This window comes from Podarcis filfolensis (genome assembly GCF_964270895.1).
Source record: "Podarcis filfolensis genome assembly, chromosome: 1".
Lineage (NCBI taxonomy): Eukaryota > Metazoa > Chordata > Lepidosauria > Squamata > Lacertidae > Podarcis > Podarcis filfolensis.
This window is the reverse complement of record NC_139604.1, coordinates 87,225,458-87,280,334: the sequence shown is the minus strand read 5'-3', so window position 1 is coordinate 87,280,334 and position 54,877 is coordinate 87,225,458. Positions and strand designations below refer to the sequence as shown.

General features: G+C 44.2%; 4 protein-coding genes across 8 annotated transcripts in view; 2 read left to right on the top strand and 2 right to left on the bottom strand.

Annotated features, from left to right (window-relative positions):
* RAPSN (receptor associated protein of the synapse) overlaps positions 1-2,266 on the top strand; it is a gene marked incomplete at its 5' end in the record, with an annotated part of 12,637 nt that extends 10,371 nt beyond the window's left edge. The window contains 2 exons of the mRNA XM_083605495.1: positions 1-46; positions 1,233-2,266. The exon at positions 1-46 is cut by the window's left edge and continues 154 nt beyond it. Of these exons, the coding sequence (XP_083461621.1) occupies positions 1-46; positions 1,233-1,305 (119 nt within the window). The 3' untranslated portion in view covers positions 1,306-2,266. The remainder of the gene's footprint in view (positions 47-1,232) is intronic.
* Positions 2,267-4,856: 2,590 nt separating this feature from the next.
* PSMC3 (proteasome 26S subunit, ATPase 3) lies at positions 4,857-14,385 on the top strand. The gene is made up of 12 exons (XM_083605481.1): positions 4,857-5,078; positions 5,275-5,355; positions 6,175-6,300; positions 7,187-7,291; positions 7,755-7,817; positions 8,637-8,774; positions 8,983-9,126; positions 9,408-9,556; positions 12,841-12,937; positions 13,091-13,236; positions 13,782-13,863; positions 14,026-14,385. The coding sequence occupies exons 1-12, from the start codon at positions 5,052-5,054 to the stop codon at positions 14,134-14,136; spliced, it is 1,269 nt and encodes a 422-aa protein (XP_083461607.1). The 5' UTR covers positions 4,857-5,051; the 3' UTR covers positions 14,137-14,385.
* A 389-nt stretch (positions 14,386-14,774) lies between these two features.
* Positions 14,775-31,088, bottom strand: LOC310758847 (transmembrane protein 178B-like). Of its 2 annotated transcripts, XM_083605709.1 has the most exons (4): positions 30,626-31,086; positions 19,828-19,941; positions 17,502-17,639; positions 14,775-16,550 (listed from the first exon to the last, which is right to left on the bottom strand). In XM_083605709.1, exons 1-4 carry the CDS (start codon positions 31,068-31,070, stop codon positions 16,306-16,308), a joined length of 942 nt encoding a protein of 313 aa, XP_083461835.1. In that variant the 5' UTR covers positions 31,071-31,086; the 3' UTR covers positions 14,775-16,305. The 2 variants fall into 2 exon arrangements, with proteins under 2 accessions (XP_083461835.1, XP_083461836.1); XM_083605710.1 differs by lacking the exon at positions 17,502-17,639 and having other exon boundaries at positions 30,626-31,088.
* A 3,693-nt stretch (positions 31,089-34,781) lies between these two features.
* Positions 34,782-54,668, bottom strand: SLC39A13 (solute carrier family 39 member 13). Of its 4 annotated transcripts, none has more exons than XM_083605604.1 (10): positions 54,514-54,668; positions 43,129-43,431; positions 42,152-42,265; positions 40,013-40,134; positions 39,063-39,218; positions 38,087-38,176; positions 37,649-37,699; positions 36,897-37,029; positions 36,676-36,775; positions 34,782-36,338 (listed from the first exon to the last, which is right to left on the bottom strand). In XM_083605604.1, the coding sequence occupies exons 2-10, from the start codon at positions 43,397-43,399 to the stop codon at positions 36,263-36,265; spliced, it is 1,113 nt and encodes a 370-aa protein (XP_083461730.1). In that variant the 5' UTR covers positions 43,400-43,431; positions 54,514-54,668; the 3' UTR covers positions 34,782-36,262. The 4 variants fall into 4 exon arrangements, with proteins under 4 accessions (XP_083461730.1, XP_083461731.1, XP_083461732.1 ...); XM_083605605.1 differs by having other exon boundaries at positions 54,268-54,622; XM_083605606.1 differs by lacking the exon at positions 39,063-39,218.
* Between the last annotated feature and the right edge of the window lie 209 nt (positions 54,669-54,877).

Genomic DNA, 54,877 nt, shown 5'->3' with positions numbered 1-54,877 from the left:
ACCACCAGCTCCAAGCTTTGCCCTGCTCCCATGTCTTCCATATAAAGTAAGTAACAGAAAGGGTTGCATCAGATCATAAGTGATAGAGCTGAATTGACTGGGGGATGTTGGTGAATGAATGAATTCTTTATTAACTAATGAAGGTCTGCTGTTAATGACACAACTCTTGTTTTATAGTGAAGTTGGTAGGGAGGTATATTGAAGTTTATGACCCAGTAGGAACTAGGTCATATTGCACCACAAACTAGTCGCAAAATGTGGAGAACTGGAAATGGAAGAAAGGATGATTGCTGACTACTCCAAAATGAGCAAATAGAATGATAAAATCAGGAAGTAATTGAAGGTCATCTATTCTAAAATGTTGTCCAAATTTAGCATATGCTGTGCATTAAAAAAAGGAGTTGAAGGGGTAATCTGTCGCTGTGAGTTACTAAATCCTGCCTTACATGGTGGGAAATGCAACAGGCAAGTGGGTAGAGCGAGTGAATGGAGCAACTCCATGCTTTGCAGAAGCATGGAATGAAACTAGGGGAGTTCAGGAGTGGTTTGGAAGTCTGATTGTAAACAAAGAGGTCCTGGAGGCCAGCATCAAAAAGAAAACAGCAAATGACCTCATGGACGAGAAATCTTGGCATCCATAATCTGGCAAGGCTAACTTTAGCATGTAGTAAATAGCAGATCAAATATTAAGAAACAAAAAAGAGAATGTGAACACGTTGGTAGCATAGCCATGGTTAATGCAAGTGGATAAACCCCACAAATTGCAGCAAATGAGTTGCTTAGTTTTCTTCAATGAAAAAGAAAGCATCCCTATAACAGATTTGGAAAACAGTGAGTGACTAAGTTATACTCTGAGTCGATACATTGAGATCACTGGGCTTATGTCCTTTAATTTCAATAAGTCTACTCTGAATATTGATTTGTGTGGCAGTGTTTTTTTAATGGTACCGTTATGTGCCTTATTCCTGTATCTTATATACTGTACTGAGATAGCTCAGTTGGTAGACCGTGAGACTCTTATTCCCAGGGTGGTGGGTTGAGCCCCATGCTGGGCTAAAGATTCCTGCATTTCAGAGGGTTGAACTAGATGGTGCTTGTGGTTCTTTCCAATGATTCAATTATGAGTATAGGTAATTAGTAATTATCAGGTCCTATTCCGCCCTAAGGACTAGTTATTTAAGTTAGGACCTCCTCTACACTCCAGCTTAAGGTGTTCTTCTTTTTCACTGCAGGTGCCTTCAGACCAATGGGACACGTGGTTGCCCCAATTGCCGGCGCTCATCTGTTAAACCAGGATTTGTGTGATCCACTGAATCCATGATTTAAGAGAGCTCATTCGATAAGTGTCAAATAGCTGGAACATTTTAGGCTCATGGTATGGAGATGGGGAACCAATGGGTAGGAAGAGGGTCTCCTGCAGACTGGATGCAACATGTGGACCTAGTTCTCTGCTCCCTGATGTTCCACACATCTGAGTTGTGGATGTCTACCTGGAGTTCTCTGACATCTCTTTCCTCAAAACCAGTTATCACAACCAATATGTCACCTCTGTTCTTTGAAGGGAGTTGGTTAGCATGTCTTCCTACGATCCCAGTCCTCTCATTCTCATGTTCTGCTGCTTCTGGTAGTTTCTACCAGGTCCAGTTCTGACACTCATACCACACACCTTGTTTTTATTCATTCCTTGTGGAAAACAAAATTATCATGACAACACACTACTTGGATGATGTAGCTATGGAGAGGTACCAGCCATTTCCCAAGTACCGCTATAAGTTACTTCCTCATGGCATGTATTGGATGCCTAGCAGCAGTTCCCTGTATATACTTTGGGAAATTAATATGATATCCGTAATATAAAATAGGATCCTTTGATGAGCTCACCTGACTTATCAAATTCAAGCTTCTTTTGCCTTAGAATGTTCAGCTCTGTGATGTCTCCACCTGTCCTTCAGCAATGTGTTTGTGTCTGCCACAGTGTGCTTGGGATTCTGCCCAGAGTATTGGATTTATTTGGCTTGAGAGCCACTCTGTTCTGTTCCTGCAGAAAATCCAATTGCTGCATGGGACTACAAAGGGAAAGCCTCTTGGGCCAGGGTGGGGGAAGGTGTTTGTTGGGGGGATGTTTCTTTTGTTTTATTCGTTTGCCATAGTATTGTGATGTTACACAAGCAGAAGCAGTTATCTGTCTGCAATTATGTTGTCTTCAGTATATTTATACATTCGGTAAAACTATTTATACTGGAATCAATAAAGTTGTATCAGCCAACGACTCAGTATTTTCAAATTACCTTAACACAGTTCTCTCTCCCATCACCACCGCCCACAAACATTAAAAGCAGTTTTTAACCCAGTAATGCATGCTGTAGTTAGTATCATTTTTTATTAATATACTGTTGCATTTTGTGTTCCTATCAAAACGACAAGAAGAAGAAGAAAACCAGAATGTAGAGAGAAGGGAATGGCCTCATTTTTAATGCAAGACCTATTTGAGGAGAATTGGAAAAGGCTTGTGAGCAACCCTAAGTGCAGATGAGGGAATAAATCAGTATGTTTGTTAGGGTTTTTGTGGATTTCTTATCCTATGTGTGTGCAGAATCTTAGCAGATTTCACAAGAATCCTGCTTTTTCACTGCCAGCTGTCTTTGGTTTGATGGCAAGTTGACTTGGGAGATGGTTGGAGGAGGAGATGGCAAGTTTTCTACAGATTACAGTTGACTTTGGGATCCCTTCTGTACAGTCCTACAGGAGTTTATAAACAGCAAAAGTTCTTACCAAAAGCACATTTTAAAGGCTACGCCCCTCATCCCTAAGGCAGCAGAGGAGTTGCATCTTGATGAGGACTTGGACCCTGATCTATATGTAGCATGCTAGATTAAATCCGTACCTGTGTTTTATAGCTTTCCAGAAGATACATTTCACAAAGACTGCAATCCTAAGCACCTTTGTTGTGAGGTCCCACTGAACTCAGTGGGATTTGCTTTTGAGAAAATATGCTTACAGTTGCATAGTATGTGAGGAATGGCATTGAGAGCCTTCTTTCCCCCTAGTAAATGCAATGAAAGACTATTAAGCAACAAGCTTATAAGCAATAAGCAACAGGCTTATCAAGCAACTAGTGAAGACAGACACACTAGAAAGTCATTTCAGGTCTTTAGTTTATTTTTCTAGCTGTTTGTTATAATACAACAGAAAAACCACAATTCAAGACCATTGTCTTCAATAGATCTGACTGCTTTTGGCTATCACAAATTGATAAGGCTGAAAATGAAACAGGTGAGAATGTGATGCATTAACTGCACAAGCTGTGATATGGAGCTTATTTAAGTGAATGTATTTGTTGCATTATTATATACAGTATTGAATAATTGAAATAATGTACTCATATTACACATCAATTCAAGTTGTTCCTAACATGTCAGCAGAGGTAGGTTTAAGACAGAACGTTTGCATTTTGTAAGCAGTTTGCCACACAACTAAATAGGTAAAAGCTAGAGAAAGGTGTGCTTTAAAAAACCCTTCAATTTATACTGAATACTAAATTGAGGTCAAAGGTAGCAGCAAGGTACCAGGCTTTGCCAAGCTGTGCCCACTAGATGTAAAAACAAAAACAACTTTCAGCAATGTTTTCAAACTTGCCTTATGTGAAAAAATGTGTGCTTTTTTAATTAGGCTGTTCTGAAAGGGTTTCCTGTACAAGGAAGAGGGGAACTGTACAATGACATGTTAATGTTGCTATATTGCAAATAAGCAAGCTCAGGCTTTATTAGGATTTATACCCTATCTTTCAATAAATTATCAGGGTGCTGGCTTACAGTAAATGTTCCTAGCATGGGTTGTGCAGGGAGGAGAGCTGAGGCTGAGAGAGTGGCTTGCAACAATCTCCTAGCATGATGTCACCCATTATTAATAATCCATCTTGCCGATGTGATGGTGGCATGCTGCGAGAGACAGTGGCTTATATGACAACCCTCTAATGAAGTCCACTTTTAGCATCCCCATATTGCAGACTGCGTGAGAATTTTAACCAAGTGTGGGTCACGATCTCCACCCATCTGATGGGGGACTGAGTGAGAACGACTTGGCAGCGGTCTTTATTGTTGAAACATGACTCGGATCCCGGTCTCAACTGCTCTATTACACAGTAAACACATTTTACGTAGATAACGGCGATTGCAAAGGAGAAGAGCGCTAAGGGTGTCCTTTCGTCTGAACCACCTGACGTTGTGCGTATGGGACGCTGTCAATTAACTGAGCACTTTAAAGGGAAAGTTCACAGTTAATTGACTGCCTGAATATTATATCCCTAAAAGGCTTGAAAGCTAAGCTGGCCTCCGGACTCGTTCTTGCCCCGTCTCTCTCCTTCCCTGTTGCTGGCCCCCGTTTTCCAGCCCTGCCAGCAAACGGTATATAATAACCTCGTTTAATGAACTTGTTATGTCAACAATACGTTTAGGTGGGGACGAGGCAGCATATTGTTAAGAATAAAAAGCTTGCATCTGGTTGTTACAGCTAAGGAAAACCCAGCTGAGCTGTCCATTCCCTCGTTCACATACGCGCAAAATAATACGGGGCGCATTTGTGCTTGTTTACCCGCATTCTGAAAGGGGTGTTTCCCTCCTCCTCCTCCCGCAGTGTAAAACCGAAATCGAAGTGAGGACTAGGGGAAGGGTGCTCCTCCGTCGGTTTTTATCTCTATGATGCTAAGTCGTGCGAGGCTTCCGCCGCTGCCCCAAACTAAGATGGCTGCGGAACCGCTCGAAGTTCTACTAAGGAGCTACGGAAAGACCATCACTCAGCGAATTTGAGCGCGTGGTCACATGACTCCAGTGTAGGGAAATCGCCTATTGCACTTGCTTCGGCAGATTCGACTGCCCCGTGTTTTCTCGCTGGGTTCAGGAAAAGGCAACTGTGGTAACTCAGCTTTAAAGAGAGACGGGGAACCTTGAGAGACGTCAGTCGCGACTGCAAAGAGAGTCATTATCGCTGCTGTCGCCAAGCGCGTCGAATCTGCTGCTTCGAAGGCGGAGCTTGGCTAGTGTGGCTAAAGAAAGATGGCGTCGGTCTGGGATGAAGCGGAGGTGAGGAGATGGGGGGACGGACGGATGAGGGCGCAGGGGGTGAAAGGGGACTCCGTGGTCTCGGTACTGTTCGGCGGCAGATGTTCCCCCGGTCGGGCCGCCCTATGGCTTCCGCGGAAGGGTGCTGGGTGGGTGAGGCGGCCCCGGGCCCGAAGAGACGCGCTGCTTCTGGCCATGACTCTGTGTTTCTGCCTAGGATGGGATCGGCGAGGAGGTCCTCAAGATGTCCACGGAAGAGATCGTGCAGAGGACCCGCCTGCTGGACAGCGAAATCAAGGTGAGGTTGCGCTGGGCTGGCAGAGCCGGTGGCTCCAGGTTGCCATTGTCCCTTTTCAGGCTTTTCTGTTTAGTTCCCGTAACCGAGACACACACCCGGCTCGCCCTTCCCCTTAAGGCCGTTCTCGTCGCTAGTCCCACCTAGCATACCTGTACTTTGGCCTGCCTTTCGAGGCAAAATGCCCAGTCACTTAAGTGTGACTTAAGTCCCGGCTGCACTATACATTTAAAGCAGCATCATAGCGCTTTAAACAGACATGGCTTCCCCTGAAGAATCCTGGGAAGTGTAGTTAACAGTGCTGAGCATTGATAGGCCATCCCTATTTCCCTCACAGAGCTACAATTCAGAATGGTATTACAGTGGTACCTCTGGATACGAACGGGATCTGTTCCGGAGCCCTGTTCACATCCTGAAGTAAACATAAGACATGTCTGCGCGGGTCGCGTTTCGCCGCTTCCGTGTGACATCATTTTGAGCGCATGCGTGAGCGGTGAAACCCAGAAGTAACACGCTCCGTTACTTCTGGGTCACCGTGGAGCACAACCTTGAAGCTACTTCAACCCGAGGTATGATTGTACAGTAAATCTGTCTTTCCCGGGGAGCCCTGGGAATTGTAGCTCTGTGAGAAGAATTAGCTGAGAGTTGTTGGGAGACTGTTCCGTTTTCTTCTTCTATGGCCAAATTATTTTTGCTGCTTCTTTTTTTCTCGGCAGATTTGTTTCCTTTTATGTTTTGTTTAGTTGTTCCTCTCTAGACTTGCATGAACATACTTACATTGATGCTTATTTTTTGAAGTAATGTCTTACTTGGAATTTACAGATCATGAAGAGTGAGGTGCTGAGAGTAACCCATGAGCTGCAAGCCATGAAAGATAAGATCAAAGAGAACAGTGAGAAGATAAAAGTAAACAAAACACTGCCATATCTTGTTTCCAATGTCATAGAGGTGAGTTTCTTATGCCAATAGTAAAATGGATGCTGCTAACAATGAATGTTTCTTATTTGTGCACATGAGATGATCCTTTGGTGCTTTAGAAGATGGCTTAAGATGGTAGTGCTAAACTGGTTCTGCAAAGAGAACAGGGATGGAGTCTGTGGAGAAAACACTATAACAACTTGGCCTGTTAAAATATGTATGTTTGTTTTAAAAGGCATTATTTCTAATGTCATTGCTGCAGAGTCCGTTCATAGTTTTCACTAGCTCAGTTTGATTTCTTGATTCAACTTCTTGGCTAAAGTGCTAAATAAATTTATTAGGTAAACCCCACTGAAGACAATGGAACTTAACTTCCAAGTAAATATGAAGACAGTTGTCTCTCTCCCTGTGCTTTAATTTGCTAGTCTGAAAAATAGATAGTCATAAATGAATCAACTGCAAAGAGGACCTACATTTTTTTGGCAAAGGCAGCAATCTTCAGTCTCCCTTTGCATTTCTAATGGGGACTACTTTTCATTTTAAAACTTAGGGGAAAATACTGAGACAACTTTTGGACACTGGTTTATTAGCTTATATTTTGCAGTGAACCACCCTGGGAGCTGTTTGGCTAAAGGGTGATATAAGTAAATGCTTAATAAATTAAATTGTGTCTGCCTACGTTACACAATATTTCCTAGCTGTTGCGCAATAGGCAAAACTACCTACTGATTTGTACCTACTGATTTCCCCTGCAAAGGAGTGATGGACCAAGATAATTCTGGAGGCCTCAAAGACTCTTAATAGTTGCTGGATAATTTAGTGCTTCTTTCCATTGCTGTGTGTAATTGTCAGCCAGGATTATGATGTGATTAATTGTGGTATGCTTGCACTCCTGTTGGTCTCCTTCCACCTCTAGCTGCTAGATGTTGATCCCAATGACCAAGAGGAGGATGGAGCAAATATTGACCTTGATTCTCAAAGGAAGGGCAAATGTGCTGTGATCAAGACCTCTACTCGTCAGGTGAGAACAGCTTGTTGAGAGTGCTGTCATTTATACACACATATATGAAGCTACCTTAAACCATTTTAACTGGAGGTGCAAGGGATTGAATCTGGGATTTTGTACATGCAAAAAAGTATTATTGTTTTATTATTTATTAAATTTGTTAGTCACTTTATTTTGCTCAGGGCAACCCAAAGCAGCTTACAACCAACCAAACAGATCCATTGAACCCATTGAAAATAGCTATTGAATTATGCCCGCCCCCCCTCCACAAAACACTAAAGATCATGGCATAACCTCCCAAGAGAAGCTTACCTGGCATATCTTTTAAACCTGTTTTATTTCAGCAGACATTTCAGCTAGGGCTATTTTAGGTTTTAAGAGTGTATTTTAGATTTATTTGTTGTGTTGAGCATTTGGAGAACTGATGGCACCTAGGTCAAATCCAAATGTTAATAGTTCGTTGCATCTTCTTCAACAGACTTATTTCCTGCCTGTGATTGGGTTGGTTGATGCTGAAAAACTGAAGCCTGGAGATCTGGTGGTGAGTAGTTTCTGCTCTGCGTAATCATAAGCAGCCATAAATACATACCTGGTTTGTTTTTCATGATATACTGTTGAGGATAGTTTACCATAAATGAGGTATCCCTAATTGTCCTGAGAAGAATTATGACATTTTAGTAAACTGCTTGCCACCCCAGGCAATCTGTTCAGCCAATATTTCTTAGCTGTTTGATTTAAGTCCATAATAGACTTCCCTTTTAATGCAGCTGAGGTATGTGTGAATGCTGTACAGCAGGGGTGGCTAACCCAAAAGTGGCCCGCCAAGAGTTTTTTGTGGCCTATCAAGACCCCCACCTTCCCCCAAAAAGAGAATTCTGTTTAAAGAAATATTGGATACTTATGAACACTGAGATTCACTTCACAAAAGAACTGCTTGGTGTCTTATTACGGGGTTCTTGTTTACTCCTCTGATGCAGAATCTTGGTGCATACAAGAATTATTTTTCTTATGCCTCAGACTAGTGGTTATAACATGACTTATGATGACAAATATTCCTTTTCATGAATGTCCGTGGCTGTTCGCTTTTTGCAGTTTAGTAACTATTTTCTGCTTTAAAATAAAGACTAGTCTCTTGTTTGATTTCAAAATGGAGTCCAAAATTAAACCAGTGCAACAGTGCTTGTTGGTTCATCTAATGCCCAGAAATTGTAGCTCTAATGTTTAATTGACAGAGTCTTGATGGATTTGCAACAGTAACACAAGATAATTTAAAAAGGGAGGAGGGGCAGAGAGCATGACCTGAGTATGAAAATATTGGTTTTGGAGTAAAGAAGACTAATTCCTGAACTTATATCTGCAGGGAGTGAACAAGGACTCTTACCTGATTCTGGAGACCCTGCCCACAGAATATGACTCACGGGTCAAAGCCATGGAGGTGGACGAGAGGCCTACAGAGCAGTACAGTGATATTGGGGGACTGGATAAACAGATCCAAGAGGTGAGAACAAGAGGTTGTGGGTGGGTGGGGGGGAGCAGTCTTTTAAGCTGTAAGCCTGCAAGCAGGGATTGTCTTGTTTTTAATATGCCTGCATCATTGGATACATTTTAGGTGCTTTATAAATGATAAATAATACCTGTCCTGGAGTGTGGATTAATGGGCAGCATGGTCCATAGTAGGGATTCATCGTCTCTTTCTGTCTTGGCAGCTGGTAGAAGCTATTGTCTTGCCAATGAATCATAAAGAAAAATTTGAAAACCTGGGTATCCAGCCTCCTAAAGGGGTCCTCATGTATGGACCTCCAGGAACAGGAAAGACACTTTTAGCAAGAGCATGTGCTGCACAGACAAAGGTAAGATTTGATGTTGATTTCCCAAAGTTCAGGAACTGTCTTAGTATTGGGTAGGGGTTTGTATGGTGATTCCACAGCTGTGTAGTCCATGCCCCAAATCCAAATCCTTTCATACTGCATTTGATTTGATTATTTTATTTCAATATTAGTTTTTTAAGTTGTTTTACTTTATGGAAGTGTATACTGTTAGGATGCAAAATACTGTATTTGCCTGGGATACCACACTTGTGCAGAACCCACAAGCCTGCATATACTTTCATTTTCTGCTACCCACTCTCTAGGCTACATTCTTGAAGCTGGCTGGCCCACAGCTGGTGCAGATGTTCATTGGAGATGGAGCCAAATTAGTGCGAGATGCCTTTGCATTAGCCAAGGAGAAAGCACCTTCTATCATCTTTATTGATGAACTTGATGCCATTGGCACAAAAAGGTAGGATCTTGGGACTGTATATGATCTGGAAATCATGCCAGGCTCCTTTGTTGTTTTTTTTTTATTAAATATTTATTGGTATTTTCAAAAAACACACAACAAACAAAAACAAAAAAAAATAAACAAAATAAAAACAACACAAAAAAGCATATTCGAAACTAAACAGAAAAATAGAAAAAACACATACAGTTTCTGATACTTATTTTCCTCAACCTTGTTTCTCAGACCTCCTCACACCTCCCCTTCTTGTATTCCAATTTAAATTGTCAATTCAGCAAGTCCTTAACTTATTTCTTCACCTTAACTTAAACATTTATTCTAACATACTGTTATTTTACTTTACTTCTTTTTTCCATTTCCTCCATTTATTTTTAACAGCCTTATTTTCACTTAATTTAAAAAAAAAAGAAAAAAAAAACCAATTTCACCTTATTAAAATTACGCATCAATACTTATACCTCATTAATTTATTCTTAAACCTTTTTCCTAAGGTCGACCAAAATTTCCCTTCCACGGTTTACCCAATTTCCTTACCACTAACAAAGTATAAAACAAACAAAGCAATGCAAATTATCCTTATGTACCCTTTGGATTCCCAACCTCCACCCACCCTTCTCCCGGTTCCAGTCCCCAACCAATATCCATCAGTCTTTATATTATTTATTTAGCCTGGAGATCTCAGGTCCGAGGCCCTTATGTCTCTCTCAGTTCCTTTCTGCCGGTCTCTTTGATAGACCTTGATGTTAAGCCCCAGGTCTCGGAGGGGCTCCGGCCCAACAGAATCGGTGTTGCTTCTAGCCAGTCCTCCATACTTAAAAGCAAAAGCAAAGCCTATGGGGTATTCCAACTCTTGTTTCAAATTTCTTTCAAATCCAAATGTCCCCACAGCTCCAGCTTCCACCTTCAACAAATTTATAATCCTCAGGTCTTCAGATCTCCTCAAAAGAGGATCTCTCCATTTTCCAAATTCCCAATCAAACCAGGCTTTCCGCATCCAGTTTTTATTGTCCTTTTTTATCATCATGTCAGGCCTCATATTGTAGCTCTCCTTTGACTCCTGCAAACCTCCATCTCCTCCTTCGTTTTCTTCAAAAAGAACATATTGCGCCATCGTGTCTACGCTTTCGGTTTCATTTATTTGTTCAGTTGAATAGGCTTCCTGTTTCAAATCCTTATCAGACTCCAAGCTGTTGTTTACTGTCCAGTGTAATAGCGATACCTCTGTAGACAAAGCATCGTACTCATCTTGTAAGTTTCCCAAGAGAACCAGTGCTCTGTCCAATTCTGCTTGGAATTTAGACACTCCAGCCATTTTTGTAATGTAGTATCCTTGTTACCCCTCTAGGGGGATTTAATTCCTTGATCTTCCTTTCAGCTCAAAAACCAAAAGTCCAGTTATTTTGTATCAACCTTATTTTCAACAAGTTATCCCGAATAAACCAGCAAAAACAGCAGAAACAATGTTCTCTTTTTCCAGCTGACAACTAGCTGACTAGCAGCTCACTTGACAGCTGTCAAAATCTTCCATGCAACAGGCTTTCTCATCGGACGTTCCCGGGTCTAGGGGGGGGGTGTAGTTTCAGCTCCCAAAATTCTTTTTATCCTCCAGAATATCTTCTTATAATGTCCAAACCGTGAGGTCAGGATCTTTTGTTAAAAAAAAGCAGATTCTCTCGACCTTAGCTGCCCAGTCCTTTGCTTTAAGTTGTTTACAAAGAGGGGGGGGGTGGACTTCCTTTTTAGCCCCTTCCCGCTCGTTCCAAATCCAAGATAAGAAATTTTTTAAAGTTCCAATCTCCGTATTACTCACGGGTTGATGTTTTAGGATCCAATCACTCTTAGAAGAAGTTGGCGCTCTCTGTCAATGGCTTGCGGCTTCACTCCGTAGACGAGGGAGTACTCTGAGCACCACGCCTTACCCTGCCTCCGTTCCGAAGCCTTTAAAAAGGCTCCGTCGCGGATTGGGGGGGCGCAAATGGTGCCCGCCGAGTCTCTGTGTTCACAGGCATCCGCGCCTGTGATTTTAAGGGTCCCCGCTTCGCCGCAGCGGCCAGACCCAGACACTACGGAGCCGATTCCCTCCGGAGCTCGGAGGGAATCCGCCATTAAACAGTGGCACCAACCCGGAAGTCTCCATGCCAGGCTCCTTTGTGAAGCCAAATAAGACTGTAATGTACAAGCATTGATAGGATCATTCCTGATTTCTGTAAGAATATATGTTAGATGAAAAGATGACTGAACTTTTGTAGTCCTAATTGAGATCCATTGTAGCTGTTGAAAAACCACCCTCCTTATAGGCTAGCTCCGTATACAGGCAACAGCAGATTTGCATGGGGTTTCAGTTCCTGACCCCTGTGTGCATCGGTGGAGCATGCATAAGTTCATTTTGCCCCCATCAGGCCCCCTTTTCCAGCCACTTCTAGGTTGCTGCGTTCCTAGTCACACATCAATTGGTGGTTGCCTGTACATCAACTACAGCTGTTTTTGGACAGGAATAGTCTGGCCATAGTGATTCATACATTGCTATAATCAAGTCTTGAGGTTACCCATATGCTCTGTATGGGGCTACCCTTGGGTTGGTCTGGACGCTCCAGCGGGGGCTAGACTGTTCATAAGGACAGACTTTCACCAGCACAGAAGTCTGGTGTTCAAAAGCTTGCATTGGCTGCCTGTACACTACTAGGTCAAGTTCAAAGTTCTTGTATCAACCTACAAGGGCCTTAGCAACTTGGATCCAGGAGACCTCAAGAACTGCCTAGTATCTCTGTCCCATCAATGTAGTCTTTGGGGTAGTCACTGTTAGTGCTTTTCCATGGCTCAGATGCACAACTTGTATCCACCAGGAGCCATGCGTTCCACATTTTGGGCCCAATTTTGTGGAACTTCTTTCCATTTGAGGTCAGACAGGTCCCCTCCCTGTTGAACTTCCAGCACCTACAGGCATTTTAATTGAAGTCAGATGGAATTGTCCTAAATCATACCACTGTTTCCTATGTCAGCAGCATAGACCCAATCACCTATCTTGATTAGCCCATTGATGTTGGCCCATTAACACTGGCACAATAACTAATAGTATGTTTACATGACACATGCAAAATCCATGCTTCTGAAGGTTCAAATGGTGGTTGTGCTACCAGACCATAGGGGAGTCATTTGCTTCACTATGATGACATTGCAGTAACAGTTAGATTAGGCTTATACTTGTATGGTGAACATGAAAATAAGGTTTCTGCAAGGGATGTGCTGTGTAACAAAAGTTGACTTTCTACCATGATTTCTTCCAGATTTGACAGTGAAAAGGCTGGTGATCGGGAAGTACAGAGGACCATGTTGGAATTGCTGAACCAGCTTGATGGATTCCAGCCTAACACACAAGTCAAGGTAACTTTCCTTTGCTTGAGAGTACGAGGTGGGGGTGCTGCAAGCAGAGATTACAGAGTGGCTTTCGAAGCCATTTTGATGAGAAAGATGTTAATAGGTTCACCTGCATCTCAGAGCACTAAAATCACTGTTCCTGGGTTCTCTCTTATCCAGGTGATTGCTGCGACTAACCGTGTGGATATCCTAGACCCTGCTCTACTCCGCTCAGGGCGACTGGATCGTAAGATTGAGTTTCCAATGCCCAATGAGGAGGCTAGAGCCAGGATTATGCAGATCCATTCACGCAAGATGAATGTCAGGTATTAAAAAGGAATGAAGCCAGCTTGTGGAAATGGCTGGGTTGTGGGCAATAGTACTCTGCCTTTATTCTCCAGGCCCTGTCATAAGTAAACTATAGAGTGTTCTTGTCATGGATTCAATAGGAGCACAGGTTATGCTATTGGGCTTAATAATCTTGACTTTCTCAGAGCTCTGTTCTGATCTTTATGGCTGTAAACACATGTTAGCGCCGGGTGGTACTTGCTGTAATCTCAGAAATCTAAGAGACAGCCAAGCAATATTTCCAGTGATCAAGTGGGGCTTTAGTACCCCTCATTGCTTCTTTTCTTTCCCTGTGACTTGTCAAATCAGAACAATTTATTCAAATTTAAATACAGTAAGTGTGCTTAATTTTATACAGAGGGCAGGTTTTTTGCTTTTTGTGGTGCAGAAATTAATTTTTATCACTGAATATGCACAGCCCTAGCTTTGACGTTGAAGCATTCTCAGGAAGTTTTTATGTGTCCTTTCCAGTTGAGTTCTTTTTTCCTTTTTAATTTTTAAAACATAATTTCTTTCTCTGCAGCCCTGATGTGAATTATGAAGAGCTGGCTCGTTGCACAGATGACTTCAATGGGGCACAGTGCAAGGCTGTGTGTGTGGAAGCGGTAAGTAGATCTACCCCACCCCCAATGTTGCTTCCTTTGAGAAACTGTCTTCAGCAGCTGATGCTGAACTAGGGAGAGTGCCTTCAACACAAAAGAGTGGCAATTTTCTGTGATGCATTATTAGGCTTTTTTTCTGAGCCATCCTTTTTCTCTTTGGATCAGGGGATGATTGCCTTACGGCATGGAGCTACAGAGCTTACCCATGAAGATTACATGGAAGGAATCTTGGAAGTCCAGGCCAAGAAGAAAGCCAATCTACAATATTATGCCTGATTCTTGCACCTGAAGCTTATTATTCAGGCTTTGGCTGAGAAACCAGGATCAAGAGTTGGATCTGGAACTTTCTTACTTTCTATTATTACCTGATGGGCTAAAATAAAGCATTTGCTTTGACTAAGGCAGCTGTTATGTTGCTACACCTTGAAGAAAAAGAATTACCTTTGTGGAATGGTACCCTTGTGCATGTATGAGGCATATGTCTTCCTTTTAACCCCTTAAAAACACCAAAATTTGCACAAAGAACCCAGATTTGTCATTTGCTGTTTGTGTGATTGAATTCTTAATCTTTTAAAAAATTACTCCTTCACCACAGCATTCCAGTTCCTGCTGATGTATGCTTACACCCCCTACAGAGCATTTAAACTAAAGGCACAGGTATACTAAAGTCCCCTAGAGGGTGTAAGGTTGCACCAATCAACCTGCTTATTCTCTGGAAGTAATTTTTATTTGAGGCAAAACTTGTCCCATACACACATTAGGCTTTGAGGGCAGGAACAAGATCAACAGCTGGGATTACGAGGCCGGCTGCCAAATAAGTGAGATTCCTGTCTCCCTGTATCTTCAGCTGCATGACAGGGTTTCTCCAGCAGCTGTGGTTGTGTAGAAGTGCAGAAAATTAATGTCAGTCTCTCTTAATGAGATCCAAAAGGCTGAGAATCTCCAGCTTCTCACTGGACCCAAGCCTTTTAATTTAATGCCTCTTGAAACTTACAACTTCCATTTAAAAATCACACTTTCCATGAATACATTGACTTTAGCACTGAGTTATTAATTACATGCCACTTAAAAATACAATGTAAACAGCCCTCCAAAAAAGGCTTCTGTGTAGTCTTTTGAGGAGACAGAAAAGGAGTACAATGAGGAAAGACCAGTTCCTCCCCTTCAGCACCATTGTTGATGTTCCTGAGTTAGGCCCAGCTCTCGTTGTTCACGTGCGTACTGAGTCCATTTAATAAAAAGTGCTTCCTTTTCTGTTAGAAGAGGATGCTACCAAGCGGGCTGTCTTTTCAAGTTTCTGTGCTCATTATCCAAAATGGTAAAGTTCTACACTCAGCCTGGAAGGATTTGAAGCAGCTTGCAAATCTCATTTGCCTATTACAGCAGTTGCTATGACAACATCATTTCTAGGATGGGAGCCCTGGTCCACTTTCTTGCCTCAACCAGAAACCTGTTGTTTTGTTCTTTGTGTTACTTCAAGCAGGAATATCACACGTGACTAAATAACTTAATTAGGTTCAGCCACCCCTGCCATCCCCAAAAATGCTTTTCTGTATGCGTGTGAGTTATCTTGACACTAACTCAGGCCTGATGCCTTCGTGGAAGAATTCCTCAAGCACTGAAGTCTCATTTATTCGCTGCTTGCTCTAACTCCCTATGTGTTATCCCAGAAGTAACCTTTCATGAGCTACTGCTATACATATTTGGCTCCCAGAACTGGCATAGGTTAGATACTGTGTGGTCCAGAGGAAGAACTTGCTAATGTTCCTGTCTGAATGTCTATAAAGCCCCCACTTAAGCTGGTGTCAAAGGCTGAAGCAGTAGGCTGTGTTAAGCCTGTAACAGCATCAGGTCCCTGCTGCAGAAGAGAATCAGTAGGATAGCTCAGTTGGTTAGAGCGTGGTGCTGGTAACACCAAGGTTGCGGGTTCAATCCCTAGATGGGACGGCTGCATATTCAGGTTGGACTAGATCATTCTCAGGGTCCCTTCCAACTCTGATTCTATGAATACTGAGACTGGCTGGATTTCCCTTTGGTCTTTACCTCTGACTGGTCCTCAAAGATTCTTGGAAATGGAGTTCCCTGGAGTCGCAAGGACGCCAAAGGGAATTCACAGTGGCTTCTGCTCCTAGCAGAAATCTGATTCAGCTTAAATGGTACACAGATCCTACAGCAACACACCCTATTTAACAGAAAAGTTCCCTTTAGGCAAGCCAGGAATAAAGAATTAACCTGATTTGGTTGGTTGTATCAGACAGGCAGGCTGAAGAATCAAAGGAAGGGAGGGGTCCCCCCCGAGTCTTTGACATAGCAGCTGAATTCCTTCGTTTGTTTGCAGTGGGAACCTCCCTTCTTCATGAATTTCAGATGCCCCCACTATTGGCAGTAACCCACTGCCGGACCTGGCCTGGCCTGTGCTTGCTAGAGTCCTTTGCTCCCTTCTCATCACACAGTACCATTTTCCTGTCTGGGTTTCTGTACGACAGTCCGGGGGCTATTGAGAGAGGGGGCCAATGTGCATAAGAATCCTGCCAGAAGCGTCAGTCCCAGGCCTCCCCAAGCACAGAACATGGACCAGCCATAGCCATGACTGATGTCCTCGGGTAACCCATAGACATAGCGAGGGTAACGAGACAGCTCAAAGTTTATCCCAGCCACACATGTGCAAAGGGAGATGATGCAGCAGGTACCTGAAAAAGAGGAGAAGAGATAAAGATAAAGCCAATGTTTCTCAGCTTCCTTGCAAAGGGCTGCCTCAAATCTGTAAAGCTCCCATTTTTTGTAACTTGAGGTATTTTGTTGTAGAAGGAAACAAACTTCCACAGCCTATTATCCACAGCATCTGAATCTCAGATTCAAGGGCCTTTTTCCTGCCCCTTCCTTTTCAGGCTACTGTCAAATCTGAACTATGCTTTCACATTTGTTTTGATCTCGCTCTTTGATCTCTACAGAGAAAAAAAAATCTGTTTTGAATACCTTCTTCCTCATCAGCTGTTTTTCTCTCTAAAGGTTATGCTGCTCTTTTCATGTTGTACTGTACAAGGAAACGGAAAACCAGCTCCTTTGGATGAGCAGGATATAAATTTATAAAATACATAAAAACCATTAGAGGGTTTCTGGCTTCACCTAAAACCAGTTAAATAAATAAAAATAAAAATACAGTATTCTACTAGCACACCTATGAATTAGCCAGTCACATAGCTACAAGCACAGCAGTGGGTATGCAGAAGGGTGAGGAACTTTTTTCACTCTGTGCGCCAGACCCTTATAAGTATTTGACAGATGGTCAGTGCCACCCACTGGTCAATCACATGCTACCACATGAATGACAGGTGAGTTGTTCCACCCATCTGTCAGAATCCCTCATGGGGGTTTCCCAGGGTAGAACTGGTCCAAGAACTGGGTAAGTACCATTATCTGACACATGTTTTCATCCCCCTCTTTTTTGTCATTTGAAAGTTTTATCACACATTTTAAGTTCATTGAGACAGTCCAAACAATTATATCACTTGTTCCCTAGTTCTTGTCCTGTGAGCCCAGTCCCCCCCCTCCAGGCTTCAATTCATTACATGTAGGGCACAATACCAAATGCATTTCTTCAGAAAATGGCTCTCAGCCTACAAAGAAAAAAGAACTCTCACCTCCCATAAGGAAGAGCAGTCCAGCTACATATTGCATGAGCTCATGCTGTTTACAGCAGCCCAGCATACCAATGATCCACCCAAAGAGAATGATGGAAACTGCCATACCAATAAAGCCAGCTGTCATTCTCCGCAGATCTGAGGGGGTGTTGGTGCAAGGAAGAAAGAAGATGGAGAAAGAGGGAGAGAAAAGAGAGTCTGTGAAGAGTAATTTGGAGACTGCAGAGGAAATCAGAGGTGGAGGCTCACATTTGCACCAGTGATCCATGGATATGAGTGCTTCCATCTTGTGAAATCTTATAAAGCGTTTAAGAAGGCAGTGTCTCAGCGCTTCCTATAAATATCACGCCTTTCCGTAACAACCCCCAAGTCAAGAACATAATCACTTTGGAAAATGAGCCAGATTGTGGAAGTTTGCCTTCTTCTATATTTATTACAAGTGGTTTACACATAAAGAGGCAATCTCTTTGACTATCCATGCCATCAGGCTCCCACTCAGAAGCATGATGTGCTCCTGGGCTACACAGACTGCTGACGTGGTGCTGTTACAGGAGCAAGCTAGGTTGCTATTGACATGTGTCCTCAAAGAAGTCTAGAAAAGTATCCATGAAATTAGGCAATGAAGAGGAAAGGGTTAGATACTCATTAGCATATGGCTAGCGGGTTGGTGGAGCAGGAATGGCAGTGAAGAAAGGAAAGTAGTAATTAAAGTACAAGGTATGATACCACCAGAAAGGAAAGCTATATGGGGAACCAGCTGTTGAGTGGCAGTATTTAGCATTGTAAGGGGGTTCCAGTTTGGAGCACAAATGTAGGAAAGCCCTGAACAAAGCTATACAGAACTAAGGTTGTCTCACTGGCCACCATAACTGTGTAGCTCAGAGGTCATAATAACCTCTGAGCTAAACCACCACTCCAAGAATACCTTAACAGTGTTTTTGATTGCATAAACTGATGGGAAAGGGACGAGACCTTAATTTGGGGCATAGATGACCTTTTGATCCCTTCTGGCTTTAGGAATATATGAGTAACAATGTCAAAGCAGTCTGTGCGTCCTTCAGCCAGGGGCGGGGCAAGCCACCCAGGGGGGCAGGGCACACTGCATGGAGTCTCTCCGTTGCCTCCCCCTCAGCTGTAGGGCAGCTGAAGGAGAGGCGGTGGGCAGACGCAAGTCCCACACTGCCATTTTAGGCAGCGTGGAGCCTGCAGACACCTAAGCCACTATGTCACTCCCACTCCCTGGCTTGGGCACGCTGCAGGCCCCTCAGTAAGTGCCGGCCCCCACGGTGTGGTGCCCAGTGTCAGCCACATTTCATTACATTTGTTGACTGAACTAAAAAGTTTCATGAGCCTTTTTAAAAAAAAAAAAAAAACAAACCTCATGTTTTTGTCATTTTGTCACACACACACACCCAGTGATGATACCCTTCCTCTGCCATTGCCTACATGACCATTTCAATTTTTTTAAGGATTGGCTGACTCAGATTCCGCCTCCCCACAAGCTATTTGTGGTAAACTTGCAATCCAATAGTAACATACGCAGCACCTCAGTTACATCAGCACCCAAAACATTGTTCCAGTGCAAAGCTGCTCAGTTCAACTTCCTCTCACTTAGACTGGAATGGAGAACCTTTGCCAGCCTGAGAAAATGCTGGGAGAACTTCACACCAGGATTGGTTGGGTCCAACTGAAAGTAGATGTGGTGCAAGTGAGCAGGGTCAGAGTTGGTAGTGGGTAACACCATTTGTTCTTCCATTCAGCGCGCGCTTTCTCTCTCTCTCTCTCTCTCTCTCTCTCTCTCTCTCTCTCACACACACACACACACACACACACACATTCTCTCAATGTAGCCATCCTGCCACCAGCTGCAGTTTTGCATGAAAAAAGCACCCTATTTTAGGAGGCTTTTTCCAAGCCTAACTGCAGTGTGGGAAGTGTTTTCAGCAGCTGTGACCCTCTACAAAACACTGCATTTAGGCTTCAAAAAAGCCCTCCTATTGGAGCCAATAGCAGGTAAAATTCAAGGCTAAAATAAATGAATACAAGGCATGGCAGTCTTGGGTGGGCTCAGAAAGTATTTGTTTACTCCTGTGTATCAAAAATACCATGTACATGGAAAGCTAATGTGTCAAGAAGAAGGCTCCTTGATATGCTAGCTTTCATGTGCATGATGCTTTCAACAGGAATATTCAAACGTGTGATTTACCCCACCTGCATTCTGAAGCAGTACAGTTTCAGGAGGTACATGTGATTCTCCTGAATTTTGATCAATTCTGGTAACAAAGACATAAAAGAATTATGTTCAGTGAGTGCTTCGGATACTCACGGAGGGCATGCCACTCATCCTGGCGGATAGTGTTGGTAATATTAACAGGCAAGTTGCGTGGCAGGGAAGATGAAGTGTAGTGATACTTCACAGATGTGCAACGCTGTATGACTCCTGAAAGAGAAAAAATGACAAACAGAAACACTATATATCTGACGTTAGGCTTTATTGACGTTGCTTTCCCTTTACTGCCTCCTAAACTATATTTGCCTTGCTTTAGTTTGTACTCATAATGCTAAGCCATCATTCAATGCAGGGCCAGATTTAGGTTTGATGAGGCCCTAAGCTACTGAAGGTAATGGGGCCCTTTATATGTGACTTAATTTTACCTCTGCCACAAATTCAGTACAGAGTATTAGGCAAACCACTGATTCTCAACAAAAGCCCAGCATCTGCAATAAAGGAGCTACAATACAGATCCTATTTATAGTGTTGTAAGGATTGCAAAAAGATAATATATGTAAAGCACTTTTAATATTCAGAATTATGATGTATTGTGCTTACTATTATTATTATAGATATTATTGTTATGTTTATTACTAATTATCACATTTCATTATTAAAGCACAGCATCAAATAATCAGCAGGACCTATAATAATATACTCTTTTCTAGGTTGATGTTCTGGTTATAGGGGACAGGAACAGAATAACAGAACAAGATTATTTCTACTATGGAAGAAACGCAGAGAAGCTGAAATGGGACCTGAAGTTTCTAAAGAAAATAACAGGATGCAAACTGTGAAGAAAAAATTAGAATAAATATTGTGACTGTGGCCTTTTGAATCACTGTTCATAACCATTAAATAGAGGCAACCTCTCCACAACGTAATCCATGAGTCCCTCCTCTTATATCACCCTTAAGTGGCCTTTCCAAATTAGTTTGTGCTATGGAATATTATAGAGCCAAACCAAAGAGTTATCAATTCATGATTTTATCATTATGATAACAGTGAATGACGTATTTCAGATAGACCCCCAACTCAAGTCAGTTTCTGGTGTCTTCTGTAGGCTCCCAGGGGATTCTGTTATCACTTGCTAGAGCTCTTTGAAGATTTGATTTAAATAACTGAACTTCTCTTTCCTGAATTTTCATTGTATTTATAATTAACTGCTTAGCCATAGGACAAGGCAAATATGTGCTTAAATGTCTTCTACCGATTTTCACCTGCTTTAGGAGATTAGGGAGTATCAGTTTCTTACCCTATCTTTATTGAAACATCAAATCCAAGGTAGTCTCTGCAAACCTACTTTTTATATTGGGAAAAAAATTATTGCTTTGTGACAAGCAGTTCTCTCTCTCTCTCTCTCTCTCTCTCTCTCTCTCTCTCTCTCTCTCTCTCTATATATATATATATATATATATATAAACTCACTTTTAGGAGCTTGAAGAAAAAAATTGTGAAAAAGAATAAACAGGGTTGCATTCTCCCCCCATAGTGGTTAAAAAACATATATTTCACAGTTCAAACAGGTAAAAATTAATCCTTGTCACTTTCACAAGTAGGAATTGTCACAGAAAACTGATGCATTGCATTTAAATAGCAGAAGTTTAAAAGATGGTTGCATCCATGCTCACCATGAATAAACTAAAGCTTTTAAAGAAAGATACTTCAGTAGTGCACAGCAGAATAGGAGACATTTATCTCCAGCCATAATGTAGTGGTAGATCACATGCCTTGAATACAGAAAATCCCGGGTTCAATCTCTGGCATCTCCAGTTAAAAAAAAGAGCTGGAATCAGAAAGGGAAACCCTGGTGCCTGTGATCCTGGAGAACCACCACCAGCCAGAGTAGAAAACACCAGCCTAGCTAGACAAATAATACAAACTGGCCTATATGACCTCTTATATCTTCTCCTATAGTAGGGCCTGTTCATTAAGAAGCAAATAAAGATTCTCATGTCAGCTCAAGGGACCCAATCACAGAATACGCTTCCCACTGCATGATCCACTACTCCAGTCTTGTCTCCTTCATCCAAGCAGCCTCCAATGCAGGCAGATCATTCTTCCAGGTCTCTGCACCAAGTGCGAGTGGCTCTTTCATTTACTCCTGATGCAGAGATGCAACAAATTACCTGCCCTCAGAAGAGGCACATTCAGAAGAGTGACTCACACGCATACCTAGCAGGGCTACTCTGAAGAGAGATCATTCTCATTCTTACATGCCTTGGATGAGATCTAAGTTTCCTCTACTTCCCCCTGCAGCCCCACATGTGCTCAAAATCTAGAGGGATCTTCCAGAATAGATGGAGAGCTGGAGGGGGTAAAAAGAGAAATTGGAAGTCCAGTTGTACAAGTGCATTTCTACTGCACAAGTGGTCAGAAATCATTAGATGTTGATGTTTAGAAGTAAGCCTTTTCTTTTTTTTTTTTAAATATTTTTATTTTTCCATATAAACACAATACAACAAACATAAACATACAAAAACAAAAACAAAACAAAAAACATGTATCATTTCATATCCTAATTTCATATCCTATCTTCCCCGACTTCCTCATGCCTCCCCTTTCTGTATTCCAAATTCTTATCGATTGTTCAGCAAATCTTCCCTTATTTTAATTTAAATTTAGACTATTCTTCCTTATTTTCCTTGTCTTAACCATTGCTAATAGTAACCATTTACTTTCCAGTCCAACATCATTCTAACTTTCATTAACTTTGTGATATTTCTTTAAATAGTCCTTGAATTTTTTCCATTCTTCTTGCGCTGCTTCTCTTCCCTGGTTTCGGATTCTGCTCGTCATTTCTGCCAAGCCCATATAGTCTATCACCTTCATCTGCCATTCTTCCAGTGTGGGTAGTTCTTGCGTCTTCCAGTACTTCGCAATAAGTATTCTAGCTGCTGTTGTAGCATACATAAAGAAAGTTATATCCGTCTTTAACACCCCTTGGCCGACAATACCCAAGAGAAAGGCCTCTGGTTTCTTGGGGAAAGTATATTTAAATACCTTTTTAAGTTCATTATAGATCATTTCCCAGAATGCCTTAATCTTCGGGCAGGTCCACCAAAGATGAAAAAATGTACCTTCAGTTTCTTTACATTTCCAACATTTGTTGTCAGGCACATGGTAAATCTTTGCAAGCTTGACTGGGGTTATGTACCACCTATATATCATTTTCATAATGTTTTCTCTTAAGGCATTACATGCCGTAAATTTTATCCCGGTGGTCCACAACTTTTCCCAATCAGCAAACAAAATATTATGACCAATGTCCTGAGCCCATTTAATCATGACCGATTTAACCGTTTCATCTTGTGTATTCCATTTCAGCAGCAAATTGTACATTTTAGACAAATTCTTAGTACTGGGTTCTAACAGTTCTGTCTCCAATTTTGATTTTTCCACCTGGAAGCCAATTTTACTGTCCAGTTTAAACGCTTCATTAATTTGATGGTAGTGGAACCAGTCTCTCACCTTCCCTTTTAATTTCTCAAAACTCTGCAATCTCAATTTGTCCCCTTCCTTTTCCAAAATTTCCCAGTATCTTGGCCACTTGGACTCCATATTTAACTTTTTAACTGCCTTAGCTTCCATTGGCGACAGCCACCTTGGAGTTTTATTTTCCAGCAAGTCTTTATATCTGTCCCAGACATTTAGTAGTGCTTTTCTGACAATATGATTTTTAAAACTTTTATGTGCTTTAACCTTGTCATACCACAAATATGCATGCCACCCAAAAATGTTATTAAAACCTTCCAAATCCAAAATGTCTGTGTTTTCAAGAAGTAGCCATTCTTTCAGCCAGCAGAAAGCTGCCGCTTCATAGTAAAGTTTAAAGTCTGGCAGGGCAAACCCCCCTCTTTCCTTTGAATCCGTTAGTATCTTAAATTTAATTCTGGGCTTTTTGCCCTGCCAGACAAATTTAGATATGTCTTTTTGCCACCTCTTGAAACAATCCATTTTATCAATTATTTGCAATGCTTGGAACAAAAACAACATTCTTGGCAATACATTCATCTTTATAGCTGCAATACGGCCTAACAAGGAAAGCTTCAAGTTGGACCAAATCTCCAAATCTTTTTTCACTTCTCTCCAAGTTTTTTCATAATTATCTTTAAACAAATTCACATTTTTAGCTGTCATATTTATACCCAAATATTTCACTTTTTTAACCACAGTCAACCCTGTCTCATTCTGGAACCTTTCCTTTTCTATCTGTGTCAAATTTTTCTCCAAAACCTTTGTCTTAGACTTATTCAATTTAAATCCTGCCATTTGACCAAACTCTTGAATTATTTCCAAAACTCTTTTCGTGCTAGCTTCTGGCTCTTGCAATGTAAGTACTAAGTCATCTGCAAATGCTCTTAGTTTATATTGTTTAGCTCCGACCTGAATCCCTTTAACCAACTGGTCCCTCCTAATCATATTAAGCAAAACCTCCAGGACCGATATAAAAAGTAATGGGGAGATAGGGCACCCCTGGCGTGTCCCTTTTTCAATCTTGAACTCTTCTGTAACCACATTATTTACAATTAGTTTGGCTTTCTGTTCAGAGTATATTGCACCTATACCATTTTCAAACCCTTGGCCTACCCCCATCCCCCGGAGGTTCTTCAACATAAAACTCCAAGAAATGTTGTCAAAGGCTTTCTCGGCATCCACAAATATCAAAACAGCTTTAGTGTTTATGTTCACTTCCAGCTTTTCCAAAATGTCAATTATATTCCTTACATTGTTCGACAAGTGCCTTTTTGGGAGAAAGCCCGCTTGGTCCCCGTGAATCTCCTCCATCAAAACTCTCTTCAGTCTTTTTGCCAAAATATCAGCAAAGATTTTGTAATCCACATTCAATAACGAGATGGGTCGGTAGTTTTTAAGTTGGGTCTTTTCAGTCTCTGTCTTTGGTATAAGTGTAATGTAGGCCTCTCTCCACGTATCGGGTGCCCTTTTCCCCTCCATAATCTCATTGCAGACTTCCTTCAAAGGTTGTATCAACCCTTCCTTCAAAACTTTGTAGTATTTGGAAGTCAGTCCATCCGGTCCAGGGGATTTGCCCAGCGTCATGCCTTGAATGGCATCTTCTATTTCTTGTGCTGATATCTCCTGGTTCAATATTATCTTACTTTCATGCGAAACCTTTTTCAGCCCATTTTCCTCAAGGAACTGTTGTATGTCCATTTCTTTTTGCGGCCCTTGTGTGTAAAGTTGTCTAAAGTAGTTCTGAAAACAATTCCTAATTTCCGCTGGGTTGCTTATGTTTTTTCCTTCCACTTCTATATTTGTTACCGTGTTGAGTTTTTGTCTCTTCTTTATTTGCCAAGCCAGTAACTTGCCACATTTATCAGCAGATTCAAAAGTCTTTTGTCTCATTTGTTTAATTCTCCACTCTAATTCTTGATTCATCAGTTCCATATATTGTGTTTGATGAAATTTGATTTCTCTTAGGATCTCTTGGGATTTTGGCTTCGATCTTAATTGTTTTTCCCCTTCTTTTATCTTTTCCAAAATTCTCTCCTTTTTCTCATTTTGCTTTCTCTTCTTTAAAGTATTTTGCTGAATCAAAAACCCTCTCATCACGGCTTTACTTGCGTCCCATACTATTCTTTTTTCTACTTCAGACCTTAAGTTGATTTCAAAATAGTCTTTCAAGGTTTTTTGGGCCTTCTTGCAGATCTCCTCGTCTCTAAATAAGGTGTCATTCATTCTCCATCTGAAGGAACCAGTTGTTGTTTGCCTCATCACCATCTTTACAGCATTATGGTCGGAGAAAGTTTTTGGGCAGATTTCTACTTTTTTTATATTCGGAGCCATACTGCTAGTCACCCAGATTTGGTCAATCCTTGTCCATGTCATTTTGGCTTCAGAAAAGAAGGTTCCCTCTCTTTCTAATGGGTGTTTTGTTCTCCAAATATCAATCAAGTCCATATTGTCAGTCATTTCAAAAAAAGTCTTTGGTAGTCTTCCATCTTTTGTTATTAACTGTCTTTGTGCCTTGTCCATATTTGTTGAAACCACTCCATTCATATCTCTCATCAAAATTAAGTTGTAATCCATATGGTCCATCAAAATTTCATGCAACTTCTTAAAAAATTCAGCTTTCCCTTCGTTTGGTGCATAGATTCCCACTATCAAATACTTCTCTCCTTGAGATTGAATTTCAATTGCCAAATATCTTCCTTGGTCATCTTTAAAAATTTGTTTCGGTTGCAATTTTTCTTTTGCATAGATCACCACTCCTCTCTTTTTTACTCTGTCTGAAGATATAAATTCCTGTCCCAGTCTTTTATTTATTAATAATTTTCTGTGTGCTCTTGTCACGTGGGTCTCTTGTAGGCAAATCAAGTCCAATTGGTCTTTCTTTAAGGCATGAAATATATTTTTTCTCTTCCTGGGAATATTTAAGCCATTACAATTCCAGGTTAGAAGTTGCAGAGCCATGATGGGATTATTTACTCCTTCCTCCTACAGCTCCCTGTTTTTGTTCCTCGTCTGTCGGTGGTACCGTGTTCGTGTCCAGTGATGGATGCCCTTGTCCTGGAAATGTCTCTTTCTGTAGGTCTTCTTCGTGTTCTCCCAAGAACTTGTCTTTATCACTTACAGTCTTTATTCTTCTCTTCTTTCCCTTATATTTAAAAGACAAGCCTTGGGGAAATTCCCACCTGAATGGTATGTAGTTCTTCTTCAGCAGTGTCACCAGGTCTTTATAATGTCCTCTTGCGTCCAAGATACTCTTAGGGATGTCTTTAAAGATCTCAATAAAAAAGTCTTCAATTCGAAGGGCTGTTTGGTAGTGCAGGTTCAATATTTTATCTCGCTCCTCCTTTGATCTTAAGGTAATAAGACAATCTCTGGGTCGATTTCTCTTCTGTCTTATTCCCAATCTAAATGCACTTTCTATCTTAAAATCTTCTTTCTTCAGCTCCTGCTTCCAAAAATCAGAAAATTCTTTTGTCAAATCATCCACCAAGTTCTCTCCTTCCTTTTCCGGCACAAGTCTGATCCTCAGGTTCCTCTCCTTGCGTTGCATATCCTGCATAGAGAGTGCCAGTTCATATTCATCCAATTTCTTGTAAACTGGTGGAAATTTTTCCTCCGCAGCAGTTGCAATTTCCTTAGCTTCCTCGGCTATCTTTCGTGTTATAGATGAATCTTCCAATAATTTCCCAATTGCTTCTGCATTTGAGTTCACTTTATTCCCTAGGTCAGTTATACTTTTAGTATTTAGGTCAATTTTCCCAGAGATTTCTTCAATTTTTTAATTTGTTTCAGCAACTTGTACTTTAGTTTCAGCAACTTGCAATTTAGTCTCCGCACCTTGCTTTTTTAGTTCCTCCAAAGAGTCATTTATCTTCTCCAATACCTTAGCAAATGATTCTTCTGTAGACATTGCTTTCGCTTTTGGCTTTGCAGCCACTATAGTTCCAGAGGCTCCTGTTACAGAAGCCCTTCTTTGCATGTAAGTGTCAATTTTGTATTGTCTGCCAGATCTCAAGGTTGTTTCTTGTAACTCCCCTTTCTCTTTACCATCTGCCATAACAAAGTCTTTTAGTCAAGGTCATTCCCAGACTTTGAAACTCACAAACAAAGTTCTCAAATTTTAAACTCCACTTGTTGCTGAAACAATTTGTAGGTCCTCTAGGGGGCGTAGAGTCAGTTCTATACTTCTCAAAGTAATCCCACACTCTTAAAAAAAAAAAAAGGAATAAAAGTTTCCTAGTCCCTTTCAATTTTTCTTTCCTTTTTCAAGGGGATCCCAGTCAATAGTGTCCTGTAAGTAACTTTGTAATACCACAGAAACAGTGTTTCAAATTGGAAGTAACCAAAGTCAATTTGAGATATTTTTTAGCTTCTTATAGCAACAGTCCTTAGCCGGTTCCTTTTCTCCGGCAGTCCGATCCCAGGTTAAAGAGCAGCGATACTTAATCCAATTCTTTTAAATTGGCAGGGAAACACTTTTAAAATCTTCTTCCCCCCCCTCCTGCCTTCGGGGGGGGGAGTTCTTTGCTTTGGTGGTGGATTTCTTAAATCCCGCAAGTTTCCTCTCAAGCAGTTACAGCTAGAGTGCCTTTCGCTTTGATCTTGCTACAGAACGGAAAGCAGACTTCCTTTTTAGTGCTTGTCCGTCTCGGTGCCCAATTTCTTTACTTTTAGTGTCCAATTATATTTTAGCGGTCAATCCTACTCACGGATAGTTGTTCTTTTAATCCAATTTCCCGGGAAGAAGTCAGCGCTCTCCGCTAATGGCGACGCGGCTTCGCTTCGCAGGCTGGGTGAAGACGACTCTCAGCACCGCTCCAAGACCCCTCCGCTCCTCCGGAGCCTTTAAAAAGGCTATTTCGCAGCGTCAGGGGGGCGCAAAGGTGCCCGCCGAGTCTCCAGTTCACAGGCAACGCGCCTGTGATTTTTAGGGGTCCCCGCTTCGCCGTAGCTGACAGGACCCGAACCCACGAAGCAGATCTCTCCCGGAGCTCCGGTTGAGATCCGCCATTAAGCGCCGGCGCTAACCGGAAGTGAAGTAAGCCTTTTCAAACGTAAGAATGAAGTATGCCTACAAGTTTATTGATTGATTTATTTTTAAGTGTCTGAGCCATCAGAGGTTTGGAGCACACTGCTCTAGTGACTATAAGTACATGATGAGACATACACATGAGCTCATTACTTTGAATAGGTATTGTTGTTTATAGAGGAACTGACATGGAAACGGAAGATAGGGAAAAGTTGAACTAAGAGACCAGTTCTCAACCCAATGACATTCACAACCTAAAAAACATGCTGTGAAGCCTTAACAGAAGGGGCAAAACAGAGGTTAGGATAGGGCATGCTATTATTTTTTTTTAATTACATGTTACACAATAGTCTATGAGTTGTTCCAAAGGCTTTCTGGAAATGATGAGTTTTGAGGAGAGACCTGAAGGAAGTAAAGGTGTTTTCTGGGGCAATTCTAGGTGTAAGGGGCAGCAAGGGAGTAGATAGTTTATTGGTGTATATGTTCAAAGACTTTTAGAGCTAGAACTCTACCTCAAACCATCTCTATATGTATCCTTAAATAATCACTGAGAAAGAGATTTCTCAAAATGCAGGGTATAAAATACATAAATAATTTTAAAACACCCCAGATGTTTCCCCAACAGGCTTTAGTTGTATAACACTTAATTTCATTGTTACCAGTTTTAATGCGCAACATCTTTTACCCTTGTTGCTGTTTTTTTTTAATTTGTAAGTATTGGTTGTAGAATATGTTTTTTGTCATTTTTTTCTAAATTCATTGCTAATTGAACTTTTTACTGATTATGCTGTATGTCATTCTTTTAGCAGACGACTGAAATATATTTTTATTGAGTGATTTAACTATTTCCTATTGTGAGATGGAAATGCCACAATCTCTGCTATTAGCAATTTCTTCAACTGCCTGGAAGACTATACTTGAAATGTAAGGAAATGGGCTGAAGCATCTTGTGCTGCCAGCATCGGAATATTATATAGCTCATGTTTATTGGAAGCATGAGCTTCCATCCTGTTGCAATTTCCACAACTGTTACAGGTAAAGGAAATCCTATGGAAAAAGTGTGAGATTCAACCACTCTATTTCCAATGCAGCACAATGAAGACAACCACTGCTAAATTTTAGAAGGGTAAAGCAAGAGCTGCTTTCTATGTGCAGTTCCTGGGCATATGTCAGGAACGCCAGGTACATTTCTTAGCCTCTCATGGTGGAAAGTGGAACAACACAGAGCAGCCACAAAAAGATTTTGCCTGACAATCAAGAGATATACCTGACAGTGACCTGCAGCTGGATATGGTGGAGCCATGTGGCAGTAATGGCGCCCAGCATTCAGGTTTGTCACTCATATATAGACAATGCCACTTACAAGGCAACTGCCCAGCTTTCTGACACCACACTGCAGGACTCTGGAATTGTGCTTAGTGTCCCTGGAAAATGAAGGCATGTTTTCTTTCGGGACAATCCCACGTCCAAAGCAAGATCTTCCTTGTGCATAAGGCACATCCCACCCTGGCCAAACAAATTGCCCCTCTCACCCAGGTGGGTACAGCACCCCCTGCCCATTTATTTATTTTTAACTGTGTGCACTGCATTTTGTTTGGCAGACCTGACCACCTTTGAGCAGGTGGAAGAATGCATTCCCAGGGAGAAATGAATGGTGATGGGCAGCTGATCACAGCTGTGAACAAGCAGCACTTCCCCCAATGGCTGCAACCACAGAAACCTTGGCAGGCTGTACCCATGCCCAGCTGGTTCACCTGAGGTCTTCCAGAGGAACATATACAGGAGATATCTTGCCCGGGTTATTCTCATGCATAAAGAGGGCATTGTGAGCATTTGGGAAAGGACCCTAAGCCCTAGAGATCTAGGCTGGCGGAGAATCCAGTGGGAGACATGGAAATAACCACCATTTTAGGCAGCCTTGACTTGAGAAAATGCAATTGCTGCCCCCTTCCCCCTTCCAGCTCCTGTTGAGCCCTCTTGCCACCATGGGAGGAGGAGAAGAAAGCCTGCAAGGCTCTGGGACACCTGGCGCTTGGCTAGAAATCTGTGAGGCGAGCGGGTGAGGAGGCTGCCCTGAGGCGGGGACTCGGCCCCACAGCCCCAAGGAGCTCAGCAGAGGAGAAGCTCCCTGGAGGCGTCTCCCTCCCTGGCCTGGGCGGGGAAGGCAGCTCTGCAGACTCAGCACCCTGGACAGCAGCAGCAGCACCCACCCCACCGACGCCCCTCAAAATGTTCCCTCGACGGGAGCGAGCTCTCTCTCTCCCCCTCTCTCGCGCGCGCGCCCTCGACCCCCGCCAGCGCAGCCCCCCTCGACCTGTGGGGCGCGGCCGCCGCCCCCTCCCCGCGCACCTTTCTGGATGAGCTCCTCGCTGTCGGGCTCGAAGCCCGCGCGGTGGCAGCGCCGCCAGAGGCCGGAGACGGTGGAGTTGAAGCGGCGGCCGCAGTGCGATTCCAGCGCCAAAGCGGCGGCGACGGCGGCGGCCCCGGGGAGCAGCAGCGGCTGCGCTGCCGAGGGCGGCGGCGGCGGGGTTTGCCCGGGGAGCAGGGCCCTGGGCGGGCGGGCTCGGAGCGGCAGGTGCGGGCTGGGCGCCGACATGGAGCCGGGCGGGTCGCTGTTGTTGTTGCTGTTGCTGTGGGCGTTGCGCTTGTGGCCGTAGCCGCGGCAGCGCTCGCGGTGTCGCCGCGCGTCCGTCTCGTACCAGGAGTCGGTGCCGATGGCCACGGCCAGCAGCGCCAGGGCGGCGGCGGCCAGCAGCAGCCCGGAGCAACTCAGCGCCTGAGCCGCGGCCGCCATCTTCGCCGCCGCGGCCGCCTCCTCGGAGTCGCGCCGCCCGCCACTGCTCCCCCTGCAGCCCGGCCGGGGGGCCGCAGCGCCAGCCAGCCTCGCTCGCTCCTCGCCTCCCGCGCTCTGCAGGAGGCCCTCGTGGCTGGCCAGGCCCGGCCGCCCCTCGCGCAGCGAGCGGGTCCAGCACGGGGACCCCAAGGGGAGGCGGCAGAGGGAGAAGCCTCGGGAGACTGCTGAGGGCAGCGGCAGCGCGTTCCTGGTTTGGGCTCTTCAAGAATTATTTCTGTTTATTTTGTTTGCAGTCTCAGGGCTCGGCTCTCCGGGTTCATTTTTCAAGCCGTCCTAGCCAATGCTTCCGTGCACGTTTATTTCTCGCGGGTCAAGCCCACGTTTTCCTTCAGGGAGGCCTACCTGTTTCTTTCCCTCCTGGCTGAAACGCCACAACAACCCTGTCAGGTAGGTTAGGCGGAGAGGCAGTGACTGGCCCAAGGCCACCCAGTGAGATTCCTGGCCCAGCAAGGGCTTGAATCGTGGTCCCAATCCGACACTCTGGCCATTACACCACAGTGGCACAAAGTGCATCTCTCCACCACCCCACCTGTCCTGGTAAGAGTTTCAAAGCCGTTGCTGAGGAATTAAAACACTTTATATGCTGGGCATGTTTGCTGCTGTACTTCCCGGAGCAATCATGTGAAAGGAGAAAGATGGATACACATTCCTAATGGAGACACATGCCAGGAAACTGATGATCTGTGGCTCCTTGGCATTTCTGTTGTTTCAAGAGCAGGGAAAGGAACCTGTGGCCCTCCAGATGTTCCTTGATTACAATATCAATAATCCTTGATGCAAGTTGAAGTTGATGGGAATTGGAGACCTCCAAATCTGGAAGGCTACAGGTTTCCTGGCCCTTGTTCTAGAGCAGGCACAGGCAAACTCGGCCCTCCAGATGTTTTGGGACTACAACTCCCATCATCCCTAGCTAACAGGACCAGTGGTTAGGGATGATGGGAGTTGTACTCCCAAAACATCTGGAGGGCCAAGTTTGCCTATGCCTGTTCTAGAGCCATTCAGCTTTGGGCAAATTCCCTGACTAGGAAAATGAAAGAAATATGAAATGATCATGCTTAGAGTCATGAGGGATTAGACCAGAGGCTGTTTCTTCTTGTTTCTTCCAACCATTGAGTAATGGCAGAGATGGTTCTTTCCATGATTTGTCATTTTTTTCCGTGATATACATTCTGGAGTCCAATAAAAGGGTGAAAACATCTATGCTGATGAAGAAGAGGCCACACTCAGTTTTCTTTATTTCATCTCTACTGCCTCCAGGCCAAGTAGATCAATACAGATGAATGAGAAAATGCACAAGAGCTAGTGCAAAACAAAGCCAGAAAGACAGGATTCTCTCTGCATTTCCTGAAGTGACAAATAGTGTGGAGAAATTAACTGTACTCCCCCCCCGCCCCCAATCCTGTACATAACACTGGGGTTGGCCTCTTCCCTTGGACCCTGAATGGCCACTTTAGGCAAAGCTTCCCAAGATCTGCAAACGCAGTCCAGCCCAGGCAGTCTGGGCTGCAAGCCAGAAGCAACAGCTCACAGAGATTAATGAGTCAATGTCACCCACTTTGCATTCCTGAACTGTGATCAGAAAATTCCTGCTGCAGCTTGCAGCCTACGCCAAACCGAACCCTGATGCAAATAGCATACGCTTCTGGGTACTCCCTCTTGGGTATGCACCAAAGCCTCTTACCAATGCCAACTGGATTTTTAAGGACAACAAATATCCTGGAAAAATATATTGGGTACTGTGTCTTCCATGGTAGCTTTCCCTCCTTCAAGCCAGGGCTTTGCTAGTCCGCACAGAAGCGTGGCAAATTGGAGTCCTGGAGCAGCACTAACTGCCTAACAGTGAATAATCACACAGGATGCCTGGGAATAGGAAGGGTGTCTGTTTTGGAATAGTGATGTTCTGAAGCTGGATGCCTAACAGCTGACAACAGCTGTTCAAGAAAGGCTACTTTCCAAGGGCAGATCGAGAGAGACAGCCTTTTTCATGATGAGAGGCAATGAGGCAGACCAGATGCATTCATTGCTGCTTTCTGGAAAATATGTGATTGAAACTTTCCTCTACATGGCTACTCTAGGCAACCGTCCTTCAGATAAAGCCACAAAAATAATGCAGAATCACTGTTCCCATCCCTGCAGATTTAAGGCTGCATAAGCAACAACATATGTTTCCACTACAAAGCAACAGGGAGCAGATGTTTAAATTATTCTCCATGCCCTGCTTAAGCAGAGAGGATGGTGCATGAGGTGATCCAAAAGTGGATGTTGTTCCTGCAACTTATGCAGGCTACAACCAAGCAATTGTCCTAACGATTGTTCTGGCATCCCATGACTCAGTAGCACATCGGATGCATATTCACTGTGTCACATGTGATGTTGAGTTTTGAGCTGCCAGCTGTGCAATCATACAGAAACACCCACCCACCCCTCAGGATCTAGACAGAGTGCCTAAGGGGCATCTCACCTTTAGGCTTCACTAGAACTCAACAAACAAATGATCTGAGGATTGAAAGCACTAAGGAGTAAAGGCATGTTCAAACCAGAACAAAACTCAAGAACTTAATACAGTCTGAACCCATCTGACCTCTCTTTTAAACATCCTAAAACAGGAATATAACAAAAAGACTTGTCAGGACAAAAAACTGCCAGATCATTTGCACTTCCCCACGTGTAATTAGCAGCACATCCACGCTACTGAATTAAAACAAACAGCACATACAACAGATGCCTGGAGCGGAGAATGGCAGCAGAGTTTTATGCTGATATTCTCCCAGTAGTGTTTTTGAAAGAAAATAAAAGTAGATAAGAAAATGGTCATCCATTTGCTGGAGTCAGGATGCAGATTTAGCTGCTGCCGTGGAAACCACTGTTTGTTCTAGGGCTGCTTGTGTCATTGGTGCAACACTGTAAAAACGCTGAGGGCAGTTCCCAGTGAGAAGAGAAGCTGGTCATCGCTACAGTCAGGCAGCTTTTAAATGTTTTAATAACAACATATTGGATTCCCAAACCCTTGTGGCAGAAAGGGTCGGTGTGCCTGGCTGTTAATCAGAAGGTTGGTGGTTTGAGCCCACCCAGGGATGGCTGTAGGATTCCTGCATTGCAGGGGGTTAAACTAGAACAGGGACGTCCATCTCCCAAGAGAATGCGATCTACTCCTGGGGGGGGGAACCATGGGGGGGCAGGTCAAAGTTGTTCTTTTTTGGAGGGGGCACCGAATTTGCAGTCCTAATTAGTTAACGGGAATGCTGAAAAACCCTCACCAAAACCAGAGCGATAACTTCAGCTTCTGTTTTAGTGATCCTGCATGAATGAATGACACAAGAGAAGGACCGGGGCCAGTAATGAGCAAATGATCAACCAATATCACCCGGGAATCGACCTGTTGATCGCAGTCGACTGGTTGGACATCCCTGGACTAGATGATCCTCGTGATCCCTTCCAGCTATACAATTCTATGATTCCAAGGAAATGCCTTTTTAGAGGCCCAGTGATAATCAGGCCTGTGCCCATTCTACAATTTGGTTGCTACACTATGCAAGTATAGAAAACAGACACACAAGCACAGATGATAAAAAGTTAGGACTACAAAGAAAACCATACATATCTGCAACTAAAACTGTAACTATTCACAGAAAACAACATAACTTCTACAAATAATGATAAAACATTTATTTATAAACAAGTTCAAATAATGAAACAGCTCGTTATATAAATGTAACATCATTGTATTCTTTTATTTTGAAGAGCACATAACCTCACACACAATTTACCTTTGTGCCACTGAAGACAGCTTGGTCTGAAAGCGCTGTTTATTTGCAACAAGACCATTTAGTCATTTGTTCTTCTGTCTTTCAATACACACTGAATCTCATTGCTGTTTTTCATTTCATCTCACTGTTTGGCAACTGAAGGGCCTATTCGAATTAGGCTGTCAAGCTGCGTTTACTTCCGTTTTTAAACTAGAAGTTATAACACTTAGTTTTCTTGACAGTCCTGACTTTAATCACTTGTGCTGGCGCTGAGTGGCCAGAAGTCATTCCTCTTTGTTTGACCCTCCAACAGTTGCACATCCAGAAAATCTTCCTTTTCCTCTATTTTTGGTAAAGCAAGCCAGCTCACTCAGCAAGGAGCTACCAGGTCAGCCAAAAAGAATGCAAAATGTGTCACAGGGGCTGAGACAGATCCAGAAAGGCAGAGTCTGCTGCTTCCATACTACCTTACGATTTGAAAGCATGAGGAACTCTTCCCAGTTTAAACTGTACAGCCGTAAACCAGGCATTATAGCCAGGTTCTTTGGTTAGGGGCAGGCATTGAACAACCTCACCAAAAGTTTCCAGCGTGAATACTGATTTCAGTTATAATGCTTCAATCCAACTGGATCTTCAGTTACTGCTTAGGGAGAGGGACAGGATCAGGCAGTAGCAGACCTCATCCTAGAAGGTTCAGAAAGCAATTTTATGGCAGGGTGGGAGAAGGTTTCCATAGCTCAAAGGTAGCACTTATGATTTCCATGCAAAAGGTCTCAGATTCAATCCCTACTATCTCTAGTTTGAAAGGGATCTTGGGTACCAGAGCCTTCCTTGCCCAAGATCCCGGAGAGCCACTGCAAGTCAGAGTACATAATGCTAGGCTAGAGGGACTAATGTAAGTCTGACCAGGTATATTGTGGTTTCCTATATGAAACAACCAGGTATTTTGGCCTGGGATGGAAGATAATTCTTTCATCTCTATGCTTACATTGCAACCTGCCTTTTTATTCTAGCACACATCAAGTCCAAACTGGCAACACTGCCCCTTTCAGCAAAAGCAGTTCCTCTCTTCATTGCTGGTTGTTTTGTGTTCATTTAAATTATTATTTTTTAACCACACACACACACAACTTGAAAAGAAAAATCCAGCCACCCTACTTTCTTTTCTCAATACTTTGAAAGTCCTGGCCTGTGAAGCTTTAGAAACAAGAAATGGAGTGCAGTATTCTCCTCCAGAACCAGGCTTCCCTGATTTGCCTCTCGTAGCAGCAGCCAAATCCACAGGCACACAAAACAAAAATTCAATGGTGTCCCTTATTGCTCAGTAACAGTTCAGAATGAAGGCAGCTTTGGGAAGCAGCAGAAGGCAGCCGGAGCAGGAGTCGCTCATTCGGTAGTGAATGAGAGAAGCACCATAACAATGATGCCAGTACACAGGAGGAGTACTTGTTGCACTGAGTTCCTAGGCGAAGGAAAAAGAAGAAGAGAGGATGAGCTGAAGATCAGGCATGATGAGGATCTGGATCCTTCCATCCCCCACATTTTTATTCCTCCTGGGACCCTCAAGGCGGCTTATAATGGCTCCAAGATCAGGAATGGGGAAGCTTTGGTTCTTCAGATGTTGCGTGACTCCAACTCCCATCAGCCCCATCAACACAGTCAATAGGGATGATGGGAGTTGTACTCCAACAATATGGAGGGCCACAGATTTCCCTTTGCTGCCCTGGAAGTTATGCATGGGGTGTTCCCCACCCCCACAAGTTTTTCTTCCCATAAGTAGATGTGGTGAAGACACTTACCAAGGATTCTTCTCTTCTAAGAGATCGGGCACGACATTTACCAAGGCGATGTATAAAAAGCCCCCTGAGGTAAATGGGAGAATCCAAGCGATGGTTTCCCCTGTGTGGATAGTGAGAAACACATCAGTGACCAGGAGGTGGCAGGAGAGAACTGTATTTGGGTAAGATGGGATGGATATGGGGGTCTCTCATTCATCCCTTCTGCATACTCCAATTCTTACCTGTCCCTTTAGGTGACTGAGCACAAATTGCAAAGCAAGCACCGAGAATGCCTCCAAGGGCCGTGGAGAGCTGTAACTTGGCTGCGCTCCAGCGATCAAAGCCAGCACGAAGGAGGATGACAAAATCTCCCACCTACAGCAACAAAGCGGGGACAAAAAAGAGAGAACTGCACTGAAGCTGACAACAGTCCCAAAGCATGGCACTGCAAGCTCTTTTCCAGAATTGCCATCTACAAAAAGTCCTTTCCTGAACAGATAACTAATTCCAAGCCTCAGAGTTAACAAGTGGGGAAGTCAAACATGGAACATAGTTAACTCATTTATTCTCGCCTCATAGGGAGGAAAAGTATTCTTTCCAATTATTTTGTTGGCAATAAGTAATTCTAAGCAAATAGAACATTCACCATCTGCCGCCGCCACCACCAACACTTTGGCTGAGAGAAAGCCTAAGGATGTGCAAATATACAATATTTGCTTATCCCTTGTCTCTCCCTTCCATTCCATTTACTTCATTCATTGTCAAATTTCAGATTGTAAGATTCTTGGGGCAGGTACCTTTTTGGATTTTGTTACTCTGGAAAGTTTTGTGTGTATGTGTGTGTCTGTGTGTGTGTGTGTGTGTGTGTGTGAGTGTGTTACAGAGTGTGTATATTACAGAGATTTGCTCACTCTTTCAAACAAAGCCCTGGCCTCCCACTCAGAAAAAAACATTGAGACAACTTCCCAACAAGCCTATTACAGATCCTGCTTACCTCATGGGGAATTTCATGCAGAAGGATTGCCATAGTGGTCAGGAGCCCAACCTACAGCCAATGGCAGAAACATGTTAAGACATTCCATATCACTCAACAGGGACACAAGTGCAGCAAAGCAAGACTTTTCTAAACATTTTTTTCCTGGGGGGAAAGGGGAGATGCTGACCCTGCCCCCCCTTTGAATGGTGATCTGTGCAGTTTTAGTCTTCAAAGCAATTGCAAGGGCTTTTAGTGTTGGGTTTTAGGAAGAATGGAAAAAGCTGTAGTTATTTAATACATATTGTATGGATCTTCTGCTAGAGTGAAAGTATTAGGAAAATGCTATACAGAAATAGCACAGAACTGCTTCTTATTTGTCTACTTGCTTTTAACACCAACCTCTGTGATCTGAACATTAGGGGAGAGTCAAACGGGTCCCCTAAACAGGGAACTTACCTTTCTGCTAACCAAAAAGCTGGCTGCCACTGCCAGGCCATGTGTGAAATTATCTATTGTGTTGGCCAAAAGATTGAGGTATCCGCTGATCTACAGTGGCAGGGGAAAGAAAGAGAAATAAAATCAGAGCATCTAACGCCTGAAAGACAAGGAGACCACAGACAAAGGCCATTTTCACAAACAAAGGTAAGAATGCCAATTTTATCCACAATGTAGCTTATATCAAACTTGTGAATGTGGTTGACGAGGCACATAACATAGTAAGTAGCAGTCTTTAAAGTGACTATAGTATTCTAACAACCCAATGGATGTGAGTTATCCTGTTTTGACAAGCAGATGCAGAAATTTAAAATATGGGTTGTCAGCTGTCAAACAGGAATGCAGCACGGGGCTTTTCTCTTAGTGTATATGGTCCAGTTCGCCTCTCCTGAACTGGAAAATGGCAGTTATATTCTTAAAAACACAGAAAGATGTTGAGAGATGGCATTTTTGTAAAGACGCAGGAATTTTGTTTTTAATGATAGAAACTTTTAAAGAAAGCGGCTTAAATTCAGGTAAAGACTGTGTACATAAAAGATCAAGGAGAAGGCAGGTGAAGGTCCAAACCAAGCAGGCGATGATGGAGTTGAAACCATCATTCAGTGGTAAGAGCCAAGGCACAATCCCTGCCAATTATGTGGGACTGGGAAGAACCTCTGACTTTGACTCTGGACAGCTACTGCCAGTCAGAGTGGATGGGGCTAGACAGCCCAAGGGTCTGACTCACTATAGGGAAGATTCATACATGTTTAAGAGGAAAGCATCTGCATGCCTGATCTCCCCTAAAAGTGGGGGTTTGGCTATTTTTTTTAAATACTGCCTGCCATCTTTGCTTTCAGGAAGTTATTTAACTTCCTTTTGAGTTGTTTTTGCTTAGACACATATCACATTTTCTCCACTGGCCCATGGACCCCACCCCCACCACCAAATGGTTTACCTTGATCTTCTGGGCTGGTAGTGAAGACAAGTGAGAAGAACCATTACTCTGAGCTGTGCCCAACTTCTTTCTTTGGACTGGACTGGCTGCCTCCTGCACAGCAGAGAAACTGCTCCCATTTGGAATCCGTTTAGCAGGTGCTTTGGAATCACTGACCTAAGTCATGGAGAAGCGGCTGGTCTTTTTCCATGTCCATCAAACAGTGGCCCAGAAACCTTTTCCCATTCACTTCATACAGTGCTATCCTAAACTCAAAGAAAACTATAGCTACTTCACATCTGATGATCTCCAAAGCAGAAGAAAGTTTGCAAAAAAAATGGACACGGAAGCCCAGAGACTGTCATTTTAAGTGGTTTGTTAGGCAAAGTCACACAAATCAGACAAGGACAACCTCCACTTTGCTCATGCAAGGTTAACGGGGAAGCAAACAGATATCCTGCTTTCCTGACTCCCTAACTCCAACCTAAACACACACACACACAATTCAAAACTTGAAAATCCCATACTTTGTATTTTGCATAATGTATTCAAATACCATATTGAAAGCATTTATGCCAAATATAGAGGAAGTTATGCCAAGTACAGAGGAACTGTGCACATGGTGGAGGCGGGAACTCGTATAGGATAGGGGTGGTTAAATTGTGGCCCTCCATATTTTTGGGAGTCTAACTCTCATCAGCCCCAGCCAAATGGTGAAGAATGATGGGAACTGTAGTGCAACAACATGTTGGAAGGCCACAAGTTAACCATTCCTGCCATAGGGCATTATGGAGCCCTTCTGTTCTCCTGCTGACCTTCACACAAGGAGTTTATGTCATGCCTCCTGAATCACCGAGGAGGCTACTGGAGGGATAGGAAGTTAAGCTTCATGCTGTGTTTCCAAGATCACATGGCAACATCACATGTCATAATCAAACTGGGATCTTGCACCCCTCTCAGAATCCACTCACCAAGCTGGAGCTTCCTTCCTTTCCACTGTCTGGGAACATCTTCTGGAGGCTCAGGAAGGTCAGCAAACCAATGATCACCCAGAGTCCCAGGAGCTTCTGCTGCTGGAAACTCTGCCCTTCTCCTGTAGAGGGGAAAGAGGTAGAATGGGCAAGTCTCACCGTAACCTGAAAATCAGGAGCCCCCAAAACCATTTTCCCCACCCAAAAGAAAACAAAAGTAACCCCCCCACACTTCATTCACACGAAAGGCAAACTGGTTTCCAGAAGAAACATACAAATCTGGAGCCAGTGCACTCTAGAGCAGGGTTTCCCAGACTTGGGTCTACAGCTGCTTTTGGACTACAGTTCCAATCATCCCTGACCATCGGTCCTGCTAGCTAGAGGTGATGGAAGTTGTAGTCCAAACACAGCTGGAGACCCAGGTTTGGGAAACCCTGCTCTAGAGTATTAGTGCTGCTGGTGTAAAGTAAGAACCCACACACTCAGTACACATCTCTGATAAAGCTGAAACAAAAGAGCCTAAGGTGCTTCCGCATGTCAGCTATAGTGGGGATGCCAACTGACCCAGAGCATCAATCACCTGTAAACAACACAGATAGGCAGGGGATGGATGGATGAGCTCTGTGCCTGATGCTGGAGTGGGTGAATCTATAATAAATTGACCCAGCAAAGCTCTTCTGTTCTCAAGCACTCTTCTCAAGTGTAGAAAAAAGAAGCCTTGAAAATAGAAGAGGACTCTGTAGCAAAGGGTGGGGGGGCAGCTGTGCTTTCTATAGCTCCCTCTTCCTATGGCTACCACTCTCTGTCTCTCGCTGTATATCTCTCCCACCCATCTCTTCCTGGATACCTTCACGCACCTAGCTCCCTGCCAACCCACTTCCCGTGACAGAATGTTGATTCCTTGAAAACTCAAGTCCTGCAACTTGGAGATGTTTTACTTGCAAATTCATTAACCCTGCATGTTTTATTCAGAGAAAAAAGCTGGGGTTTATTTTGTGTGTGCAAAGAGACATAGGCAGCCCCTGGTTACAGCCACATGTTTACCAGGGCAAATTCTGAAGCTGAGCCTGCCTAAGCTGCGTGCACAGGCATGAAGTCTGTGCTCTGGAGAGCTCATTCCTCCTCCTCCTCCTCCCGCCACACCCTGGCAAAGTTCTTTGCCTAAGGACAAAAGATGTCCTTTTTGATTAGATGGAGTGCGGTCAACTTCCCACACGCTGTTGAGACTGGCTGTAGGCAAGGGAGAATGACAGGCATGTGTGGGGTGACGCAATCCTGAAGCCCAAAGGCCAGATAAAGGCTGACAAGGTGGGGAACGTCTTCCAAGGTCACATTTTCAGGAGGCACAACACCTGCGGACTCAAGGCAGGCAGCAGCGCAAGGGCAGGTGCCCTTCTTATGGAGGGAGACCTATGCAGACCTTCAAGATCAGAGGAAGTTGTCCTTTATGAATCAAGCAGTTAATTGCAGGGCTGCATGGAAGAGCACCCTTCCTCAAGGCTGCTGAAGTGCAGAGAGGCAACAACATGCTATTCAGGAGCAAAGGCGGCTGTGTTTGTTACATCTCTTGCATCTATAGAAGAGTACTTGACAATTCCTTCCTCAACTTGGTGCCTGGTTGTTAGACTACAGCTCCCATCAACTCCTGCCATAGTGGTCAATGGCCATGGAGAACGGGACCTGTCCTCCAAGAACATCTAGAGGGCTACAGGTTGGGGAAGAGGGACAAGGCATTTTCCCTATGATAATTAGCCATGAAACTCACTGGGTGACCTTGGGCCAGCCGTTCACTTTCAGCCTAGCCTACCTCACATGGTTGTTGTGAGGATAAATGGGGAAGAGAAGAACTATGTTCACCATCTTGAGCTCCTTGGAGGCGAGGTGGGATACAAGTGCAACAAGTTGATTAGTAATTCATTTGACATAGCTTTGGAAGAAGCATGACTATATTATTAGTGTTATTAAGAGTCAAAGCATAGAACAGAGAGAAAACAAGCCCTGGCATCCAGGCACCCCTTTTGAAAAGATCACAAGAGACCCCAAATGGAACACAACAATCTGTGCAGACGCAGGGAAAGAAATGGCTTGCAGATCAGTGCCTGTGTGATTTCAAGGCATTTGCACAGTTCCAGGCATTACCTGCAGTGGCACTGCAGGTGTAGGCCCAGGCCTCTGGGAGCAGGTGCAGAAAAACATTTCCCAGGAGCCCACCAATGGCAAAGCTCAAGAACTGCTTCATCCGATGGGATCCCTCTGAAAAGACAAAGAGCAGCCAGTCACCACAGAGCTTGATCTCATCTTGCTATGCTACTCATGGGAAAGCTGAGAGAACAGTTATCTCTTCCCCCATGCATAGGGTTTGCTGCCATAGCAGCTGATCAGGATGCTTTGTCTGCTTCCTAGAAAATGCTGAAACTGGGAAAGCCAGTTGAAACACCTAGTACATTGCTCCTGCTATTTGACAACAGAACCCAGTGGGGCAGTTGTGAACTCGCAAGGGGAGGTAGGGCCAGTGGGAAAACTGTGTCTGCCTAGTGTCTAGAGAAGAGAGCAGGGCTGTGTTTATTCCACAGTTTTGAGCCCGCACCACACAAACACACAACTTAGTGTAGAAGTCAATATCCTGTTTCTAGCCCTTAAGAGTACAAAGATAAAATCAAAACTATGCAAGTGGTGCCAAGGGAAATCTCAAAAGCCACAGAACGGAGGCATTTCCAATTGGATTTCCAGTGGCCAGAAGACAGGGCTTCATTGTTATGCCTGATGCTTTGCCCTTTCCCATGGCTAGTAGGAAACAAAGGCTTACAAAATACTTATACCTATGCATCAGTTACACAAGTCACAGAATCTACCTCTCGTGACATGAAATTTGGTTTACTACTAGAGGGTGAAGGTCCTATTTTAGAAAATCCACCTGCACATGCTCAACACCCTAAACTTAGCCATTGTCCGCCCACCTGACTTCATGGAAGGACTTGATAAGTGCATATTGCTCCTGTATTACAATAAGCATGCCGCATCCAGGTCTTGCATTTAAAAGCTGTGCTACCCTGAGCAATCCCTGACTGAGATGCTGAGCCAGAAAAAGGAGGCAGAAATCACCAGGGGGTGCTTACCTTCTGACTTCAGTGCTGCCCCTGTCTCAAGAGGAATTACCAGCAGCGGAAGGACCCCACTCAGCCCAACCATAACTGAACCAATCAGAGAACAGATCCAAGCATCCAGGCGCTCCTCGCTGAATATGGCCCCCCAGGACTCAGTCTCCTTTTCACACAGGGGACTAGCCTCATTGTCAGCCTGGCTCAGTGGAAGGTCATGGGCCTGGCAGGCAGCCGTAAGCATCAAGAAGGAGAGGGTTCCATGGAGAAGCAGTCGTTCCCCCATCATCACTGTGCAGCCTCAGCCTGGCTGGTCAATCCCTGCAAGGAAGAGAGAAAAGATGAACAGTCCATGCCTAAGACTCTTCAGTGCTTCTCCTCTTCACCCATCCCTTTTGAAAGTCAGTCCCAAGACATTTGTTCTTTTTTCCCTCCTGAACTGAATTAGTCTTCCCATTGTTGACTTTAGGGGCAGAAAGGATGAGTCATACTTCTTTCTCTCATTTTTTTACTAGATGGAAATCTCATAACGAAGCGAGATGTCCCTGCAACTCCTAGGTAGCTACTTATTCTTGTATGTGGGATCTTCATATTGTGAAAAAGAGGGATCAGCATAGATCTCGGCAGCCCATTTCTGTGACTGAACATCACTTTCCTCACACTGGGGCTGTGTGGTTCTGAACCATTCCTAAAAGAAAATTCACATATCTCCTGTATGTATATACACTTATTGAACTGGTGGGATTTTTCTGGTGTGGCCGGCTGGCCCATATAAATTTGGCCACGCGGCCCAGTCAGACCAAAGAAAGGCTCCCCCACCCATTCTAAGCATAGATGCCAAGGGCATCTGGCAATATACCAACCAACCATCTGCGCTCGTGACAGCAATGGAATCTGAGGTGGAGTGGCAACCTGACCAGTTCACCATGAGTGGCTTGAGGCAACATGCTGACTGATGAGGACATTACAAGGACAGCAGCCCAGCCAGAAACCCATCAAAATGGTAGTACAAAACTAGACCCAGAGTTTAATGGCTTCTGCAGATACTAAAATTATGTAAAAGAGGAATTCAGCATGCCACTAAGCAGATCTCTGTCAGCACAAGTATTTCTGCTTACCTAATGGAATGATTCGCTCTCTTCCCCCACCATGCCATACCCTCCAGCATTCCTCAGATGAAAATAGGGACATTTTCATCTGAGGAATGTCGGAAGGTCTGCTGCCCCTTCGGCACCTGTGCTTCTGCTGCCATGGCCCCAGGAGTTCTCACTCTCCCCCAACTGACCCTCATTGACCCCCACTTTTTCTGCTCTCCCAGCCCTCACATAGAGCATTTCCTACCAAAGGAAGTGCAAGTGCCACCAGCAATACGTAAATGGATGTATGGCCCTCCACCATCCTGAAAAAAAAAACACCTTAATCCCAATTTTGTTTTGTTTTATTCTTTGGTAGATTTACAAATATAAAAACACACACCAAAAAAATAATTTTAGGGAGGGAGGGGGAAAGCCCCATTGCTATAGCAGAAGTTCTTGCATAGGCTTCTGCTGGCAGGGCCTGTTAGTTGAATCCCACCCTTAGTGGTTGGAGATGTTGGACTTTGCCTGGGGAAGCCCATGTGTAAGCGGCTGTTGATAAGCAACTCCAATCTCCAGACTGCTGTGGCCTCATCATGACCAAGTATAAACACAGACCTAGGGGATGGGGATAGGAGTGTCAGACCCATCCTTATCAGTAGATAAAGACTCAGAAGAACAGCGAGAGGGAGATGCAGCAGCAATATAACTGGGAACCTCCACAGCCTACAAAGGCAAGCAGCAGGAAGTCTTTACCACCTGGGGGAGGAAAGGTAATGAAAGAGAGAAGAAGAAAGAAAGAGAAAAGTATTCCAGACCCTGAAGGGTGTTGGTGGGGGAGTCAATCAGAAACTGTGAGTTATGGTACTCCAGAGAATCAGAGAGAGAAAGTAAACTTTGGGGCTGTATAAGAATTTTAACAATATTTGAAACTAAGTTCCTGCTGATCAGAAGAGGCTGGGACTACATGTAGGAGAGGGAGACCTTACCAGCTCTTCTCTAGACTCCTGAGGCCTACTTGAGTCTCTGAAGGAACCTAGGCTGCCAAACGTTGCTGGACCTCTCTTGAAGAGAAAGTAAGCAGTAACACCATAACAGATATATTGCAAGTGTATCTGCATATTTTTGTAATCTGTTCAGGGCTGACCTGCTTCCTCCCTCTTTGCCCCATCTATGCACTTCCAGCCAGGTTTGTGGTGGTGTGAGAGAGCCAAGCAGCAGCCAATTCCACAATGTATGCTCTGTCCTGTCCTGACACATGTATATCCAAGACACCATGTGGTCAGGAAACACCTTTTGGGAAGTCACTGGAGCAACCACTCAGAAACGACAGCTCAGGGGTTTAAGGCTCTTCAGCAGGGATAGCCGCAGAATTTTTTAATATTTTATTTAGCCCATCTGTTGGCCCTGCAGTTTGAAGCTAGGAATTTCTGGTCAAACTATTTCTTCGGCCAGCCTGTCCTGTCTACTTGAGTCTGATTGGCATCAGCTTTCCATGGTCTCAGGCAAAGATCTCTTCCGGTCCCACACTTGCTTTGTAGTTATTCAATGGAAGTATTTATATCTTGCCTTTCAATCATACTAAAAAGGCAATTAACAACATTTTCAGTAACCCAAGATACTCTTGGCTTGAGTTGCCAGAGATTAATCCTGAGACGCTTTTTGCATGCAAAGTGTGTCCTCATCCAATGAGCTCTAGCCTTCCCCTCTCCACCCTCACACAGATTCCATCCCTCCCTCTCCTTCCTAGATTTGTATTCTACAATTACTTTCTCCCCAAGATTTTCTGCAGGCAATGCAGTCCCCTCTCCGGCTCCCCCAAAGAGTTAAGCTGGCAAACATGGGATTCCCTGCCCCTCTGCCTTCAGAGCAATCCTGTGAGATAAGATTAGAATCAGACACAAGCCTTATTCACTCAGTCTCCCCACCTCCTCCAGCCAATTACCATAACACAAGGGGGTGAGCCCATTGGCCTTGGCTTCTCACCCCTGGCACTGTTCCTACAGCCCCCAATTTGCTGAGGACTAACTTCTGCAGTAGGGACGCGGGTGGCGCTGTGTGTAAAACCTCAGTGCCTAGGGCTTGCTGATCGCATGGGCGGCGGTTCGAATCCCCGCGGCGGGGTGAGCTCCCGTCTTTCGGTCCCAGCTCCTGCCCACCTAGCAGTTCGAAAGCACCCCTAAGTGCAAGTAGATAAATAGGTACCGCTTTATAGCGGGAAGGTAAACAGCGTTTCCGTGTGCTGCGCTGGTGCTGGCTCGCCAGAGCAGCTTCATCACGCTGGCCACGTGACCCGGAAGTGTCTTCGGACAGCGCTGGCCCCCGGCCTCTTAAGTGAGATGGGCGCACAACCCTAGAGTCGGACACGACTGGCCCGTAGAGGCAGGGGTACCTTTACCTACCTTCTGCGGTGAGGAGGCTGCCCTACTTATGTGGTCTCCCCATCATGTGATCTAGAACCTCAAACTTCTTAAGACTTCTTAATTGCATGGGGAGCTTTCTACCAGTGCAGTTTGCCATCTTTTGGGGTTCCTTTTCCAGTCAGCAGAGTCGCCCAGAAAGTCTTCAAGAATCCTCTACTTCACAGTTCAGCTCTTCTCTTGGTGAACTCCCATGTGGGAATAAACACCTCACCCATTTTGGTTCTTCTTAAAGTATTTATTGTCAAAGTAACACTACAGTGTATATAACTTGTACAGTCATACCTTGGAAGTCGAAGAGAATCTGTTCCGGAAGTCCATTCGACTTCCGAAACATTTGACTTCCAAAGCGCGGCTTCTGATTGGCTGCAGGAAGCTCCTGAAGCCAATCGTAAGCCGTGGAAGCCCCATCAGACATTTGGCTTCCAAAAGAACGTTTGAAAACCGGAACGCTCACTTTCGGTTTTCAATCGTTCGGGAGCCAGAACGTTCAACTCCCAAGGCGTTCGGAGTCAAGGCACACTGGTCTAATAAAGTAAAATAAAACTATATGCAAATAATCATTCAGCCATCTGGCCAGAGCAACAGCCTCTACACCACACACACACTTTCTCATCCAGAGCTTGCCTTATAAAGAAACCTGTTGCTATGGCAAAACTTTTCAAGGATCATTTCAAGTTATTGTTATACTACACTGACACTTTCTCAACATTATGCTCCAACATATGGGGCTTTGCAGAAAAGATGATGAAGATGATGGCGGAAGAGATCAACAGGTAATCGAAAGCAAGCAGGAATGGATGGATGGATTACTGTTTGAAGATCCCTCAGGGAACTTTGTGGCTGAACCAGGGATTTGATTCAAGGTCTTACTCATCCACTGCACCCTTCTGGCTCCAGTGATTTAAGAGAGGCTTGGAAAGAAACACTCACCTTATATTACAGAAGAGTAACTACTAGGCAAGGCCATTCTGTCATTTGGGAGACAGCTCTCTTTTTCAGTCTACTCACATCTGCCAAACATAGGACATGTGAACAAGCAGGCAAGGACAAACATTTGTGGCTTAGCAGCCCATATGCACTTGCTTGCAAGGCCCATGGTGGAATCAGTGAGTTATGGAAAATTCCTAGAAGGCAGAGTTCCAGGGGGCTAGAAGGCCTGGGAAAACACTGGGGAGGGGGAGGGGACAGAGCAGGGCTCCCTTAGTCATGTCAGTGCCAACTAATTTGGGGCCAACACATCTGAGACATGTGAGGTATCAAAATGCCTCCCGAAATTCCTTCTCTGAGTCATCCTAGGTTGAACCTGCATGTGGTGCTTTGAGTAATCTGTTGTCCCCCTAAGAACATAGGAAGCTGTCTTATACAGGTCCATCAAGCTCAGTATTGACTGGATGCAGCTCTCCAGCAGTTGAGACAAGCGTCTTTCGGAGCCCAGATGCCAGAGGCCAAACCTAATCAACCACATTTTCCCTAAAGTCAGCACACCTGCTTTCTGCAAACCATGCAGCACCAGGTGCTCAGCCCACAGAAGCCCCCTGCTCACTGCACAACATATGGGTGAAAGAAAGCAAAGCTTATGTGGGGAACACACTCTGCACTACTCAAGTTTTCTGCAGGATTCCCTCCAAACCATCAGAGCATTTTTCCTTCCGGGGAATATTTCCCCTGTCACACACACACTTCTTGTTTAGCAATAAAACGGAACAAGGAAGCACTATTTTTAACTACCACAACTCCTCTAGGGAAGATGCCTATTTATAAAAGGATTTAACCAATTCATGGCAGAAGATGTTGATCAATGGCCATTTCCCATTACAGCTCCAAAAGAAGTTCCCTTTTCAAAGGGAGTGTACCGGATCATCAGATGTTAAGGCCAACTATCGCAATATTTCTGTTATGTTCAGGGCCTGGCTTATGAGTTTTCCACAAGCATCTGGCCAGCAGAAAAAGTGCAGAACTAGGTCAAATGCAGCCAATCGGTTCTTACATTCTCAAGTGGCAAGTATGGGAATAAGGAACCTATGGCTCTCCAGATGATGTTGAACTAAAATTCTCATCCCTGACCACCAGCCATGCTGGCTGGGGCTGATGGGAAATAGAGTCCAACAACATCAGGAGGGCCCACAGATTCCTCAGCTCTTCCCTAGGTGTTTGCCTAGTGACTGTTAGTAACTCTGAGCCAGCGTACAGGTTTTATGGTATTTTATATTTTGCTGGAGGGACGTGGGTGGCGCTGTGGGTTAAACCACAGAGCCTAGGACTTGCCGATCAGAAGGTCAGCAGTTCGAATCCCTGCGATGGAGTGAGCTCCCGTTGCTCGGTCCCTGCTCCTGCCAACCTAGCAGTTTGAAAGCACGTCAAAGTGCAAGTAGATAAATAGGTACCGCTTTATAGCGGGAAGGTAAACGGCGTTTCCGTGCGCTGCTCTGGTTCGCCAGAAGTGGCTTAGTCATGCCGGCCACATGACTCGGAAGCTGTACGCCGGCTCCCTTGGCCATAAGCGAGATGAGCGCCACAACCCCAGAGTCGGCCACGACTGGACCTAATGGTCAGGGGTCCCTTTACCTTTAGATTTTGCTGGAAGCCCCCCAGAGTGGCTAAGGCAACCCAGTCAGATGGGTGGCATATAAATAATAAAATTATTATTAAATTATTATTATTATTATTACACTTGCCATGAGGTTACCACCCAAAGGCAAGTGATCTCCAAACCAGCAACCATATATAGTAACAGGTTTTAGGTGATCCTCAATGGATCCCCTTTCCACTTCTCCAAGGTACCGCTGCCCACTCACTCTCCCTCTGTGTGCAAACTAAACAGCCTCCAAGGTACGGACAGTGATGTGCAAGGGAAGTGGAGGGTGTTGTTCCATTTCCTAACTCATCATTGCTTGCCCACTTGGAGAGGACCGATGAACAGGCACCAAAGGAAAGTAGATGGACCAGCATCTTCAGAGCATTCAGAGCTTCAGAGCATGGCAGTGGACCCTTTCCTGGAGTGGGGTGGTACCCAAGGATGCCACCTGCTTCTGCCTGGAACTCCATTATCATATTGTGAGCCTCCAAACCTTCCTAGCAGAAACAATGAACATGAAACCAGGGGAGCAAATAGTTCTACATATTATGACAGAGAGAGCGAACATTTGCCATGGAAATGGGGGGGGGGGCATTTTTGGCAACATTCCTCCAGAGCTTGAGTGATGAGGGCCAGCACAAAAGATTCTGCATCTCTCCTCTCCTGCAATTGCAACATGTCACATTAGTAACATAAAGAGGCAATGTGTTTGTGGGATTGAACCATCACAGGTCAGGCACCATGGTCAGAAGTTCCATAACCTCTCACAACAACTAAAACTCAATATTTTTCAACTGAGTAAATTCCCATATCCAACTATGAGCCATCAAGTATTAAAAAAACCTGTGTGTGTGTGTGTGTGTGTGTGTGTGTGTGAGAGAGAGAGAGAGAGAGAGAGAGAGAGAGAGAGAGAGAGTCCTAAGAAATCCCCATTATTTATTTATTCTTTTTTTAAAAAACTCCAGTCCTTGGTAACTCGGGGAAACAGCTTTAATGCAAAACACATCTGGCCTAGTGACCCTTTCATAATTCCCAGCGAACAGAATTGAAGTCATGACCCGCACAATTTTTTTAAAAGTAGAACCTTGACTCAGAGCACATTCCATGTGGGGGTATTAGAAGTGGGAATTGTCCCAGAGGAGAGGAGACTCTGCTTGCTAGTGAATAACTGTATTCCCTGGAGGATTATCTAAATTGCGAGGAGCTCCTGAAATAGCAACTGGAGGATGATTGATATACGTAAGATTTATTTATTTTTTTCCAATTCAGAATGAGATGCTGCAGGAAAGAAACCCAAAACCAGACAACAAGAAACACAAAAAAGCCTTCTCATATGGCACATGTAGAGATTGGGGTTGCTATCTGAAAAACACTTCTGGTTAAACATGCTTAGGATTATGTTATTAACACTGTGAAAAGTCTGCGTGCCTCTCTAGACAGGAGACCTACACCCACTCCATTCTCTTGGATGGTAGACTCGATAGCCAATGCCACTTGAAATATAAGCCTACACCAAGAGAAAGAGAGAAACGGAAAAGGGAAATAGACCAGAATGTTTACTTGAGACATTTCTGAAACTGCTTAGTCTCCCTTGCAAGAGATTTCCAGTCTATTCTAGAAATGGCCTTTATCCAATGCACCTGGAAAATCCAGCTCAGCTCTCCCCACAGCAAGCTCTGTGCAGTGGTCAAGAGTTTCTTCTGCTCCTGCCTCCTCCCCTGACAGCCAGCAGCTTTACCCTTCTGCTGACCACACTGTTCCAGCATTTTTCCAGTCTTGTATCCTACCGCCATGCCACTCTTGAAATATATATATTCAGGCATATTCCTCTGGAAGCCCAAGGCTCATCTCTAATTATGCCAGAGAGCCCAGACAAAATGTCATCCTATTCCCCCGCAACGGAAATAGAAACAGCAACAAACAAACTCTCTTCCAGACCCTTTTACGAGTCCAGCAGCAGCAGCAGTAAACGCCTGGAATCCTACTGGAAATCCTGACCTTCTGCCAACAGCTACAAGGCTTCACAGCTCCCAGCCGCACCAATTCTGCCACTGTGGGGTTTGAAGCAACCCACTCACCCTGGAGTGACCCATTCAGAACCAAAGCCTAGCTTGATGCTGGAAGCAGGCCTAGGTCTAGTCTGTGGCTGGATGTAAGTTTGCCTGGGAGCCTCGTTCCCATGTCAGGGTTCCATGATGGAGCTCCGTTAAATAAACAAACTTCTATCCCTGCAGAGACAAACTCCTGTCAAAGAACATACACATCTGAACTGGAAGAAACATTACAGCTGTTGACATGTTTTTATGCCACTTCTAATTTTGCAAAGTGCTCCAGATCATATTAGAGTATACAACTGCCTTGTGAGGTAGGGCATTGTTCCCATTCTACAAGAGACAAAATTGGAAAAACAAGTTTGATTTGTCCATCCAGTGAGTCCATGGGAGTGATGGGCTTGCCCAACATGCTACTTCAAGAGCCATCATGGAATTCTCAAAAAGCACCTAATTTAAGCCTACCAGGAGCATGAGTCAGTCACAGGTAGGACTGTGTGGACTCTGTGCTAAAAAATAAAAATAAAATTCAATATCCCAAGCAATTCTGCACCAAGAAAAGCAGAACTATCTTTCTTACTTTGCCTAATTTATTTTTCAATACTTCTTCTTCTGCATAATTTATCCTGGTTCTGCAGGTCACTGAAACGCAGCCACTGGAAGCCTTATTCATCCAGCTCTCTGACTTCTGATATTTCAACAGGCTAAACAATCTGAAACATTTTTTGTAGCCATAAGGACCAGTAACTTAAATGAAAGCTGAGGGGAATGTGGTTTCTGCATGCAATACCACGTTATGTGTTTCCCCTCCACTTTCACAAAGTCACAGCAACATACAGGCTTGACTATTATTAGTGTGGAATTTTTCAGCAAGTGGAGACATCATCTATGAACTCATCTTATGAACAGAAGTGCAGCTAGCAATTCATGGGGGGATATGTTCTGCACCTATTCAGCAACCTCTAAAGGAGGAGAAGATGCCCCCTTTCTCCAAACTACTCTTTGATCATTTTTCTTCTTCTTCTTCTTCTTTTGCACCTTATTTTGCTAACAGCGTTGTCCATTAATTTCTCTAACCCGCTTTTACGGCCATCTCAGACAATGGACATCATCACAAGCTGTAGCAGTGAATCCTATCAAGTGATTACACACTGTGTGAAGAAGTGCTTTATGGCGCCTGTCCTGAACCTAAAAAAGTTCATGGGAGGACCCAAATCCTAACATTATGATGGAGGAGGAAAAAAGTTTCTGTGAGATTTGTCCACACTATTCATAGCTGCATAAACTTCATTGATGCCCCACCTTCACCCTAAAGAGAAGCAATTATCAAATCACCACACCAGCAGTCACTAAGAGAGTAAGAACATAACGAGGCAAATGACAGGTGAACTTGCTTCTGGTTGAAAGAGGATCAAGTCATGAGTCCTTCATAATTTAAAACAGTTCCACTGCATGGGTCCACCATTCACCAGTGAAGATACAGCTAATCACAGATCTTTGAGCGGCATGTGTCCTTACTTAGCCTCAATGCAGATGTTCCACTGTGCTTCTAAAAACTTCTGTAAGGTCACAATGAAGTATAGTGGATCATGCCTTCTGTATGACATTCCATAAGTTAAGATAAACTACTTGTGACACAGTAACTACTCTGCACCAGACCAAATCTGCACATTCCAGTTTCCTATCCTATTATAGGTAATTAACTTAGCACAGCTAGGATGATTGGGTTAGCACCCATACCTACTGTTGTGAATGGATCACTGTGCTCATTTTACATGCATTTGAGCTTTAACAGACTTGTCAGAAGCTTTTTGCATTTCACAGCCCTTTGATCCCACTTTTTACATTCCACCCTCCCTCCTCTATATATTTATGTATATATTTTATCTGTCAGTTGAGGATAATACATTATGCATCTGGTGAAGTGAACTCCAGGTCACAAAAGTTTATACATGGGTGGATAAGCTGTTGGACTACAGCTTCCTTCATCCCTGACCATTGGCCATACTGGCTAGGGCTGATGGGAGTTGGAGTCCATCAAGATCAGGAAGGCCACAGTTCCTGATCCCTATTATTATCAGAAAGCCTGCAATCCCACATGTACTTGGCTGCAAATCAGTCTTGTTGAACTCAGTGGGATTTACTTCTGAGTAGACTTGCAAAGGCTGACACTGTAAAAGTGTCTGTATTTAAGATGCCACAAGACACACTTGTTTCTGCCTATAAGTAGTATCCTAACTCTTACAAGACCCAATTCTGGGTGGCCAAAAGACATAAAACTTCTACCAGATAGAATACACTTCCATTCATCCCCAGTGCAGGTTCCTCTATGTACCAAGCCATTATTTTGCCTTTGAAATTCTTCTCTCCTCATCTCCCATTATAATTTGTCTGAAGTGGAAACTACAGTTTGAGTGGGCCAGCTAATATGCTAAAGCTGTCACCACAGATGTTCCTTTATTAAAACACGTGTCTATTTATTAAGAGGCACAATGGGACATTATCTAAGAAATTGTTCTAAGCAGAGTTGCCTTGGGAGTAAACCTCATTAAAATAGCTTCGGAGTAAACATGCAGAGTCTATTTAGCGGCGACTTCTGCTGGAAGGAAAACTGGTGGAGGAGCGGAGAAGTGAAAAGCGATGGGGGTACGTGCAAGGCTCATTAAGCACATCGATATGGTCTGCGTGCCGTATGGATCAGAACTCTATATTATGGTTATTTACCTTCTGAAAACAAAATTACGAGGCGGCTCTTGCTCCTTGGGAGAAAAGAGCGCTACATTCTCCTAGTATCACCCACTTCTCGGAAGCCGATAAAAGGAAACCCCTTCTCTCAACAAACCATACCGAGTCTAGGAAACACACAATCCCAAGATCTCAAAAGCGCAGCACTTTGAAAAAAGGAAGAAAGTGAAGGAACAGGCTATAATTAACGGCAGAGACAACGAAGCTAAATGCAACATCTGTCAGCAAATGATTAAAGGACTTGGGGGACGAAGAGCCGAGTTCCCCCGAGGCATCAAGTAACCCACCTGGTCTATGAAGGATACCCCTCCACATACGCACTTCAATCCCGGGGTGCTCTTTCTTTTCCTATTGCTGCCCGGGCACAGGGTACCACTTGCGCCTCCTCTGCCCTCGCCTCTTCCATCCCGCACTAAGCCCCGGCCGCGCTCCGCCCGCCTCAGCCGCCCCGGAAAAGTTGGGCTCCCTCGACCCTCGGGATGGAGGGCAGGGGGGCTTCCCACCCAGGGGCAGCTCAGGGGCTGGTTCGTTACCGTGCGACACCGGGGAGCTCCGGGCTGCCCCTGCCATCCAGCTGCGTCTCCGCTCGGGACTCCCCCCGCCTCTTCAGCCTCGGCTCCGCCTCCAGAAGCCAGCCACGTCGGTCCCATTCTCCTCGGATCAAAAGCCGCCGCTCCGGCGGACGCTTTAGCGCGCGGCACAGCTTCCGACGTGTCCGCCAAAGGGGGACCGGATAGCGAGAGCAAACGCTTCTTCTAGAAACGCTAAGGGAGCCAGCGGGGAACAGGACATACTTCCGGTTAGGGCAGGATGGGGGACCGGAAAAGAGTCTTACTCTGCCGTACAAGTGACAGAGCGCAGGTCTAGGGCTGCTTGCTGCACGGCTGAGTATTCGCC

Bases quoted from the DNA above. Each gene is read 5' to 3' on its own strand.
- SLC39A13 (XM_083605604.1), bottom strand. From the start codon at position 43,399: ATGATGGGGGAACGACTGCTTCTCCATGGAACCCTCTCCTTCTTGATG. The intron at 42,266-43,128 runs GTAAGCACCCCC...TTGTCTTTTCAG, and splicing joins GGCAGCACTGAAGTCAGAAG to AGGGATCCCATCGGATGAAG. The intron at 38,177-39,062 runs GTAAACCATTTG...CTGCCACTGTAG, and splicing joins TACCAGCCCAGAAGATCAAG to ATCAGCGGATACCTCAATCT.
- PSMC3 (XM_083605481.1), top strand. From the start codon at position 5,052: ATGGCGTCGGTCTGGGATGAAGCGGAG. The intron at 9,127-9,407 runs GTAAGATTTGAT...CCCACTCTCTAG, and splicing joins CATGTGCTGCACAGACAAAG to GCTACATTCTTGAAGCTGGC. The intron at 12,938-13,090 runs GTAACTTTCCTT...TCTCTTATCCAG, and splicing joins AGCCTAACACACAAGTCAAG to GTGATTGCTGCGACTAACCG.
- LOC310758847 (XM_083605709.1), bottom strand. From the start codon at position 31,070: ATGGCGGCCGCGGCTCAGGCGCTGAGTTGCTCCGGGCTGCTGCTGGCC. The intron at 17,640-19,827 runs GTGAGTATCCGA...ACACCCCCTCAG, and splicing joins GGATGAGTGGCATGCCCTCC to ATCTGCGGAGAATGACAGCT. The intron at 16,551-17,501 runs GTGAGAGTTCTT...CCTCTTTTTCAG, and splicing joins ACTGCTCTTCCTTATGGGAG to GTACCTGCTGCATCATCTCC.